At 36.7% G+C, this 72,089-nt stretch overlaps 1 protein-coding gene across 4 annotated transcripts; it reads right to left on the bottom strand.

The window, feature by feature from the left end:
* Nucleotides 1–2,447: 2,447 nt before the first annotated feature.
* On the bottom strand, nt 2,448–29,376 carry LOC134538375 (uncharacterized). 4 transcript variants are annotated; one of them, XM_063379645.1, is made up of 6 exons: nt 29,064–29,376; nt 19,696–19,800; nt 14,944–15,124; nt 10,704–10,850; nt 6,799–6,967; nt 2,448–2,836 (listed from the first exon to the last, which is right to left on the bottom strand). In XM_063379645.1, the coding sequence occupies exons 2-6, from the start codon at nt 19,710–19,712 to the stop codon at nt 2,508–2,510; spliced, it is 843 nt and encodes a 280-aa protein (XP_063235715.1). In that variant the 5' UTR covers nt 19,713–19,800; nt 29,064–29,376; the 3' UTR covers nt 2,448–2,507. The 4 variants fall into 4 exon arrangements, with proteins under 4 accessions (XP_063235715.1, XP_063235718.1, XP_063235716.1 ...); XM_063379648.1 differs by lacking the exon at nt 29,064–29,376 and adding an exon at nt 23,752–23,805; XM_063379646.1 differs by lacking the exon at nt 29,064–29,376 and adding an exon at nt 23,658–23,745.
* Nucleotides 29,377–72,089: the final 42,713 nt, after the last annotated feature.

Genomic DNA, 72,089 nt, shown 5'->3' on the forward strand with positions numbered 1-72,089 from the left:
AATAACTCATGACAAATAATTACCAAAGTCAAACTAAAGCGTGAAAAGTATCATACCAGCAATAAATATTTAGTTTCACAACTAAAACAATACTCATACAACACTGTTTAAATATACTGATTTACACTAGGGATTAAAATAATACGTACTTGTAAGAACGCCATTTCCTTGCGAATACACTCCCGTGGCGCGGTGCACAACAATAACCTCGAACCCGGGCCGAGTTCTCTGTACCGTCCGCAACATACCAGAGAGATGCCACCCATGCGTAAACAGGACATCTGTAGTGGGACACTTTTTTGTGCATGCAGCCAGCGTTCATCGATTTATTAGACGTCGTCACGTCAAAAACGTGTCGAAATAGCAAATTTCCGGCACAACCATATAGGCCATATAGTAGCACCAAAATGCATGTTATGTCACGGAATTAAGTAGAATTTAACTAAAACTTCATTCGAATTAAAAATAAAAAGAAGTAATGTTTGAAATTCAAAGAATGCCATTATATCCTGACAAAAATTTGTACCAAAACTCATGGATCAAAAAAATTAATTTAATTTGTTTTATTGTCCATCTCTTATGGGATCACTTAAACCATAAATGCTCGCTAATTTATTTTAATTGTTCCAAATATATCTGTTTTAGACCAATTAATTACCAATTATTTTATTTAAAAAATTATGCACATAAATTTTACCATTATTTTATTTGAGTATTAGAAAACTGCTTTTATAAAAATAAAAACAATAACACCGTAATTATCTATTTTCAAAACGTAATTGGACTAAAAATAAAACTGTAAAATCTTGCCTCTACTTACATGACAGATTGTCAAATGTGATGGAACTTACCTCTTTATTGCATGCACTCCTAGCAGTCGGCTGCAACTTGTAGGGCGGAGTAGAAGCGAGAGGTTTTTTTAATCCAAATTTTGACACCCTAAATTATAGGTGCGACGATTATGCGATAAAAGAAGGTATTAAAAAGAAAATAATTCAATGAATTTAACCAAAAATGCTGAACTGTCATAAGTGGAGGTCGCATCATAATCACAACCTTGTATCTTGCCGTTGGAAGAGGGTGAATCCACAATAGGAACAGCTTAGTTGAACAACTACACACACCGCATCGTAACTGCATCACTAAGTCACTACTCAGCTGTTAATTACTGGCTCCTGAACCTCTGCTTCGTTGAAAAACTACACTGTCTAAATTGCGGCACTTATGCCACTGTCTGCTTGTATTCGTTTCCCAGTCATCATTGAATGGTTGAACAGATCCTGTATGTATGAAACTGAGGCACGTGCAAATAATAACTATGTAGTTTAAAAATTTCAGTTTCATCGCATACTCAATTTTATTGCAACTAAAAAATTCTTTACAAAAGAGTCTGTTTATGTTTTATGTGTATTTCGAAGAAACACTGTGTGTTGCAGTAGTGACCATGGTATTTTTGGCTGATGTCCCAAAATATCACAACTTTTTTGTAATTTAAAGCCTACTGTGTAAATCCGTGTTGTCGTCATCGTCGTATTTTCCAGATTGTGTTTAGTTTCATCACTGCATCTTGTCTTGTCCAACATTGTTGTTTTTTTTTTTTTCTTTCTGTATTTACTGTTCTTGTTGCAACTGTCTCATTTTCATCAGCCACTGTTTTCGTCGGTGTTGTAATTTTTTTTCAGACTTAATTCCTTCCACTGATAATGATGTGCTCTCTAGGCATGTGACAATTGACATCGGCAGATATTGGCTTGTTCTCTGTGTTTTCGTAGTACGTTCTTGGGGTACTTCTATGACAACCAGTGTAAACTAGCTATGGCATTCAAATTTGTCCATTAAAAAAAAACACACACACACAAAACCACACAATTTCTTTATAGACATAATAATTGCTGTCATGATGCACAAATTAATTCCAATGATTCATAAAATACAAAGATGGAAAATCTTGGTTGATTTTGTTATTGGGAAAAATTAGACCCAAGGAGTAGAAATAGGAAGGGGGTTTTTAATAATAAATAAAAATAAAAAAAGAATGATCATTTTAACTCCCTTAATCAGGATTACCACTATTTTAAAAGTTTGAATTCCCTGACAAGCTACACAGACTTTTTTCCTGGCAATTTTTAAATGTTGCACTGCCAGAACAAACAGCTTCAAGGTTGACAACCCTTGAAAATTAAGCTCGGTAACTCGCTCTGTGTTCAAGGCCCAGTAAAATGCAAACTAGAATTTGTAACAGGTACAGAGTATGCGTGTGTTAATATACACATACCTAGCAGGCTAGCACCATAAGAAAACATCAACTTCAGACTGACCGTGTCACTGCGTGCAGGTACGCGATAGTGATGTTAGGCAAACACTGATGTTCTAATATCCCTGACACTTCCCGGTTTTTCCGGACGAGTGGCAAACCCTGCTTAATATGAAGAAAAAAAATAAATATGTTGTATCGGTTTGCAGAAAGGTATTTTATTTATGTGTTACACAGGAGACGTGTAAGTCCACTACTTGGGCTGGCCGCTCACGTAGCTGATGGCCTCCGGGTTCCTCCTCACCGCCAGCTCCAGGAAGGTCATGGTAAGCAGCAGGGCGCGGCAGAGGTTCTCCTGCCGCGCGTCGGCGCTGGACCGGTAGCCGTGCACCAGGGCGGGCGGCGCCAACACGGCGGGGCGGTGGGGCCCCGACGAGGAGGCCGCCCCCCCGGGGGAGAGCATGTCTTCGACCACGGACCGCGCCGACACGCGCTCCGAGCCCACCATGGTGCGGAACAGGCGCGCCGACAGCCGGGCGCGCAGGAAGTACACTCGTTGCTTGAACAGCCCGTCCACGGCTCCTGGAACAACACGGCCGGACCGGCGGGAAATTGGTAAATGCACACAAATGTTTTTTAACGTGTGCAAACACGTAACATAAACGTCTGCGATATCGACGAGTAATCTGATATGACGCATAAATTTGCCTTCAATAAAATACAAAATGAAAATTCATAGTTGCGGGGGCAAGCGGGGGGGGGGTGGGTTAGGGGTTCAAACCCCCCCCCCCCCCCCCCCGCACCAATTCTGTAATTAATTTCTTATTCATCACTCAAACAAATTTCATATTAAAATTTAATAAAAAAAATTTACCATTACAATAATTAAATTTAAGAACCGAAAAATTGCTAAAATAGCACTATTTAACACCTTAAAATCCAAATTTTCCCGGGGGAGGGCCCCCGTATCCCTCCACTTTAATACGGGGAGCCATGCTTGACACCCCCCATACACAAATCCTGGCTACGCCACTGCATAGTTGTAAAAACATGAAAATGAAAATGAAAATCCTGCATATGAGACGTACAGTTTTCTGACCATTGGGCGCCCCACTCCTCCTGAGTGTCGCACTTTTTGTTATTACAGTTATGATCTCATTTCAACTTATCCTACTGGCTGCAAAGAAGTTTCACTTTAAAAAATCACAGTCAAAAAACTGCAGCTCGCACAAAAAAAAAAAAATTAAGATTTGACCTGTTCCTGTCACAAAACAAAATTTCCGTTTTGTTTATATCCAGAACATAACCCAAATAGCATGAACTAAGAGAGAGGTTTGTGTGCAATAGAATGGTCATGGTCATAACAGGTTTGTATTTCACTTTAATATTTTAATGACTTAGTTTTGTAAAATGTGAATGTCACCATCAGTGCAATAATTATTCTTTTACATTGTTTGCTACACCTGGAAAAAATTGCAGTCCAACTTACTGTGTCAATCCAGCAGCAAAACAAACAACCTGTTAGCCTTTCACTCTTTGCAATTATTGATGGCAGACTGGAGAATGACAACAGAACCTACAAATTTGACAATTTAGGTAAAAGTTATGAAGCAATGCCAGGTGTTTGTGAAGAGAAAAAAAATATTTTTGTACACAAATTCCTAATTTAAATAGGATTTTGCATAAGAACTAACATTTCAACTCCACCCTCCCTCCCCTTTCCCATAAATTTTTTTATTAATATACACTGTCTTTCAAGAATTCAAAATATAAAAGTTTTAAAACTAAATTAAATAAGAGCAGACTCATAAAATAAGGGTTTCACTGCAAGAAGGAAGTAATAAAAATGATACAGGCATGTACATTAATTATGTTATTTCAATGCTAACCCTGCGCTTACATAAAATTTAATCACAACACAGTGATTGAAATAGTGTGTATATTAGAGGGAGCAAAACCGTTCTGGATCATCTTACATGCAAAATCAATATGTGCCATTTTACATACCACACTAGTGGTGGTTTATTGTGTACAACCCAAAACTAACGTGTTACAACTTCAATTTGTCTAACGAATCCATCAATTACTGTAAGCAGTTGAAGATACACTTTTTTTTGTATTATATTCAGTAATTTACCCAGTTTGTTTTGAATGAAGGTATTTTATATGTTATTGTAATACATATGCTAAAAGCAGCACTGTCACATCCAACCCATGCTTAATAGTGTTTTATATGTATAGAGTATAATATTGCACTCAAACTTATTTTTTCAGTCCTTTTCCTTTTCACCCCTTCCCCTTAAATACAACCCTGCATTACAAGGGGAGGCCTCAGATTGACTGAACTACCCCATACCCACTCAGTCTGTGATTGTCTACAAGGTACAGACTGTGTCCAAGTTCAACACAACAACTCTACTCTCTCAAACTCCGGTTCACTATTCAATGAATTTGGTTATCTACCCTTGGTTATACCACTGGCATGCCTTCTGAACAGGCATTTGACTACGGTATGCAAACACTCTCAAGGTTGCTAAAAGCTTGGAAATTCCAAAATTCCCTGACTTATCCAAGGTCACCTCACCTTCCACACAACAAATTCCCCCACTTGGTGTTGCTTTCTAGGGGATTCATTTGTATCACCTAATCAAAATTAATGCTATTTTAGATGGATAAACGTGTTTGCAAACAATTACTATAAATTCCTACAAAAATATTGACTTGTCAAATTTGTCTGCAAACATGCAAAGATAAGCCCCCCACCCCCCAAATGTGTTAACTGCAAAAAGTACGGGAGTTCACATAAAGGTAAATTAGTCTAATGTGATATTAAAAGTTAGTATTTTTTTTATGTGCTAAAAGTTATCAGAAGCAGTGTTTTCTGTTTAATTTTGCTGTCACCAGAATAAATTCCAGAAATATTTGTTGATTTCTCTAACTTTCCCAAGTATTTCTTGACCATCTTAATTTCCCCTGTTTTCTAAACCTGTAGCAACCCTGACACTAGGAATTCTTATAAATTTTAAGGTGATGTAATTTTTTTTTTAATTCCAGACTCCCCACTCAACTGGGAGGAGGTATTCCAATACCACCCGCCCCTCCCCAGAGTTCGGAGCTGGGTTCGCTACCTACACTCTGATGCGAGAGAGCACCGGTCTCACTGCCGGCGAGGACAGAGTCAACAATATTAAAACTAAAAAAAATCGGTTGTCTGTAAAGTCGGTTTACGGACGATAGTTTAACGTGACAACGTCATAACAAAACATTGATGAAATGATTGATCCAGAAGAAAAGGAAATATCATATTCGGCCTGAGACTGAGCCGTAATAGGTTTTTGCAACCAAACCATTTAGGCATCAAAAATATTATATTCTTTGAGGAAGAAATTTTTTTAATTTTTCTATCTTTTGTATGATAAAATCTACCTCTGCATACTTTTATGAATAAAATTGAATCATTTTTATTGAATTATCACTATTTTGTATGGATACAAAGGAGTGAAATGAAATGTACAATTTAATTAATAAATTTACTTTTATTTGCATTCATTATTCAAATATATTTATTACTTTTGAAATGTTACGTGCGCCGTATTTATTTTTACAAGTACAAAAAAAATCTTCCCACCTGCTGGGATTCGAACCGACAACCTTACGATTAGAAGATAGCGCCACTGACCGCTCAGCCACGAGGCCATACATGGTAATTAATAGTTTCAGATGACATATATACGTTTATAAAAATTTTGTTCACGGTAGGGGAATATTATTTCGTTTTTATAACTCGATTTTATAACAAATACGCATCCCAAATACACCAAACTTATTTATAATGTGTTACAATATTTTTTAAAACATTGTGCAAAAGATCCCGGTTTTAATTTGAATTAATATGTGTAACTGTAAAACTCCATTGTTGGTTCAAAACGTATTTGAATATTCAACATTACTTTTAAATAACCGTACCGATTGTGCTGAAAATCGGTGGACGATCGTTAAATTACATAATATTAATAATTCAAACGACGAAAATATGATTGAAAAGTAAAATTGATGGTCGTTCCAATTGATTGGAAGAGAGATGCCACGCATGCGTACAATGAGCATGAAGAGAGATGCCACGCATGCGTACAATGAGAAAACGGACACATCCGTAGTGGGACACTTTTTCGTGCGTGCAGCCGGCGTTCATCGATTTATTAGACGTTGTCACGTCAAAAACTCATCAAATTATTGCCTGGGGAAAATTACAGACAAGTAATTAAACAATCATGTTATCCTCATTTGTGTTACATTTATTTTTCCCCAACTAAATTTTTATGAATTAGTCCCACTTGTTATATCTATTGGTAATGAAAAAAATACACACACACGTGCAGATCCCTACTTAAAGTTACTAAATGTCCTTACTTATATTAGTGAACTTTTTTTTTTTAATCACTATGCATTCAGCAATCAGATGTGGCTTAAAATTCTTTTACAGCAGGTTCCATGGAATTGTGTTTGAACTAGGCTCCTCTGGACCTGCACACACACACACTGACCACCGGCGGGGGCAGAGTCCAGGTTGATGAGCGTCAGCAGCATCGCCGACAGCTGCTGGGAGCCGGACTGCAGCGACGCCTGCTGCTGCTGTGATTGGTGGCCGCCCGACGCGCGGTCCTCCAGCACGTACACGTCCCCGGGCGGCAGCAACTGCTTCATCTCCATCGCCTGCACCACTGACCACCATGCGTGAGGCTTCTGCCAGCACCGGCAGGGGCGCAACAACAGAGGGGGGGATGCAAGGGTATTTTGCCCCTCCCCCCTCCTCTGAAACCTTGAAGTGGGGGCAAACGGGGACAAAGAAAGTGTTGTGTAATCAATTTTTAGATAATAAAACTGCTTAAATAGCACCATTTTCCACCTTGAAATACAAATTTTCCCGGGTGGGGTGGGGGGGGGGGGGGTCCTTCAATAGGGGGGATCGATGATTCTTTATAAAAAGGTATATTCCCCCCCCCCCCCCCTTGGAAATTCAGTTGTTGCGCCCCTGAGCACCAGTGATCTTTTTATTTTATTAATGAATATCGAACACTTTTCTGAATTAAAAATTTAACATCTAGTGCAGTGATGGCCAACTTCGTTGACTTCAGGGGCCACATAGCACTTCAAAGTACACTCAAGGGCCAAACCACGCACCGATATAATTTTTTACAATTTTACGGAATTCTAAAAAAAAAAAACATGTTTTGTATGTTCTGTTTACTTTTACTTATGAACTCTATTACAATTGACTAAATAGAGAAAAATAATTCTAAGAATTACTTTAAAAAAAACAGACACCTTTTATAAATGCACTTATCTTTTTTTTCTAGTACTTAGTGGCTTTTGGACACTGTTCACCAACGACTTAAAATCCACATCTATTATTGAAATTTTTAAGCTATTGTACAGCCGTTGAATAAGTGTGTTTTCGTCTCGACGGATAGTTTTTGCGGGCCACGTAAAACGTTACCACGGGCCGGATCTGGCCCGCGGGCCGCCAGTTGGCCATCACTGATCTAGTGAAACTGTTTTGTTCTTACTTCACAGGACTCCGATAAAAATTAATCCAAAATACAGTAAAATGAAAAAGAAAAGAACGATACATGGAACCATAATAGAGAGGTGTAAAATTTGCTCACAAATACTAAGCACATTACATTTGCAACAAAGACTAAATAAACCCACATACAACGTGCATGGCACAGTTAATTGACTAGCAATGCAGGACAAGCCTTTGTCTTACCATTTCATTTAAATTCCCTGACATAAAATATATATTTTTTTCCCCTTAATGTTCCCTAATTTTTCCAGAAAATCTAAATTCTGTGACAATTTCATGTTTTCTCTGTTTTTCCAGATGCTGCACATCCTGTTAACTATATTTTGCCATTTTATATATTTAAATTGAAGTTTTTAGTTTAAGAAAAAACAGTATAATTTTAAGATTGAAAATTGCTTTTGTTGATCCAACTGATTATATAAATAAAAATATGAATTTTAATATTAATTTCAAATCATGACGGTTCATTTGGTACATAAAAAAAAGTATGTAAAATTTTGCAGAAAAAAACTGAATATTCTAAACAAATCATCATATCTTCATACATGTTACATTTTTTTCTCAACTGAATTTTTTGTGAATTGAGTCCCACTTGGTGTAGGTACTGGTAATTTGTTGAAATGTCGAATAGAATCTCAAATTAGCACCTGGAGAGCCACACTCACTTTGATGAGTGCTTACAATGTTACTACCTTGTACTGCCATAGTTCCTGGTGTTACAGAAAATTGCAAAATAAATTTCCACCTTCAAAACTATAGAGGCTACTTTGTTGTGGACATAGCAAAATATTTTATATAAAATGTGAGAAAAATGTGTGTTCCTAACCTTGTTTTTCTCACTTTCTAATATATGACAAAATTGCATAAAATACTCGTTTTATTCATCAAAAATTACGATAATACCCTATTTTCAATGTACAAAAAAAAATAGATGCTCTACACACAAGTTAAAAATATCATCAAGATAACAGAAAGAGTAAAAAATTTTACTAATGGGGATTCAGGCAAAATTAATGTTACAAAATGCTTCAAAACTGTTACGTATAACTGCGCCCCCTCATTTCCTCCGTCGTAACACCTATTATGTGCACGGGACATTGCCAACACCTAAAATGTTCATTTCTATGTTTGTGGTCTCTTTGAATATTGTACCTCTAAAACAGTCTAGGTCAGTCTGGGGATCTGAGTTAAAAGGGGCTTGACTTATCAAAGTTCTACCAAACATGCTGAAGATCAATGCCGGATAGGTTTATACCATCAACACAGACAAGAGTGCAAAAATTAACCTAGCCTCAAGGTGTGACATGACAATGACAGTTTATAAATAAAAATGTTGAATTATGTGTTTATTATCTGGGAACAACAATTTTTTATTTCTATCAAGAAATCTGAAAATAATGTTACTTTCACCATCATTGTTTTGGTACTGTAAAATTTAAATGAAATGTTAAACTGAACACATATACTGCCATCTATTAGACTGGTGTAACAACGCCAGTGCCACATCCGCACATAGTCATCAACCCGATGGGTTACGATTCTGGTTGCCCGGCCCACCAAGCATCCACCGTTTGTTTACTGCACCATCACTCTTCCAGCCTTCACACCCGTTGGCATGGCTGCCAACCTAGACATTTGCACCACAATGTCATACATTACAGCCTGATTTTTGCAACAAAAGCTCCAAGCTGTCCAGCTTAGTCTCCAGCCTATTTGGCTGGGCCGCACTGAACACACATGTACACTGACGGTAAAAGTTCTTAAATCAGGCATTCTACAGTTTGGCACCAATTGAGCCACTCACATTTTGATATTTCCGGGCGTACTACAGCCGCTGAGCTCGTCTGCCAGGTTGCGATCCTGCGCTGCCTGTGTTTTCAGTTCACTCAGAGTTTAACTTTACTTACAGTTTTCATTTAAATACAGTGTTTTCTGTTACATACGAGGCATGATTTTTTAAGTAAGTACTGTTTTGAATTCACTTCACTGATCGATGAATTTCAGCCGCTCGCATGCCTTTGGCACTAGGAAAATGAATCATAGCGCGTATTTCACAGTCGGCGGGATTCTCAATTGGCGGTAGCGTTTAAAACACTCACAAACAATCGTGAACACGGTCTAATGGCTCCGTAATGACGCATGTGGTTTGCCGATAGATGAAGGTGGCACTAAAAAAAAAAAAAAAAAACACACACGCACGCACGCACGCACGCGCACACACACACACACACACACACACACACACACACACACACACACACACACACCCACACACCCACCCACCCCTCGTAGCACGTAACATTTCACATTTAACATTTTTCACGCTTGGGATTGCCATTGAAACTATATTGACGTTAAATTAAATTGTAAGTCCATTCTTGATAATACTGGCATTAGAATTCCCCAATTTAACAGCTGTTTAACATCTACCTTATGTACATACCATAAAAAGAATGATATAATTTTTCGACTCATTTCTAATTTCAATAAAATTGATCATCTTAATCTGTGAAAGTGTAGCTAGATATATAATGTATTTTTTTTTTTAAATTAATTTTTACATAAGCCTGCAATTAGTTATTTCATTATACTGTAATGTCTATGTTTTTTATTTCTTTTTATGCATTTTATATTTTGATGTTTATTTTTAATAGTTGTACTTATTTTAACTTTACTTGTTTGTTTGTATTTTGTCTGTATTGTTTATATGTTGTCCTCGTATATATGTGTCGTGCCCACCCGCTAAAACCCTCGGCTGTTGGTGGGCATGTTACAATATTAAATAAATTAAATAAATAAATAATCCTGTCACGACCGCGGTCCAGAACGTGATGGATTGAGGACCTTCTTCGCGGTACTTACTTGCTGGAACAGCTTGGTGGGGTGTGCCCTCCGGGTGCTGGCCGCGAGATCCACAGAGTCCCAGGCCAGCAGCGAGCCGCCGCGGTCCAGCCTGGCCCAGCTCACAGCGTTCCCGCCCAGGTGGACACCCACCGCCGTCTTCATCTCCTAATTTATTAATTAAATTTTACATTTCATTTCACTCCTTTGTATCCATACAAAACAGTGATAATTCAATAAAAATGATTCAATTTTATTCATAAAAGTATGCAGAGGTAGATTTTATCATACAAAAGATAGCAAAATTTAAAAAAAAATTTCTTCCTCAAAGAATATAATATTTTTAATGCCTAAATGGTTTGGTTGCAAAAACCTATTACGGCTCAGTCTCAGGCCGAATATCATATTTCCTTTTTCTTCTGGATAAATCATTTCATCAATGTTTTGTTATGACGTTGTCACGATAAACTATCGTCCGTAAACCGACTTTACAGACAACCAATTTTTTTTCAACAAGGTGGCGTAGCGGTAAGAACACTGGACCCAAAATCCCCGTGGAGTACTCTGGTTCGAATCCCTGTTGGGTGATTCCCGTCTCAACATTCCAGTTCTGGTCGTAGCCGTCGCGTGTTACCGTCTTTAAGGAACTCGCTGTTGCGAGACAATTAACCCTTATTGAAAAATTAAAATGTAATTCCTTTCATGGTCAAAATTATTTCATTAGACACTCGTGGTCACTTATTATAGAGTTAATTTTGCAATATTACAGTTATTAAAAAATTATTCTGCCAAAAATATATATTTCAGGATAAAATTTACAACCTTTTAAAGTTTTTTCCTAAATTTTTCCAGGTTTTCCAAACTTGCAACACAATTGATTCTTTTGATTATCTTAGAACTAAGTTAATAGTTGTTGAAGTGGCCCATGTTATATATAAGCTTTAAACCTAGAACAAACTTTGCTTAAACTAAACAGTGTAAAAAAGGATATTACAGTTGGCAAGTCTTAGTGTACTGTAAGATATTACTTCATGAAAGGTTATCATTAATTCTGAATAACAGATAGTGATGCTTGCTGTCAAGGTTAATAATATAGTATGGGGCTATACGCAGATTCGCAGTCGGGAGAACAAGAGGGGCTGGATATGGGGGGGAAAGGGTCAGCCCACATATGGGGCTGGTCTCGATCTCTGAAGAATAATGTGCGCGGACACTATTTAATATCCTGATAATTGAAAACTTGTAAAAATCCAAATATAATCCCTTTCACAGTATGGGCTGCCTTCGAATTTGGGTCACACCACCATATATTTGTCTTCAGTATAATTCTGAGCACAAGTGAAGTATTTGTGTACTGTCTCAGCTTATTGGAACGTGAACAATATGTCACTGTGTCGCCATGTTGTCTTTCTCAGTCTGCTGGAGAGGCGGCAGTCACCCATTCCTCTCATCCCCTCCCCCTTTCCTTGTATTTAATTTTTCTACCCCTTGGCTGCAAGTTGTTCCTTCTTCTCGGTTCCTTGTATACTTTCATCAAACTAGATCGCAGAGAAACTTGTGCCAGGCTGAAGGAATCTACAAGTAGCACTTCAATACACCTATTCTCCGAGGCGTGCTTTTCACAGACTTAACACAGGAAAGTTTCCATGAATCAAAGATGGATTCAGCAATATGTGCGCGTCTAACGGAGCTGTGGCTACGGTGTTCATCATGCAATGTTGCAGTTGCAAGCATGGGAAATAAATAGCACAAGGAAACGATATTGTTGGCATCATGCAAGCCTGTTGTGATAAGACACGTGAAGATTGCCTTCACGTACGTTGCCTGTTCACGATCATTTACGACAGACAAAGGTAAGAGTTAACTCAACCTTGCTCAAGATAAGATCATGCAATCTGTGCGCACACAAATTCTGGCTAGTTTGTTTTTAGATTTTCCCAGTGAACCTCCAGCCGAATGTCAGCCGGGTGCCTGCCGGGCCGATGGGCAGGCGGAAAGTGGCATGACGGCACGTGAAACAAACAAGACGGGGCCTGGAGACGTGAAGGAGCAGTCAGGGCATCCCCTCTGGTTTAAAGTGTCGCAAATGTAGCAGCTGAGAGGGTGGGCAACTCAAAGAATCAGACCATACAGCTCTCTGACACTGTAACAGGGTGGTTAAAAATATAGAATGGCCAGGTGAAGAAGTGCGCCGGCGGAGGGATACCATATTTTACAGCTTCAGAACACAACAAACTAATAATTAAACTAAATTTAAGCATGGATAACCCAAATTCGAATAATCCAGACCGGATAATTGAGAGTTTACTGCACGTCAGCATTTGACCTCTGCCGGGAATCAAACCCGAACAGCCAAAGTGACTCGTGATACTAACGGGGCCTGCCACATTTGTCCACTCGCGTCTGTCTGGTGCGTTGGAGCTGATGGTGCAGACATGTGTACTGTACATGAGTGGTTCTCGTGACCTATGACACGAGGTGCTGATGTTACAGTCACGCAGAGCGGATCTGTCTGACTGGAGCTGGCGAACTTGAACTTCCGAGGTCAGCCAGGTCAGACAGCACCGCCTAAATCTGACGTCAAAAACAATATTCGACAATGAGAAGCATGATGAGTACAAACAAATTGTAAGATAGCATGAAATAATAATTTGTTAACAAACATTTTTAATTTAGGTTTTTATAGTAAATTTTGTTTTGGGAACCATTTTGCTGTGTATTTGTTTTCCATGAAGTTGCTTTGAAACGAAAAACGAAGTTATAAAAGCGTGTTGGCATGAGAATAACATGTTTGGCCCAAAATATATAAAATATTAGTTAAATTTAAAAAAAGTATCAAAATTCCATAAAAAAAAATATTTTAATAAATCTCTATTTTGAATAAAGCTCCCAAGGAAAGTTAAGATAAATATGTATTAATTATCTATAGTGCTGCCATCTGTATATTATCAGTGAATCAGATACAGCGGACTAAGTGAGCGTGGCACGCTACTACAGAAAAAGGAACAGACGTATGGATGGCAAAGATACATGTATCGTAAATATTGATAATTCAGGTTAAATTATAAATAATAGTGTTATCCTGATAGCATAAAATAATATTTTCCATGTTTTCCTCTACACTTTGGAAAAAAAATATTCTCACATATCAAGTCTACACCCTTGCTGTATAAATTCTCCATAATACGCAACGATACTGATATTGACTCCAGTCTAGAAGGTGTCTTTAAGAATTTTTTTTTTGTGAAAATTAGTCAAGTAGCCCAGTGGTTCATACTTTTAACTTTCTTTTTACTATTATTATTTTGTAAATGTTTACAAGTAAGAAACCATTTGGCTTTTGCTAGTAAGAGCTAAATTTGTTTTAGGTATTTTAATTATAAATACTTAGACACATCAATAACTCAATGTAACATACATTCTTACATATTAATTTCATAATAAATCAAAGGTAAAAGTTCTGAATTTTAAACAAACTAATGTATCAAAATTATCAAGCCTATATTAACTAGCTGAGTACCCAGCGTTGCCCGGGCTGAATACAAGGATATATATATATATATATAGTCCGCAAGTTAAAGCAAAATGGAAAGCGTGGTGGACATAGAGTATGATACACAATTGCTGTTTGTATGTCTATGAACTATGATTTTCTGTTTATACATGGCGATCGGTTCAACGGTTTAGAAGTTGATGCGCTGCAGCCCCCTGTAGCAGCGAGTTACATAAAAATTGATGGCACGAAAACCTTCTCCGAGAAAAAAAACCTTCAATGTGCCAACTTTCACGGCGGTCGGTCAAACAGTGTCGGAGTTTATCAACGTCACACACCCAGGGGTGCAATAACAGGGGGGGCAAGGGTATTTTGCCCCCCCCCCCCTTTGAAACCTTGAAGTGGGGGCAAACGGGGGCAAATAAAGTGCTGTGTAATCAATTTTTAGATAATAAAACTGCTTAAATAGCACCATTTTCCACCTTGAAATACAAATTATCCCGGGGGAGATCCCCCCGGACCCCCCGCTTCAATAGGGGGGATCGATGATTCTTTATAAAAAGGTATATTGCCCCCCCCCCCTTTGAAAATTTAGTTGTTGCGCCCCTGTACACACCATATACATTGATGGCACAGATATAATTCACACAATACATCGGAAGACGTGCAAACATTTTCCCGTCCCTAAATCAAACCACCGTGGTCAAGACCACGCGGCGAGACGGATCAAGACGTGACTGCAGTGCGCCGGGAACATCGGACACCAACCTTCACAACGCTCTCAGGGAGCGGAGGTGTGGTGACCCGCAGTGTTCTCTTCCGAGCGCCCGGCTTGCGCTCGGGGGCGGCTCCCTCATCCGGCTCGCTGGCCGAGCTCGCGCCGGCCGACATGCGGTGCGACGGCTGGGCTCGGAGGCTGGCACAGAGCTGATGCGGGCACTGCGACCGCCTGCGACACACACACCACACTGGCCATCCTCCCAGCTCGTGCGCGTTCCTGCCTTCCTACACCTTAATTGGACGTAGTTATGCAAAAAGGAACCAACCTTTTGTTTTATATATATATATATATATATATATATATATATATATATATATATATATATATATATTTGAAAATAAATTAAAATAGTACAAGGTTGATCGTGCCGTCGTTGCTATTATTATATCGGTATTCATACTAGACCTTTAAAATTATACCCACATTATGTTATCAATACGAGAATTACAATTTATAATTAACTTTTAACTTCAAAATATTCAGAATAGGTTTCATGTCGGTTGCTTCCTTTTTGCATAACTACATCCAATTATAATTAAGGAGTTCCAAAGAACTAAATCATATACGCATGAAATCCAACCTACTTAATTTTTACTCATAATTAACCATAATAATCATTATTATAATTTGAAAAATAATTTGCTGTTTCATCACTGAAAAAAAAAAAAACAGCAGGCATTGTGAAACACTCACAGTGTGCATTACTATGCTACCAGAGTCCAAAAGGAAATAAATTAAAATACCAAAAAAAAAAAAAAAAAAAAAAAAAAAAGTGTTTTTAATTTTTATGTGACTTGAAAAAACATAATAATTAATTATAGGATCCCTGGTGAAATTTAAGGGCAAATAAGGGCTCTTAAGAATTAACTATAGGGAGATTAAGGAGGCATACGGACCGAATAAGTACAATCATCTCATGCATGAGCCCGTCTATAGTGCATTCCAAAGGCAAGTACAATTTTTTTGAATTGTTAAGTAATTATTCCTTACAAATTCTTTTTCTATTAAATAAATAAAACAAAATCATTTACCAGAGAAAAAGGCTAGCCAATCATTTACTAGTATTTTTTTCTCAGAAATGATGAAAGAATCTTCAGCTGTCTAGCTAAAGTTTAGTTAATTTCCATGAGTCCTGTATAAAGTTTTTTTTACCTGCCTGAGTGGACTCTCTGGCAAGATAACCGATGGATCATGATACACATTATTATTAAAAACACAATTCAACAAATTTACATTACATGCAGAATCAAATAGTATAGAACTAAGTTGCTAATGGAATTTGCTTACTTCTTATTAACTACCTAATGGATTTTAATGTTTTCACAATCATTTGGAGAATATCTTCTGGTAGGTTTGTGTGTATAATATATTCATATTAAATTTAAAAATAGTAAAGAAATCTCAATGTTTTGTAATTGAGTCGAAAATTACTCTTTTAGGGTACATACGCTGACATACATATACACGAGTGATCTATACCACAGAATTTAGGTCTCAAAAAAGCCTACAGAAAAGTTCACAATAGAATATGGTTATCTTCTAAGGATGACCCACAGTAACCATTTTTAACTTTCAAAATTGGTTAAAAAAATTATGAGTTATTTGCGAAGCTATTTTGACCAACATGCAATTAAATACGTTACTTACCTTAGACATTTAATGTAGATCAAAATTCACTTTTATATCATATCATATGCTCGTTATAAGTACTTAATAAATCTAAATGACACCAGTTAGTAGATTGCATCAGTGCAAAGCTGGGGCGGATCGCAAGTTTACTATAAAAGGTTTTCTTGCAGTTTACATTGTTAGTTTTATAAACACAATATAAGACACTGCTGGTATAGAAAAATAAATTTAATCAGATAGTAAATTATTACATTATTGACTGTGCCCAGGCTAAAGAATATAGATAGGTATGATTTGACTAAACTTCAAATTAATACAGTTGTCTCTATCCTTTAGAATTAGTTAATTTTAGTAAAAACTCACGATACAAATTATTAAGGGTACACAAAATTATGATTTAAAAATGTTACAAGTTTAAGACATAACATAAAAATATTTCTGATACTGTTTGTAACTAATATTGTCAATTTACTTGCATTCTCCAGTTTTTTTTTTTACTTTCCCTGTCTGTGACGACCATGTAGTTACTTATCAGGAAATTGCAATCATATGTGGGATACTATAACCTGAACAGTTTTGGTAAAGACCTTATTTATTTATTATTATTTATATATTTATTTATTAAGCACCCACCAACAGACATAATCCAAAATAGGCTGAAAGTAAACAAATATTAAAAAAAAAAAGACATAGAAAAACAACATAAATATAAAACGAAAATGAGGAATATATTCAAATGTAAAGGGCAAAAGCAATTATCCAAGCTATCATTCACAACTCATTGAAGATTGAATACAATTAAAATAAAAATTTAATAAAAAAAATATAGCCCTAAACTATTCCTAAAATAATGACATAATCTGTAGTGTAGCAAGGTTCTGACCATGCTAACTGCTATTGTTTTTGTAGCAGCAAACCACGGTCTGATTACCATCTTTGCCTTGCTGGGTGGATATTTAGGTTTCACCAGTTTATTAGAAATGAACAAAAACAAGGTGTGATTCCGTCTGAAATATAATTACTCCATACTGAGGAAACTTATAACAGATACAAGAAAATATTAACGTACAATATTAATTACATTCTTAAACAGCTCTCAGGTATATTCAGAAAGAGAGAAAAAAAAATTGTGGGTCGACCCGCTGTTAAATTATAAAAAGTTTTCATTTAAAAAAAATACATAAACCAATAAAAAAATACAAATATGTTTAAACAATCCCAGGTTATATACTTAAAGTTCAGAAATTATGTTTATCTAATTAACTGCATCTGACGACGTAATTTAAAGAAAGTTCAGAAAAGGGTCAAAAGATACAGAAGCACCGGAGGTCGCGGCTTCGTTTCCCGGAGATCACGCGGGAACATGATGCCAGGGCGCTTGTGTCCGGTTGTGGAAGGGAGATGAAAAATGCCAATTCGGCGTCCGGCTCTCGGACCCTGTCTGGAACAGTCCGAATCAAAACTGATCAGAACTTGAACACAGACAGTATACGGGCAGAAAATGCCCGGAAAAGTTAAGGGGAGGTTGGGGAAAGTCGCGGATCGTCACTCACCAGACAGGGGAGTTGGCTTCTGTTTACAGATGCGTCGCCAGCCAGGAACTGGATCCCGCGAATACGCGGCTGGGCGCGGTCGTTTTTATCATTTCAAAAAAAAATTTAAAAGAAAAAACTATTACACTTTTACTACGCAGACGGACTAAACTACTTGAAAAAGATTATAGGGATAGCATCTCTTATTTAGGCAACTACATAGTCGGTTGCGGCCGGATGGAAGTCTTGCAGTGTCTCGTCGATCCGCTGATAATCGTGAAACGGTCCGTCTGCAGTCGCGACGCGAAGTGTCTCGCGGAGAACCACGTCTCGTAATTAAAAGTAAATCTTGAATCATTTTGGGGGGGAGGGGGCTGGGATTCCGGACCGAAAGGTCCCAAAGTTCCCCGAGTGGGCATCATAAAAAAAAATCTGACTGAAGTCTCGAAGATGGTAGCACTGGCCGACTTTAGCGCTACCTGTTGAGGTGTGTCTGAAATAAAAAAAGGATCGACTCGCCCAAGGCGTCTGCTTAAACCAAGGGTTAAAGGGCGCAGTCTAGTGCTACACTCTGGCGGCCTACAGGGGAAGTTGGCTGGGCGGTTAGCGAGTTTGCCGCTAGGTGTCACGGGGTGGTCCATCTTGGCACACACATTTTTTTATGCAAGGCGTCCTAGGAGACGGTCGCTGTCTGCTGGGGTTTCTGACCTGTCATTGGCCTTAGGCGAATTCTTAGAACTCAAGAGGGGGGCAAAACGCAACGACGCTGGGAACAAGCATCCATGACGTGCTTCCAGGGGAGTGAACCTAATACGTATTCGTGACAGTAAAGGCTATGGTCAGCTCGTCTCTGAGAAATGGTAACAGCTCGTCCAGAGCTGATGTAGGCGGTTTTAGTCATGAAGTGAAGTAACGTTACAGGCCTGGGACGTGCCTGTAAGCGAGGGAAATTTCAAGCGAGCTGCCAACAAAGTATTAGATCTGCAAAATATCAGATACGTCTCTGGGAAAGGTGCTTCAGACTACTGGCACAAAGTTTAACTTAGGGGAGTACACCAGCCTAACAAAGTGTAAATCGCACTTTAGTAACCAAATTATAAAGCAAATAAAATTTCCAAAAATAATTTAAAATTATAATAAAAATTTAAAACAAATTGTGTCGAAATGCCTAATTTCCGGCACAGTAGATATTAATAATTTATATCAATAACAGTAAAAAATTAAATTTTTTTACTAATAAGTATCTTAGGCTGCACTGGGGACTGATAGAGCAGCAGCTGGGACGTAAGAGCGATACCTTTTTACTCCCGTTGTGGAGGGGCTGCCCAATAAGTACTGAATAACTGAACAACATTCAACTTTTCTAAAAACATGTTCCAACTGAGACTGTACAGTACAGAACAGAAGTCTTATGAGGGCTCAGAACTGGGATGAGAAGTATACTTCATGCATTATACACGTTCGAAAGAAGTTGACTATTACAGCGTCCAAGCGATGGAGCCCGGGGCAACCGTAGGAAAAGCAACAAAGTGATTCACAACAAGGAATAAAAGAAGTACACAGTCTGGGTATACATACCATAAAATTTTCTGCATTTTTCAAAAATCTCTGTACGACGTATCTCACATTAAATAGGCACCGACAGCCAATTCGGAGATGACGCTGCGATGAGACATGCTTCACCTAGAACAGACAATTTTTGAATTATCGTCCAGTTAAGCGAGCTGTAATGACCAGTTGCGTGAGAGCTGGGACCAAAGGGTTTAGCAGGCTGTGGTTGAGTGTTTTCACACAGAGCGAAAAGTAATTGTTGAAGACAGCCCAGTTACTTTGACAAAAGGTAATCTCGCCAATAAAAAATTTTTTTTTACATCTACAACTAACACAATTTCATTTTCCAGTGTGGCATTGTTTGTAACAAGCTGTATTTTTACATGTAAATGACTTTTTCCTTCCCAATGATCTGTTTATGCTATCATGCTCTATGGGATTCACAACACATTCCCGAAAAATATAGAAGAGAGATCTGTATGACTATGAGCAACATCAAAAATCTTAAAATCATGTAACAATTTAGAATGTTATTTCATACAAATTTTATTGTTATCATATGTTTTCCATGAAAATGTGATAAGTATTAATTTATATTTTCTTTATTTGAAGGTTTGCCAAATAATTTGATGATTCAACAACATTTATGGAAAGGTTTGATGTTCTATGAATTTTTGGTTCTGGTTATTTATCTACAGTCATCCTAAGAAAATTAGCAGACATTGTATGGTCATGCAGAAATTTTTAAATTTGTTTATGAAGGTGAAATATGTAATTCAGTTTTTATAATGATTTTTTTAAAATTAGTTACTTTGTGAATTTGTGTCGCTGCAAAAATATTGAAATACTAGCCGTGTGCCCATGGGAATGTATTTGAACATCATTTTTTTATGAATTACCAAAAATGCTGACACAAACAACTGACTTTTATCTATAAACAGAAGCCTAAAACCAATTTTCAAATTTCTAACTTCAAAAATGACAAATTTCCATACAAACTTTCATCCCCTATTTAACCCCCTTAAGGGATGAATTTTCAGAAAGCCTTACGTTTGACGTCGTCCGACCGAAGGCCACCCTAAAGCCCGACCTGCAACCGCCAGTATTCAACCCCGCTAACGGAACGCGCCCCTAGCCATGGCCCACCCGAGTCAGGCGAGCCACCAGCAACCAAATTAGAACCCGGCCCCCTAATAAACAGACCGACATTACAGCCGACCACGTTGCAAAAACAAACACAGAATATTAAACAATATTATGTATAAATTATAAGTTGATTAACGAAAGTGCGACGTAGGAGTGCCCGGGCACTCACGTGTGTAAATACGTCGATACGTGTGTGAGTGTCCCCCTGGCGGCCTTCTGCCTAGATTAGTTAATTAACCATGTGACATAATTATTAAACCCTTGTGTTCGTTATTAACCCCCACCAGTGCAGTCCGGCAAGAGACGAACAGTCGCTGGTGTGACATCTAATTTAGAGGACATAATTCGTAAACATAGTAACTCCAATTTGTAGAAGGGACGAGTGATGTTAATTTAGCCTTAATAATTAATGTAGGAATTTAGCACCCTTAAAATCTCTTATTAACGTGTCACATTAGAAACTAACGTAATGAGGTCAACCCTGGCGCGAGGGCCACCGAGCCTCGGCCGGGCGCCATGACATCACGCCAGTACAGCGCGACTCGTGGACCGGGGCGGACACACGTCCCACGGAGAGACATCATCCATTGTCTGCATTGAACTCACTTCTGGTAATTATAGTCACTCCTCGAAACCTCCTTTTACTTATCTCTCCGTGCGTACCCGGTCCAATTTTCGGTCCAGGACTTAATCCGGCCGCATAACTTTTAAAACCCCCTGCACCACACTTGGTCTGCAGGGTAGTTTCAGCATACGGCACGGGCCGCCTCCCGAAGAACAGAACTTTAACTAAAACCAGTCGCTCCGGCGCTGACACCACCCCGTAAGGGAACTTGAGCGAATTTAGCTGCTGTCCGCGCTCCACTACAGTGGACGCGAACACCGCCTTGAGACAATGATATACGGGATTGGCCGCCTCCAATCGCCCTCACCCCTCTTTTGAGTAACCAGGCTCAGAACCGCCTAGTGCCACGCTAATACGTAATATTTAGTAACTTTGTGCGACGCCTTGAATCTAAAATGTTTTCTTTTGTAAACTTGTGCGACGCGCCACCGCGTAACATTCAATAAACTTGTGCAATGCACCTTCGCGTAACATTTTTTGTGAACTTGTGCCACGTCTTATTACGTAACTTTCAAACTAACTTTGTGTAATTGTGTAACTTCTGTATTGTGTGACGTCACCCTCTGTACGACGTGGCGTGTAATCAGCGGTATTACACCAAACCCACAGTCGCATGAATAAACGACGCACGTCATTTGTTGCATCACTTCAGCGTATGATTAATTAACCATACGACTCCCAACCACCGCCAAGTAGGGAATTCCTCATAACCCACGCAACACCGCCGACGGTCCTAGTGGGCCACGCAGGGCAACCGACCCCACAACCCACCTATCGACTAGAAACAGAGCTAGTCTGGCGCCCATTCGGAAACACGACATCGACAACCGCCTTCCCGCTAGGAGCCGCACCGGGACTCGAGCCCGAGACCCCGGACGACGGCACGTTATATAAGGAACTCATATGCAAAATTATTGCTTCTAGACCCAAACGTTTAAAGCTGTGCGTTGTCTATCAGTCAGTGTTAAGCGTTTTATAAACTAGACTTCACAGCATTTATGGTGTATTGCATTATTTTTTAACATAATATTATAACGTGTGCTTGAGTAATGCTATGGAACCACAATGACTCTCAACAAAATTTAAAGTTTACGTTTCATCACCCAGCTAAGATTTTAAAGATCTACATGATTAAAATTAAAGCAAAAGGTTTGTTTCCATTGTCAATACCCTACAAAAAAAACTGTAAAATCACGGTTAAAATTTTAAAATTTTGGCAAAAATGTTTTTTATTCCAAATGTTCTGAGAAACTCGTTAGCTGTGAATGGTTTTGAAATCTATAAAAATAGTAGTTTCATGAAGAAAAATGTATACAGATGAACATTAAATTGGTTTATCATTAAAAAATGTAAAATTTGTACATTTATGTTTGCTCATATTTTTAATTTTTTATTCCATTATTTGGAATTTTTTGCCTTCCCTAAAATGAAGTACCTTTTAAAAGTAAGTGGACAAATTGGGTAATGCTTCTCAGGTAGCAAATTTTCCAAGAAGAAAAAAGTAATTTTAACTTTAGTGATTCTGGAGAGCCACTTTCTGGGGAAAAAATAATAAAAGATGTATAAATACTTGTAATAACATGTTTTGAAATTATTATCTAATAGGGTGCTGTGTTAAAAGTAGTTAACTAGTTATTTTTTACTATTGTAATGAATAGTGAGGTTAGGTAACACATTACAAAAAACTGTAATATTGTGAGACTGGTTTGTTGGGTTAAGTTAGCTATTTAATAATACTTTATAATTGTGTGTACAGTTGGTTACTAACATTTAAAATACTTTAAAACAATGTGGAAGGTTGGTTCGCTTAGCTAAAACAAAAATCCTGTAAAATCATCAGAATGATTCATTCGGAAATACCAAAATAAAATGTAGTTAACTTAACCTAACAAACCATCCATCCTAAACAGTCAACACAAACACATATTAAACAAAATACATACGAGATACGACCATTAAAACTCAGGGTTGTTTAAAAACAAGATTTAATAAACATAGATGATCGAATTAATGTGGCCAACCGTTCCAGTTAAAACATCACGTACAATCTTTCTACAAAAAAAAAAGGAGGATCTGATAGGGACCATAAAGATACTGGAAAATACACTAAAAATGCAAACACTGCGTTTGTTTAACAGCATATATAAACAAAAGCAACTAAATTATTTTATCCGTAAATTTCTTTCTTATGCACATAGAATGAAAGAGAAGAAATCACCCCTTCTTCAATAAAGTTGTATCCTTTAACTTTAATAAAAATGTAAACAAAATAAAAGAAATATAACTAATCAGACGCTTAAAATTGCCCCTACACTAATTTTTATAGCGTTCAGAAAGCTTAAGAGAGTATACAATTCAAGCACGTAAATGCATAATCAATTTTTTTTTTTTTTTTTTTTTTTTTTTTTTTTGGACAGTGGCCTACAGCATGAAGCCCACGGCCATAGTTCAGAGTGTCGGGAGCATGTTAATCAGAAGAGGAGACTAGAGAATAAACTACATCTTCTTGGTAGAGGCCCGTCTACCGAGGGTGGAGTAGGCCGTGGAGCATGGAACAAGGAGTTAGGGAGGGCCAGCCACCAAGGAAGTTACAAGAGCAACCCCAGGGTTACAAAATGATGCCATTGGACAAAAAGTAAGCGATGATTGCCAAATATGCAGCGTGGGTGGAGGTGTATACCATATTAGGGTATGATAGTGGGGACGGCAATTCCAGTTCTTGAAAAGTACGTAGGAGGTGCGTTCTCGCACTCAAACGGGGACATTCCAATAAAAGATGCTGAACATCTGCGACAGGAGCCCCACAAGGGCAGGTCGGATGGGGTGTCATGTTCAGTCGACAGAGGTGCTCTGGAGTCAGAAGATGCTCGGACCGAAGACGGAAGGACATGACCGCCTGACGGCGAGAAGTATATGGGGGAAGCGTTTTGTAAACTGGAACCGTAGAGGGATGGAGAGAAGGGTAGAGCGATGAATGCGTGTGGGCATAAGCAATCCAATCCTGGAACATAATCTCCTTGAAGTATCTCTTCACGAGAGGGAGCAGAGGCTGGTACGAGGCGGGTTGTACTAGGTGACCGGTGGATATGGCTAAATTGGCCATCTTATCGACAGTTTCATTTCCCCCCAAGCCAACATGGCTGGGAACCCAAAGGAACGTAACAGGGCCCGAATGTGGTTCAATTTGAAGGCAGAGGCGTTTAATACGTAAGAGAAGCAAGTCGGAGGTCTGATGAGAAGAACAGAGGGACGTGAGAACGCTGGCAGAATCTGAAACAATCAAGGGAATGGGAACCACGTGCGACAGAATATATTGTAAGGCCATAAGTATTGCAAGCGCTTCGGCATAGTAGATGGAAGTGTAATCAGGAAGCCTGTAAAGTCCAGATCGACCGTGCGAGGAGTCAAACCATGCGGCACCCACACCATCCTGACGTTTAGAGCCGTCCGTATATATGCGAGAGGCAGAGGGGTAGGATGCAAGAAGTTCCAAGTATATTTGCCGAAGCACCGCGGGGGGTTTGTCTTTATGACCCTCAATACGAACCAAGGGGACATAAGTAAGAACATCAAACGAGTAGCAGTATTTATAACAATACAGTCCGGGATCAATGGATCGAGCAGCAGTAAGAACTGGAGTGGGAATGTCATATAGGGCGTCCATAGCCCGTCGTAAACCTGGCAGCCTTACGATACGAAGGTGAACCCAATGGCGGGCATATAGCATACGGCGAGATAAGGATAATGGAATAAGGCCTAGTTCAATGTACATATACATGATAGGTGTGGATTTAAACGCACCGAGGATGATTCGCATAGCATTATTCTGAAGTGTTTCCAACCTTTGCAACTGGGAAGTGGACGCATGCATTAATACCTGGCTACCGTAGAGAAGGATCGGTCGGATAGTAGAAATGTAAAATGAGCGAAGACTACGGACATCAGCCCCCCAAGTTTTCCCCGCTAGAGCCTTAAGGAGGTGTAACCGACGAGAGCATTTATCAATGACATAATTAATGTGAGCGATACCGAGCATTCGTTGATCTAAGAAAACACCAAGGTATTTGATGCACGTGACTATAGGTAAGGGAACACCATCCAATGAAATAGCATGAGCAGGCGTCGTAACCCGTTTTCGTGTGAAGTGAATTATCTTCGTTTTCGATAGGGACAGACTGAACCCATGCGTTCCCAACCAATGTTGAGCCTTAGTGAGTGCAGCTGAAAGAGTAGTACTAGTGTCAAGAATAGTAGAACCACGATACCACAACACCACATCATCGGCGTACGCAGTTAATTTAGCCGAAGTTCCAATGTGAAATATAAGGTCTTGAGTATAGAGAAGGAAGAGAAGAGGGCTAAGAGAGCTTCCTTGCACTAATCCCTGGGACACCTGGCGGGTGTAAGGTGCAGGTCGTACCATCCGCGGTGTATAAGTACGAGAAGAGAGTAAGGCAGAAAGGATCCTGATAATCTGACTAGGAAGTCCTAATGCATATAGTTTCGAGTACAGGATGGGAAGTTGGACATTATCAAAAGCCGCAGATATGTCCATGAATATGGCAGAGAAGATCTCTTTACGTTGAAAGGCTAAACGAATTTGAGAGTAAAGGGAGCAGATTGCATCTTCAGTGCCCATACCAGAACGAAAGCCAAATTGTTCTGGACGAAGGAGGTTATGATACTCGAACCACCACACCAACCTATTTTTGAGTAACTTCTCAAATAATTTAGCCAAGCACGAACGGAGAGCGATAGGTCTATAGGAGGTGGCCTCAAGAGGAGACTTGCCTGGTTTAAGTATCGGAAGGATGTAGAATTCGCGCCAGCTAGGTGGAATAATGCCAAGCCGTAGAATGAGGTTAAAAATGTGCAATAAGAAGGACTGCGCATTTACAGGAAGATGACGGATCATACTATAAGTAACCAAGTCCGGTCCGGGTGCAGAATCAGGCGTAGTCTGGACACATTGAGAGAGTTCTGAAAAAGAAAAGTCTTGTAGGAGCGAGGTACAGTCCTTATCCTTTGACGTGGGGCGAACCGGAGGAACGTCATCGAGGAAAGGCGGAGGAGAAACTGTAGGAGGAGCGACCAGTGACATGAAGTCATGGAGTAAGTGGGGAGGCAGAGATGCCCAGGCCGTGGATGTGAGACTATGTCTAAAAGTATTGAATTGTCGCCATAACGTTTTCAGAGAGGTAGAACGTGAAAAAGATTCACAGTAAGATTGCCAGTGAGCTTGTTTACGTTTTTTCCAGGTTAACTTAGCAAATGCTTGGGATTTTTTAAGAAGTATAAAGTTGTCCAAAGTAGACCGTGTTTTGTACGTCCGTAAGGCGTTTAAGCGCTGCCGATTGGCACTGGCACAGTGTTCATCCCACCAGGGAGCCTTACTTTGTTTATGTACAGGACCCTTTAACCGGAATGGCATAGATGCGCAAGCTGCTTGGAAGAGGTTATTATAGAAGCTAGAGTATAAGTGAAGGAGGTCATCATTGGAAGAGCAGAACGTAGCAGCGGTCCGAGATTCCAGCCACGAAGAAAACAAAGTCCAATCGGCCCGTGATGAAAGAAAAGTATAATACCAGTGTGATTCTGAGTGCCATTGGGTAGTGGGGAGTGACGTGGTGATAAGAATAGGGAAGTGGTCACTGCCCCAGTTGTCCGAAAGAACCTCCCATTTAAAGTTGCCAGCCAGATTAGACGTTATGAAAGAGAGATCGATTGCAGTAGATGACGCAGTAGGAGGACCCATCCAGGTGTGTTGTGTACCATTTAATAGAATATAAGGAGACGTATGTAAATAGTCAAGAAGATTGATCCCAGCTGCATCATTAGATTTGTTGCCCCAGAAAACATGATGGGCATTAAAATCACCCCCAATGAACACAGCACCATCGAATTGTTGAAAAAAGTCTTCCCAATTTTGAGATGTATAAGAAGATCGGGGGTGGACATAAATCGAGACAATGGTGAGGGGAACATCATCAAGGAGGAGCCTGATAGCGATAGCATCTACGCGTTGCATAGAGGGAGGGAAGGACACGTTAATTTCCGTGCTGGGATGTCTTCGAGAGACCAGAATGGCCGTACCCCTATCCAACTTTTTCGAGAGGTAGAAGTTATAGCCGGGAAAAGTAACATGATGTCCTGAATTTAAAAGAGTTTCTGTAAGAAGAACTGCATCACATGAGACTGTAGAGAGAAAATGGAGCAGGGGGAACCTATTAGCCGAAAGAGATTGCGCATTCCACTGAAGAAGCAAGAAGGGGTGTTTGAGAAGCATTGTTAAACGAGCACCTGGACAAAAGCCGCGATGAGGCTTTCTTTGTCGAAGGCGTAATCAGTTTCCTTTTTAGCTGTAGCTATCATAATTTCAATGGTATCGACCAATGACTTAAGTTTTTCCATGTTAAGCCTTAATCGTGTGGAGTGTGGAGGTGGAGCTACGTCAGAAGAGGAAGTGTCCTGAAGGGCATCCTGTGAAGGATGACGCGTATGCATCATAGGGGGAGAAGAGGACAGTCCTCCGTCGGGAGGCCCCGGCAGTGCCACACCATTGGTGATGTCAGGCGTGTAGGGCCGAAACTGAGAATAATAATGTTGAAGATTGAAAGAATTCTGACTTGTTACATTCGTGATCGGTGGCACTGCTTTATAGCAAACCCTGTACCCATCCGGTCGAAGGGGTGGATTCGGGGAGTCGGAGTGAAGAGCCTGTGCGTAAGAGTGATCAGAAATGGGAATGTGTTGTGGACCGATAGGTGAAGGCTGCGTCAGAGGGGGGAAGCTGGTGAGTCTCGGCAAGTGGTGGGGATCCATACGATCTTTAGGTAATGGGTATATCCGACCAGTAGCGCGCTGTACCTGCTGTCTCGCTTCCGAATATGAGAGATTATTGTAGGCCATTACCCGTTTTATTTCCCTCTCAAATTCCCAAGCAGGGCACTTAACCTTGTCCGTGGAGGGGTGGTTACCCCGGCAGTTGACACATAATGGAGAATCGTTATGGGGACATGTATCCAAGGAGTGCTCCTGAGAGCAAATTGCACAGGATAGAGCCTTAGATCGACATAACTTGAGCGAGTGACCAAAGCGGTGACATCGATGGCATTGAAGGACTGACTGAACACGCGGTTTGACGATGTAACGCTCTTTAAAGATGGCAATATAATCGGGAAGAGTTTGTCCCTCAAACGTCACTTTAACCAGTTTAATGGGCACCCGGGTATCTGGAGCTATATATTTAGTCAACCGCTCAAGATGTATGACGCGTTGAGGGGACTCGATACCCTCTAGCAGATCGTCAACAGCCACGTCCAAAGGGATGCCATAGATCAATCCCTCCCGCTGGATTAGGCCTTGGGGAATAAGACATTTAACCTGAAGTGACTTGACTTGCTCTGAGGTAACAAATTGGTTCGCTGCCTGTAGGGTAGCGAAGGTAATCTTCAGCCTGTTAGGCCCCGAGCGCTGAATTTGGACAATATAAGGGTTAGGATGAAGTTTTTTGCCAATGGTCAAAGGGTGTAAGTTACCTATATTATGTTGCATTGATTCTATCAGGACAATATATGGGCCAGGATGGTTAATGGGGTAACGACACTCTGAACGATGAACATACCTGATATTAGGAGAACTGTGTTGCTGTGGATCTGCAATCTTATGAGCCTTAGCTTGTCTATCAACTTCAGTAACTTCCTCAGTTAGCAATTTCCTCTTAGTTAAACTACTATTATCCACATCCATAGTGAAATGTTCGGTAACCTGCAAATTTACATCATGCTGTAATTCACTATCCAGACTGACCACAGATTACAGTCTCTGTGAACTGTCGCACTCGATGGTCAAAATCCGAATCCGAACTCATGCATAATCAAGATTGGATTAAAATGAAAAATTTGTATCAAAATAAGGCATCGTTGTTTCAATAGTTGGCAAACCTTAATAATTATGAATTAATTTTTGGGGGATAATTACGGGAAGCCTATAATGTACATTCTATACTGCACAGACCCGAATACTCACGTTGGCAAGCCTTTTTTCACAGACGAGAGAGCCACACCCGAAGTTCATGCTACCTTTTTTTTTTCGTTCTATCTCATTGTATAAACCGATGTGGCATTAAATATTGCGGTCGATTAGGATAGGTTAGCTACATTATAAATAATTTAAAACATTGTGGATAGTTGGTTGTATTAGGTAAGTATAGCTACATTAAAAATACTGTAAAATTATTTTATGGTTGCTTAGCAAATAACTTTTTAATATGTAGCTATCCAGGGCTAGGAAACCGTTTACATGATTTCACAGTATCTTTAATGTAGCTAACCTAACCTAATTGACCATTAGTTATCATGAGTTGTATATTTATTTACAATGAACAAAAAAAAACCGAAAATGCACGATCGGGGGTTTGGCTCTCTCGTCTGTGAAAAAACGACTTGCCAACGTGAGTATTCGGGTCTCTGCAATATAGAATGTACATCATAGGCTTCCCGATAATTACAACTGTAATAATTCTGGCAACAAGTACATTCGATTTTGAAAATCTATTTGTGTTTCACTCCTGTCTTAAAGAAAAAAAAGGGTTGTCTGTAAAGTCGGTTTACGGACGATAGTTTTAACGTGACGTCATAACAAAACATTGATGAAATGATTGCATACCGTTATGAATAAAATTGAATCATTTTTATTGAATTATCACTATTTTGTATGGATACAAAGTAGGAGTGAAATGAAATCTAGGTAAATATGTAGTGTACGGATTAGCGCCAAACAAAATCGTACAAATCTGAAATAACTTTCATTATATGCTCTTTTACGTCCTCTTTTCATAACCGCCTGCGGAGATAAGAAATTCCAAGTACTTTTGGAGATATCGCCGTTCTTATGGCAATAAAAGACCTATGTAAACATTCGACCGGCGCAAATTTATATTTTGCCGTGTGCGCGTGAATGCCTAAATAACAGAAATTTTCCATTAGGTAAGGTTAGTTACATTATAAATACTTCAAATTAAACGGAAATTAAAAATAATATCGATTTATTTTGCTTGTTGTGTAGTTTTAAGTATTTATAATGTAACTGACCTGAACTAACAAAACGGGACAAAGGTAGATTAGGTCAGGTCAGCTACATTATAAATACTTTGAAACTGAACGGACATTAAAAATAATAAAATTAATTTTAATGGTTGTTTAGTTTTAAAGTATTTATAATGTAGCTGACCTAACATAACAAACCGGAACAAAGGATTAACAGTAGGAACAAACGTAATTTTTTAAAGCATAAAAATTTGAAACGTTAAAAACTCACCTAAGTTGGAGGCGGCATTGGTTCATTTGAATATTGGCCTATCACGGACTAACACGTGACAACATTATCAAAAAAAAAAAAAAAAAAAATGATACTCGTAAACAAAAAACAATGGTCAATGCCGTGTGAATGTGCAGGTATAGTGATTAAAATTTAAAAATTCTATATCTCCAAAAGTAATTGGAATTTCTTATCTCCGGAAGCTGTAATGAAAAGAGGACATAAAAGAGCATATAATAAAAGTTATTTCAGATTTTTATAAAAATTTTTTTTACAATAATTAAAATTTAAAAATTCGATATCTCCAAAAGTAACTGGAATTTCTTATCTCCGCAGGCGGTTATGAAAAGAGGATGTAAAAGAGCATATAATGAAAGTTATTTCAAATTTGTACGATTTTTTTTTTGGCGCTAATCCGTACTCTACATATTTACCCAAATCTACAATTTAATTGATAAATTTACTTTTATTTGCACTCATTAATTCAAATATGTTTATTACTTTAATGAAGAGATTATTTTAACTATAACTTTTATATATGTTTGCTATTTAACTTCTTCCAATCTGTGTTATTATAAGGATAGGACGATGATAGGAAAAGTAGGAAACGAATGGGAGTGTTTCAAGTTTAATGTGCCTCGAAAAAGTAAAATCAATGGTTGTTCCAATCGAGTGGAAGAGAGATAGATGCGGCGCAAGCATACAATGAGCGTAACGGGACAATTTTTCGTGCGTGCAGCAGGTGTTCATCGATTTATTAGACGTCACGTCAAAAATTAAAAACAAAAAACCATTTAGAAAACTGTTGAAATCGATGGGATTTTTTGTTATTTGTCCCTCTAAATATCATAGAGACAAACCAATCAAAACCTGTGGACAATTTTAAAGATAATAAAATGTTTATGTATTCACTTTTCTTCTAATCTGTTTCGGAGTGTATAACTTAAATTATAAAGGAAATATCAGTAAAAAAAAGATTAAACAAATGTTTTCAAAATAATTCCCTCCAACCAATGGTACCTATTTAATTCTGCCAACAGATACCAAATAAAATATTATTAACTGACTTCGTACAACATGCAACCAAGTTAGACATCTCAATGATTCTTTTAATGGTGAAGTGCACATGGCATATTTAAGAAGTTAAAAACATTTAACTAATATATTTAATATGAATGTTGTATGCGAAAACATTTTAAGTGTAAAATTGAAATCGTGTTTCAAAAACTTTTAAAAATTCTGAAAATTAATTCAATTATTAAATTAATATTATTTTTTTTTATTTGTTAGTTTTAAAAAAATATTCAATGTACAAACATAAAAAAATTTCCATCCAGCTCTGTGATATATCATAATTTTTGAGATAGCTCAGACCAAAAATAAACTTTGATGGTGTAACAAACCTTAAAACATCTTTAAGTTTATCTGTTCGAATATATTTGATGGAGAAAATTGGAAGCCATTTTTGGTCCAATACTTCCCCTCCACCACTATTGTTAAATATGCTGGAAACAAATATTTAACAGTGTGACACGGCCTTAAAAAACCACCCCATGTGCAAAATATTTAACCACCGTCATATAAAATTGTCTGGAAACTTACCTTCATTCTCCGTTGACTTAGTAAAGCTCGCGGTGGCCTGTGAACTAGCAGTGCAAGTAGTAGTTTTACCCATAATTAACATTGTGTTAAATGAGATTTGTTTTTATAAAATATATTATTCATAATTGTCTCAATTTTTGAAATTTTTTTCCAGAATACTATTTTTCCATTCGTTTTGGTGTTTGGTAAATGCCTAATCTGTACCAAAGGCTTAAATTATTTTCCAAATTTGTTAGTTAAGACAAAGTAATTTTCCAGGAATATGTTTTAAAGTGTTGTTTAAGTCAGAGGCATGGCGCAATGGTCAAGCACAGTTACTATGATACAGAAACGAATCTTAAACCTGCAAAATATTCATGTTTTACTATCCATCTGCTGGCACCACATGCATGGAAACATAAATGGCAACCAATAAAAATGAATTTCACTGTTATAAAAAAAAAACACAATTGTACAATATTTGAATTATGAGAGCATAACATAATCAGGATTTACATATAAATTAAAACCACAAAGAATGACAGAACACAAGATATTCTTGTTTCTTAACACAATTTTTACCGAATAGGTACAATAAGTCAACATTTAAATAAAGAACCAATTTCAGGTCCTCTTAATATTTTCTTACAACTTTCTTATATAACTTAAGATATAATTTGAAAGTGATTTAAGTGGTCAATCATCAAGCATTTATTTTTAATGTGCAACTATTTGAAGTGATGCATTACATAATCAGACTTGCCAACTCTCACGATTTTGGTGTGAGGCTCACGATTTTAAGGTCCATCTCACGCCCTCACGCCAAAATAGTGTTTCCTGACGATTTTTTGGGGCCCCAAGATTTTGTTTGTAAAAATTACTAAACAAGTTTTACGAAAGCTTACAGTAACGAGTTTCCATCAATACTCGAGTCACGTAAAGGAAGCAATTTTGCGTTTTGTAGCGTGTGCCGTGCTGATTTTTCTATCTCGCATAGTGGAAGAGGAGACATTGTGAAACATGTTGCTACAAAAAAAACACAACTAACACGTGAAGTGTATTGCTTCCAATAAAAAAATGAATTTTGCTGTGAACAGTGATAATAGTGTTACACGAGCAGAATGTTATTTTACATCTTTTTTAGTTGCGGCCCTGCATGATCACTACACGACAGCGCTAAATTATGTTCAACTAAATTAAATCTGCAACCTATAATTTGTTGAAATAATTTTTGAAGCAGAGACCATGTAACATATGTACAGGTGTGTCACTTAAATTTAAAGATTCTTATTTTTTTTATATCTAACCTGTATTTATGGGCCTGGAAATTTTTATCGAGGACCTCATGATTTTTTAAATTTGAATGTTGGCAGGTCTGCATAATAAACCAAAAGGTAGGTTATAAGGGTACTGATATTTATTAAAATTATCATCAAAAAATAATTATATTATATATAGTATATGCACACTCAAACACAAGTACTACGTAACAGAAATGTAGTAAAATTTTGTTATCTGTTTCATTTGGAGTTTGGATTAAAAGGTTCTATTGTTAAAAATTAAAGAAAAATCACCTTGTTTGTAAATAGACATGTATAAACTAAAGACTGGTAAACATGTTATAACTAGAAAAGAGAGAATATATTCATGAAATATTTATACTATGACCAGTTTCTGACTTCAAGTGTGTAAAAATTGTTAATATAGTAGGTACTGAACTGACCTATTCAACTAACTTTAGTGCTACAAGTTATCTTACATCACCGTGGAACCTCTGACATTCATCAGTTGTTGAATTCAAGAGTCTTTGAAACCAGAGGCTAAGGCAAGGGACTTAAGAAAAAGACTGGCTATAATTACTCTGAAAATGTGTGCAATCAGGCAGTCTGCCTAGATATTAACAGTTGAAACATGCTGAGGCCTGAGATATTGTTAGTCAATATATGGTCAAGAGATTGATTTTTGAAACATCACCACTCACAAATGAAAACTTTTGACTTGTGTTCATGCAAACTACCATCATGCAGTTTGAGGCCAGATAAAGTTAAAAACAAAAGTTAGCTGTCTGTTTATAGTGAAACACAGTCCACGAGAGGTTGTTTCAGGAAAAATATTTAATTAGTGGTACCTTTAAATATTTTAAATTTTTGAAATGTATTTCAAATATTGGCAGGTATGTAATGATAAACGTGGTTAAGATGTTAAAGTGGTTAGGTGCACAAAGAAAATTAATTATAGTAGTATTATTTGCTTTGGTAAAGGAAAAAATCTTCAATGTAGCATGTTAAAAGTTTCAATTGTGTAAAGACTTTTTACTATCCTGTAAGTTGATAACCACCTCTCAGCATGTCTCAACTTATGATCACGAGTCAATACCAACCCACTATAGTCATGATCACTTATATATATAATCTGTGCGTAACTAACTGTGTAACGTAATACATAATTACAGTTAATAGCTTGGAAAGTAGGTATGTTAGTCGCTTTTAGAGCTGTGTGACTGTCTGGAGTTTGGCAATACTGAGCGTAGAAAAAAACCACATCATGCGCTTACATCCACCTCCTTTTCTGAATAGTGCTATGCCTATGGGTAGAGTCAAGATTTTGTGGTGTTATTTTAAGACAAATTTCGGTGTAAAGAAATAAAGATTTCGGTGTTATATGGTTTTATTTTTTTGCTCAAAATACCCACGGCAAAATTTTCTTGCTTTTCTGTACGACATGCAAATTTATTAAAACAAATATTAATAAACACTAAAACCTCATGATCTAATTACAATTAAGTTCATTTGCAAATTCATAAATTCAAACTTTTAAATAACTACTAAAAATTACAAAACTACAAAATTACACAATTAAGCACTTCCAAAGTTACTATTAAGACGGTTTTATTGAAATGCTATCATAGTAAAATTTTCTGCATTTTCTGGAGTGAGACGTTGTCTTCTGTCACTAACTACCAGTGAGTACCTGGAAAATGAACGTTCTGCATCAACATTTGATGTTGGGAACCAGATTGCCCTAAACTGGCTTGAGCAAATTCACTGTAGTCCCCTTTAAGGGAGCAAAGTACCTTTGCAACATCAATTGGCTTGTTTCTGTTAATAAAAGTTCATCCTCAATTATTTTTTTGAAAGCAACATAGCCATGCATGAATGTATCAATGGGAAGATGGGAAACAGAAGGCAAGTTATGCAGAGACTTCTGTAGGTTTGCATCTTCTATGCTAACCCTACTCACATTTCTTGGGTTGAACCGAAAATTAATGGCATTAAAGACTCTTAGACAAGGATGTCGTTTAACAGATGAGTTTTGCCTCAAACGCTTATGTTTCTCACTCGCGACATGTTTCACAAGCGTATCGCGTCTCTCGTAGTCTAGCCTGCAGTTACAGAATTTGCACATTAAAATTTTACCACTGATATAAAATCCTTCACTGGAAAATTCTTTCGATCGGTCACTGGCAGAAACCTTAGTTTTAGGAATTATCAAAAAAATTTTAATCACATAGGAATAATTTAACCTCTCAATACGCAAAAACTTGCCGTGCTGGAAAGATCAAAACAATGGAGAATAGATGCGAATACAAACGCATACCGAATACCAACATACGTACGTGAAAATTAATACCGACATAAACATGTACTATTTATTATTTACAATCGTTACGTTAAGCAGGGATAATTTTATTTTCGTAGCCTACGTACTTTATTTTAAATAAACAGTAAAAGCAATGCGCTACAGAAAGTGAACGGCGGCCATTGTATCATAGTTATCAACATCTTAAATTATTATGGTACACAAGATTACCGTTTAAAGAAAATATTACGTTAATTCCGAGACTTCATTTTAAAATCTATAATGAATCACCGTCGCATATAATATATATGGCTGCTAGTTACTATAAGAAATATTTGATTGTGCAGAAGGTAGTGAATTGTCCTTACAGAATGGAAAAAAAAACGTAAATAAATCAGGATAGACGAACTTTCGTGACATATTGCGGATTTCGCACAATTTCGTTTTATTTTGTGTTTTCAAGCAGTTTTCGGTGTTATTTCGTTTTATCGCGCATTACCATATAACAGCCATTCCGGTTGTCACGGATGTTACATTAGTACTAATTTTAAATTCAATATGTTCAAAATAGAATTTATTTTGCATTATTTTATTACTGGACTCCATGAAAAATATCTTTATCTTCATACAGCAAAAATTTTGTTGACTATATTTTACAAATTTTGCAAAAAAATTAATAAAAGGCTGTGTCACGGATGTTACAAAATTTGTGAACTCACCTCGGGCATTGTCAAATGAAAACAAAAAACTGGTTTCTGCCTCACACAAGAATACTTTTTTATCCATAATGTTTGTCTGAAAGCTATGGTAGTTTCATAACTATCACGAACGCAAAGAAAACACATTCAGTAAATATTTTATAGCTCTTTTTTTCATGTCACGGATGTTACAGCTGGTATTATTATCCTAAATTTTCCCAAATTTACAGGCCAATTTGAAAATTCTAAGTAAAAATACTGAATATAACTGTTATAAACATAAAGAGACTAAAATTACTAATTTAACCAACTAAAGAAAACACATGCCAAGTATGTATACTTACACATTTAAAGCATTTGAAGTGTACAGAAATTTAAAGACATAATATATTGAACTGTAAGAACATCACATCACAAACAAACTTTGTCTTTGAATTTATACACCACTCTGCTTCCTATTTCCTTAATGTCTGGGATCGGAATAGTACATACCACCTGATTAACATGTACATCTCTCTCATCGTCTTCATCAGGAACAAATAGCTTTCCACTTTTACCATACTGTTTCAAGAAGAGCACACGTAGATCACCATTTACATTCAATGCACTTTGACATATTGCAAAATAATGATGGCTAGCTTTGGACTTTCCATGACCAGTAATGCATACTTTTACATACATACCAGCAGTAATATTTGCAATGTTAATGGGTCGATGATTGTCATCTGTGTTTGAGGAATGAAAGAGTTCAGTAGTATTATCTTCACAAGATTGCTCAAAATCTTCAAACTTTGACTCTGCAACACTGTTGTCCATATCAGAAGAATACACATCACTCCACCTACACTTCTGATTTGTCATCGCTGCTTTGCCTCTGAAAGCAACTTGAACTTTACTTTTGGCAGACGTTGAGGTAAACCCAGCAGCAACATGCAAGTCATCGATTTTCCTGAAGTAATGAATTTCTCTTATACCCGTCGTACCTCTCACTTTCTCCCACCGATTGTTCAGAAACACTGAAGTCTCTTCTATTTCTTCTTTGCTTACGTAAAGTACCTCAGTGGACTTGCACTGAGCTTGAGCTACATTGAAGAATTCTCCAGCATTATTGACTGTAGTACGTCGAGCCTTGACAGTTGTCCAAACCATTCTTTTTACTTGGCCTCCGATGGCATCTACTGCACCCTTTCCGTGACCAGCAGCAAAGAAGTTCCACTCTACAGTCTTCACATTGAGATCGTCAGCCAAAAAGCACATGTTAAAAACTGTATACTTGCTCTTAAATTGGGAAGAACAGTTGTCTGAAAATATTATAAGATCACACAAAGACACATTTGGGTTCTGCTGAAAGTGAGAAATTATTGTTTTTATGAAAGTCCAAGCTGACTGTTTGGAATGGCTCACATCGTCACTTACTACCACATATGAAAATGCCATGTCCTCAAACCACAAGCAACACGTAAAAATTGTCACTTGGGAGTGTTGCCAGTGGGCAGACTGCACTTCCGTCTTGTGAAATGATGCTGTAGTTCTCAGCAAAGTCTACTTGCATCACAGCTTCTCCTTTCCTTAAGTTATTCTTTTTGTCCTCAAAGTATCTTGCTTGCTCACATTTTACAAACACATGCTTCTTGAAATTGGGGATATATGTATTTAGTTGTGTTACAAGGTTTTGTAGACTTGAAGATACCTTTTCAACTACCAACTGACTTTCTGTTTTTATCCATTTATTCCATTTCACGTCCCTTGAAAAGTCAGAATGTGGTTCCAGCAGACTTTTTACATCATAATGGCAAACAGAGCATTTATTAGTCATGCATCGTTCTTCATGTGTATTACAACACATTATTTTAATCAGCGATGTTGGTGTTAAAAGAATTTCCTTGATAACCAATACAAAAAGGAGAGATAGCCTCAGCTAAAAATCTGAAATTTGCATGTTTAATGCATACACAAACATTATGTGGAGTATCTTTAATGGGTTTTACATGTTTTGGGCGCATTTCAAAGAATTTAGAACGAGATATGTGTATTTCAGGGTAGAGTTCAGAAAACTTTTGGTGAGCTTCAACAACACTCATCGTAAGGAAACGTTTTTGCTTCTTTTCTTTCTTTCCTGTGACTTCATTTTTCACTGTTATGCAGTCTCTTTTCCCAGAAGTTTGCCAGCTAATGTCATCATTCTCAAAAAAATTTCTTGAAGTTTCCAAATCTTCTTTTCTGTACAATTTTCCCCTGGGTGCTAGAAATTTTTGTGCTTTAAAAAGCTCATCCTCTGGAGTTGAAAAACTTTCTTTCATCAATTGCCTAACAACAGCTTGTTTCTTCGTAGGACTATTTGGCAAGTTCTTACGTGCCTTGTGGACAGCTTTACGAAGTGTGCTGGTAGAAGTGTAGGAACCCAGTGCTGAAAGGTTTGTAGGCTCCTTACAAATGTTGGTTACTAGTCTTTTCTTCTTCCTCCATTCCTGCACTCTAATTCTTGTTTTTTCTCGTTTAGTGTTTAATAGCTTCTTATCATTAATGCACTTCTGTTTTTCTGCTTGCCTCTTCAACCAATTTCTTTCTCTGTCTTTTTTCAAATATTCAGCCCACCTCTCTGTATTTTCAGACTTCATTTCTGCTCTCATCTTCGCTGTTCTTGCAGCAAATGTGACAGGTGCCATTATCTGCAACAAAATGGGATAATGTAGGTTATTTACATCCATCACATACTGAAATATAGGTTATGTAGGTTATGATGATGTAGGCTAAAGCCCAGAGACATTCTGACATATAAATACTGGTGGTAAAAATGCTAACACCTTAAATGTGTAACATCCGTGACACTTATTTTTTAGATATTAATAACTTGTATAGTGACTTAAAGATAGTAGGCAGTCAGCACCTGACCTAGATGCCAACATGGCCTAATTGTTACAGAGGAATGAAAGTCCATTACTGAATAGAAAAACTTTTTCAAGTTTTCTGTCACGGATGTTACATTACAAACATGTACTTACTGTTTAATATATACATTTTGAATTTACTCACCTGTATCAATGAAATTTCCAGTGCACACACTTAAAACATCTCTTGAACCATAGCACCTTTCAAAACTTTGTTAAAAGCTTATCTTTTTATTCAGTAGGTACTACCAACGCTTAGAAAATAATGTAGTGCCTGTAAAAAGTCAACACCACTAGATTCAATGCTTGTAAATCATGTTAAAATTTGTATATTTCTTAAATTAAACAGTGTTATCCTTAAATGTTAAGTATTATCTACATTAAAAAAATTTATACATATTTCTTGAAAAAATAATTTTTTTTTTAAAAGAATTCCCATTTTGGCCGGAATGGCTCATAATCGTGGCTCTACCTATGGGTAACCTTTGCCCACATGTAGGCTATCCTTTTACACCACACATTTCGTTCACTTAATTTTACAGTTAAATAAAACATATTGACTGGGTAAATTATTGAGGGGGAGGAACGAAATGAAACAGTATATTACTGGGGTGAGGAACAATATGAAACAACTAATTATTAGGAAAGATACATATTTGAATGATGAAAATAGTATGATCTATAACTATTTCAAAATCACCAAATAAACAATAATTTTTATTGATATTTGCCATTATTAAACCATATACACACATGTCCTTCATGACCACTAGAAATTACAAATGGCTTGACAATTCATTACATAATATTACCAGTTGCAGTAACTTCATCGTAGTTTGGCAGTAATGAGCAACATAAAAACTTACAATAAATTTTGATAAATAAATCTAGTCGCTGTGAATATTTTATTGTCACAACTACACACACTAACGTCCATAAATACTTGAAAACACACTAATCGAGCAACTAATTATCAAAACTTATTTCCTGAAGTAATAAAGATGAAACACTAGTTTCAACACGAACAAGACACACATTACAAAAGAAATAAATACAAGCCAGTAAAAATATACAAACGGGACTCAAAATACTACAACCAGTAACCTTTACGTGTGAAATTTGTGCACACATATTGAACTGCATTTCAATGTTATCAACATTTTTTCTTCTCAAAAGCATATCACACGTCTTATTGCATCACTGTTTCTGAACAATCTAATTTAATTTACAGCCATTGTCAAACACATGCACAACACAAAAAAAATCACTTTCGATTCAGCACAATTCCACTCGGATCACTGAACTGTCCCGTTCGTGTGAAAATATCAACTGCACGGACGGCGAAGTAATATTTGTGTCCATCCATGAACTGAAACAAAACAAATACATACCAACTTTTCACCAAAATAGATACAATGTCAAAACTACAGATAATTTAACACATCACACATTCAGAAGGAAAAGACAGATGCTACAACCTATTTTACAGAGGAACATTTTCTTATGCATTATTCAGGGTTTACACTCTCATATTCTAGATGATTTCTCTGAGTTTTCCATGTTTTCCCTGTCCAACCAAAAAGTCTTTTCCTATCTCATTGATCAATATCGCAAAATAATAAATAGTACCATATTCATCCACATATGGGTCACAAATTTGATGCCTATTTTAGTTTAAAAATATGTAGTGTGACCCATTTTTCACTTTGGGTAAAAAAATAAATAAAATTTTAAAATTGCAGTGTGTCGAGTTAAGTAAATAAATAACTACTGTGGTGGTTTTTATTAAATATATATTTACCAGTAATTAAAAATTGTTACGTTAAAATATCTGAGCAGTGCGTGAAAAGCACTAGGAATGGCACCATTTTGCTACGTCTGCCCCGTAGTCACTCGAGCCAGTGTCGGCAAGTGACGTGATTTGTGGGGGATAGCATTCAACTGGGAAGGGGGGAGGGGGGGGGAAGAATTAAAAAAAAAAAATTGTGTGTGTGCATCTGCGAGTGAGTGTGGCCATGTAGTAGTGTTGACAGGTCTCCCCTCATCATTGTAAACGCCTGTGAACTGGCACTGTACACAATCTTCACGCGTCTATTTCAACAGGTTTTTAAGACACAACTGTGACCCAACATTTTTTTTTTGCATTAGATTTCCCAAGCTTTTAAATGCAACATTCAGCGACAAAACTGCAGCCATCGTTGGTGCTTTGAAAGCCACACTTCAAAGCACGGCTTTACGCCCCCAAACGAATTTTTCTCTCGCTGGCTGTAATGTGTGTGCTTGTTTTTATAAAAGGAACTGACAAGAAAGAGTAGCTTACCGCCCTTTTTTCTATTCAGGAAGAGGATAAATACAAAAGCCGAGAAGAAATACACTTGTATAAAAAAATAGTAGCCTTCTCTTTTGTCTTTTTGTTAGCAGGAACAATCGTCAAGGAGTTGGGGAATTGCAGGGGGGGGGGGGGCAGGGGGGAATGGGTGCAAGAATAACATGTCACTCCCTCCTATAGTAATAAAGTAGCACAGAAAGCAGCCCAAAAGAGGACAGAGGGTTAACACCAGTGCTGTATTTCTTACGCACCAATAAGCTGAGACACGGAACAAATGCTTCACTTGCTTCTTGGTGAAAATGTTGGATTTTTATGACACAATATATATGACACACATTATAGGTGTGCCCCATTAAACACGTTTCAATCAAACATAATATTTAAAATTGACCATAACATTTTTTCCCAATAAACAGTTTGCACTGTTATAATGTCCATGAATGCTATGAAACCAACACTGCCACTATACGAGATCAAATTTGGTGACAATAAAATTACTGTGACCAGGTGTATGATTTTAGACATTTGGTCATGCTTCAAATCATTAAATCAATACACAATGGATTCATTATTTCTTCTTTCCTTTAATTAATGATGATAACACATGGGCTTTCAACTACACATGAATTTTGTGTTCAAATGCTTGAAGTACAGGCTGGTTTTAAGACACCAAAGAAACACACAAGTATTAAAAAAAATTACTAATCCAGTTTGGTAATTAACATTTTGCCAATTTCCTTGAGTGTCCCAGGTTTCAAAGAAGCCTTGTCAATTTCCTTTGTGTTTCCCTGTCTGTGGGAACCCTGTTGTTGTCCTACGCACGACTAGAAGACTGCAAACCAGTCTGCAGCCCTGCACTTGGGCGTGATAACGCACTAGAAGCACCAGCGAGCGTTGGACTTGACATCCCGCCTCACTAAAGCCCACCGCACACGGTACAATATTTTCTACTAGTTTGCTTACTGGTTTCTGTACTGTGTAGACTACAAGCTGAAACACTAGGTGCGCTGCAAGTTTCTGCTGCACACGATTCTAGCTGCCTTACTAGTTTTGTTGAGAGAACATTCTCCACAACCAAATTTTTATTATGATAATTCACATTTTTACTGCATACAAACAAGGCTCTTCTTTGTATGCATTTATTAAAACGAGGAGTTGGGTCACCATTCCACTTCTTTCCGTCTATGTTCATCACGACATGCGCACTCAAAAGCGTGAACAAACCCTCGTGTGCTGTTTTCGTGAGTTCTGATTGGCCACTCCTTGAACATTGGAACACACCAAGCAACAAAAACAGGACACAGTCCATCACGCAAAACCGGCAGCCCAGCTCGTACAGCTACTGGTCCAGTTCGAAATCGAGTGAAGAAACTGGTAGTGGAGCCAGTACGACTCCTAGCTCACAATGTTGTAAGGGATATTGCACCATGTGCGGCGGGCTTAAGACACGTACACGTCTGACTAGGCGGGCCCCTTAATCTATGTTTACGTGTTACTGCACTCTGTAGCAGTGGCGCAGCCAGGATTTGTGTACTGGGGGGTGTTAAGAAGCATGCCCGCCCCCTCCTTCCCCCCCGTATTAAAGCGGGGGGTGGTCCTCCCCCGAGAAAATTTGGATTTTAAGGTGTAAAATAGTGCTATTTTAGCAGTTTTCGGTACTTAACGTAAAATTTTTTTTAATTTTAATATGAAATTTGTTTGAGTGATAAATAAGCAATTAATTATAGATTTGGTGCTAAGGGGGGTTGGGGGGGGGGGGGGGGGTGTTGAACCCCTAAAAAAAAAACCCTGGCAACACCACTGCTCTGTGGCAAGTCGAGGGACTCGGCAAGCGATACGCACCTGCGTGAGCGTGCAGGCCATGGGGAGCGGCAGGGCCTTGACGTCGCCCACCTTCTTCCACAGGTCGGTGCTGGGCCTCTCCTTGCCCTCCTGGTAGGCGTACAGCTGGTAGCTGGCCACCTGCTCGTGCTCCGCCGACAGCGACATGTTCCACGACAGCACAATGCCTGCGGGCCAGGGCCGGGCGTCACTCTCGCGACACAGACACACCGCCACAGCTCCGAGACGTGTATCGCACAACCTGCCCCGAGGCTGGCCGTGCAAAATCGGTTCACATTTGAAATCTTACTGTTAATTTTAACCAGTGAAATTTTGAGATTTATCAGACATAAGTTGGTAGCATTAGTAAATAACTACATTAACAAAAAAAATTATTTAGGGTTGTGTAAAAAATTTAGTTAACAATTCTGACCACGAAAAAAAATTTTTTTGTATTTACATTTAACATTAGTGAATTTTTCTAAGCAATTGCATTCTTTTTTTATAAAGCAGTCACGATCATTCCCGGCTGACGATTGTTCCTTTCACAAACAAAAACACTTGGAAAAAAACTCTTGATGACTTTTGCAGGTATTGGGGTGTAAAACTCTCTGTTAATGGTTATGTAATTTTTCAAAAACTTTTACTCTTCGCATTTAAATGAGAGTTGAACTGCGTCTACACTTTTTATTCTTTTCACGACCGAAAATATATATTACTGCCGAGCTGCCGAGATGGAATGACTTCTCGGCCCTGACCCTAGCACAATGACTGACGAGACAACAAAAAATTACCAAGCTTACAGGAAAGTCCACTTAGCTGGGACTTCCCCGAAATACAGCTTTCCTATTGGCTACAAACACTATTCTTACAGCTACTATTCAGTGATTTCCCTCTCAGAGGGCTTCTCCTGGTTCTCTCACATCCCTGTCCTCTCACACCTTGGTCTCTTTCTAATCCAATACACAATTCTGGGATTCCCCAAACATGTTGAACATCAATCTCTCTTACACCGGACGTGATAAATTATAGTCTATCATTTCAGTGCAACTGTGTCGCAGCACGTAGTATTTCTTCTCACTATGGACCACACAAGTAATCAAATTTACATTTTGAAAGAGACTATTTAAAGAACATAACATATTAAAATCCACACTTACATAAACAGTGCGTAACCCAGCCAATCAAGTGAACGCCAGTAAAATTATAGTAAAGAGGTTTTGTAAAATGAAATCATTAAAAATCAAAATTAAATACAAGAATATTACTGATGATATAATATAAATACAAAAGTAGGTCACTGTGACCTTGAACCTACATAACCAGCTGAGCCCTTCTGAATGACAAAATAAAATATTTAATCCTTCAACAAATACTTCTAAACACTGAGGAGGACAGGATCTTGCAATGTTTCAATTTGAGCATTGTAATATCTCAACTATTTTTGTCACAATACGATTGATAAATATGATAAGACCCAAATTCCCACCAAAATGGTACCATACTCTTCTCTCATAAGGCTGTTACGCCATGCGTCCGTAACAGAAATAAAATATACTCATTTCCCTCCTGTGAACACGACCTCTCTCCTATGCACACAACTGTTATGCATGTTATTGTGAATCAGTAGGTTCGAAAACATGGCCGTCGAATCTTGTACATGCACACGACAACCTGTTACTTTTACCGTATTTGTCCAACTGTGAACCCCCACTTATGGTTGCAATGAATTCTAATAGGGTCATTCCATTGTTACGGACGGGACAGTTAGACCTTAAAAATAATGTTGCACACTGTCTCAAATATATTATTTTACTATTTTATCAATATCTGCAGTTATTCACCCTTAGTACGTATTATACAACTTCAAATTCTTGATGTACGAGATAATTATTAATTTTGATCCTTGAATTATACATCTTTTTGGTATTGTTACGGACGGGACACAGTTTGGACAGGACGGCAAAGGTGAGTTTTTCACCGAATATTTTCTGTGAATTATTAAGTGATTTACATCCAGTTATTACAATATATGGTATAGTAGTAGTTAGTTCAAACATGCATAACCTCCTGAAATCAGAACTTAGTTTTAATAACCATCAATAAAATGTTTTTTGAGAAAGTGACACGTTACGGACGGGACGTTACGGGTGGGACAAAAGTCTGAATGACAATAACACTCTTAATTTAGTACTTTGGCTTAAATAATTTTTTTAATGAACAGTACATAATTACATTTAATAATATCAGCATATATGATGCTATTAATTGTCCATTTTAAAGTTATTTTTGGCCTCTGAATCAAAGAGGAATACTAAATATTTTCTGAAAAACATTAAGTGGTTTTAATCCAATTAATTTACTATTTATTAGGCTATCTAGATAACGAGAAGTTAAAAGTATACTATATACTGACATAAATAATTAAGTTTTAAGCAACAGTTAAAATGTTTGTTAGTGAGTGACCTGTTACGGACGGGACATGATCTGGGACAAAATATAATTTACAATACCACCTTTCTGAACATAATAATTTGGTTTAAAAGTTACTCCTTAATGAACACAACAGCAAAAATTCTAACATTATCAGTCATTTCAGTATCGTAAATATTTTTTTTAAGTTCAGAAAAGCAGATTCTACATAATCGCAGGAATTATCTTTTCAAATTTGTAAAAAATCCTATCTCCAAGCTGTTTTAACTCAGGTTCTGGAAGTAAACCTATCACTTCTGAAAAGTTCACAACATATTTCTTCCTCGTATCAGTTTTAAAAAGATTTTCCTGACATGCATCGCGTACAACCTGCTCCATGTAGAAAATCTCAATGCTGCCATCATCTTCTACTCCTCCCTGGCTCACCACTACATATTTATGTTTACTCTGCCCTACTTGAACATTGTTCTTGGTAAGCTTCTGCACAACACACTCTTCATCTGTCTCCGAATCAGTGTACACTTTACGGTAATATGGAATTCTGTTCCTTGGCTTCAACTCTCAAAGTAAAGATTTTTGTACATTACATGTTTCTAGATGTGGTAATATTATTATAGAAATTCTCATGTGAATGTTGGTTATTAGCACATGTTTAGGTAAATTCGCAATAATTTACAAAAAACAACAAAATGATTATATATTATAATAAATCTTAAAAACGTTACGGACAGGACAAATCTTAAAAAAGTGATTTATTAGTCCAGAAAATTAATAATCAACATTAAACTTTGAGGTTCTGTTAACATCTAGTTGTAGTATCTAGTCATGTATGATAAACAATTACTTGATTAATATTTTATGTGTATAATAAACTTTCTTACATTTTTGTTACGGACGGGACACCATCAAATAGGTCTTCAAAAAACACTAGCTGAAACCTCTGAAAAAAAACCTTTAAACCACAAAAACCATACAGATGGAAGCCAAATGAACTATTCTTCTCCCTCCAAAACACAGCTGTCAAAGAAAAACATATATAACCAATGTTAAAGGAGCGCCAACTTGACTTGTTTATATCATAATACATGGCAATTATTAGGTACCCATTTTAAAATGAAAAGTTATGTATGAAAAATTAAAAATAATCGAAAAATGTATACATTTCTGGTAAATTAAGAATATGTTGGGTAGTTATAGTCTTATAAAAAAATTTTATGTTATGTTTTAGTTTTACACAATTTGGTCCTTTTTGGCATGGAATGGCCGAATAGCAAGTCCTGAACTCATTCATGTCTCACCTCGTAGCTACCAACATACTCCACATGAACAAGAGTACTGCACTGGACTAAGACCATGGGGAAAGCAAAGAATGAGATGGTATGACCATGTGCAGAAAACGGGAAAGTGATGAAGTTGGAGAACACAGGAAGAAGAGCCCAAGAAAGTCCAAAGAGGAGGTGGAAAGAGCAGATAGTTAAAGGAGGGCAGGAGAAAGGAGAAGACTTGAAAAGAGTGAAGGATGAGGAATGGTGACGGACAAAGGAAGATGGAGGCATATTACTAAGCTGATCCGGCCACAGGCTGAAAGCAGTCTATTAGCACTATACATGCACTACTCATGCATTAAAAAAATCTTTTGAATTAAACCAGGTGCCCTGTGCCAGAGTGATAGCCCTAGTTGTAACATCTCTTAGCACTTCATACACCATGTTTCAAGGCGGCGATTGTTCAATATTTCATCATTACGCAGTGCCTTTAGATATGTCCTGCGTCAAATTACTTCCACACTTATCCAAATAAAAGTCAAAGTTTTAACAGCCAACAAAAAGTAATACCTGTAACTAGGGATGGGACGAATCCACATTTTGGTCGAATCCGAATCCTTGTTCGAATCCTCAGTGTTTGTCATCGAATCTCGAATCCCAGTCCCACACTAAACTTCACATGTTATTAAAAAAAATCACACATTTATTTTAAAAAATTACATAGGCCTATGTATTAAAAAAAATCACATGTGTATTTATAAAATTATAAAATAAGTGCATAGTGTATACACCTGATATAAAATAGAGACAAATAACCTCAAAAACTACACACGTAAGTTTGCATCTGTCTAATTCTCTGTTAAATTAATCCTTCCTATGTTTTCAATAAAATACGTTTGTATAACAGACACCATTTTATAAAAGTTACGTTTTTTTTGCAATGTTATATTATTGAATGTTGGAAATGATTGAGTAGTTATGCTAATTAACAAAATGCAGCATAGTTTATCTTATGTTTGTGCTATTTCCGATACCTTCATAATATAGTTTAGGTATACAATTTTCTAGAGCTGGACGAACCTCAGTTCTCTGGTTTCGAACCGAACCGAACTGAATCAAACCATAGGAAAAAAATTTCGAGCCGAACTGAACCTCATACAGAAATTAATTGTTTTCAATTAAAATGAACCGGCCACCAGCATTTTGGTCTTTCACTGAATGGTAAGAACGAAAGGTTCTCCAGCCATATGTAAATTTAAAACATTATATAGGTTAGCTTTATTAAAACATTGCAAAACATTTTATAAGTAAAGTTTATGCAATAAATAATGAAGGAAATAAAAGTTTATAGAAAATCATTTTGCATTTAATTTCTTTATATATATAGACACACACACACACACACTCTCTCTCTCTCTCTCTCTCTCTCTCTCTCTCTCTCTCTCTCTCTCTCTCTCTCTCTCTCTCTCTTTTAATTCATGAATAAGTTCCATCTAAATTTCAAAAAGACTATCTTCCTTTTTCAGTGTACACTAACCTTCATTTAAAAAAAATATATTATTATAAAGATGACGAACATTCAGCATAAGGCCACATAACATATTTTTGTGGTAGACATAACCTAAAATTTTTAATAAGTAAAACTTTTTAATAGGACATTAAAAAAAAAGTCGAATGTGAATTAAGTTACCTATCTACATTACAAAACTCGCTGACTGCAGTTGCTGTTTTCTTGGAAGAATGCTGCTCGTCAGAAGAAACTTTAAACATTTTTTGGGGTGGTTCTGGGTCATATGGGCCGACATTATATTTTCTCCATTTGGAAAACTTAAACGACGTAAACCTGCTCATCGCAAATGACCTCAAGAACAATAATATTGTAAACGTAACGTAAGAAGTGTGGTTATAGAAATTTGCGTCGGAAAAAAGAAAACACGAGAAATAATGATGGCTGCCGCGACTACGCTAGTCAACTTAGTACCGTACTGTAAAATTTACTGGCCAGTACTTTTAATACACAAGATTAAATTATTATTTTCAGTACCTGACTGTTATAACCAAAAAGGCCAAAGAAAATAAATAGATCCCAGTAATTTACGTAATCATTTCCTACCGCATTTGTCTTGTGTTAACTTGATCACGTTAGTTTTGCCGAAATACGAGAGTTCTCGTACATGCGCTTTAGTTTAACGTATGGGGTACGCAATCTTTGGTGATTTCACAATACTTCTCGTACACGCACTATAGTTAAAGCTATAATAGACAATACCTTTGGCATTTGTACGATAGTTTATATTACGTAGTACGAGAAATGCATACAAAAATCTCTAAAGTAAACAAAAAACAAAGCGCGCCTATATGAAAAAAATGCTATACGAGTTATGCGACGATTAATAATTTTTTTTTTACTTTGTCTGCGCTTGAAACTGTTGAGGCGACGATTATGCGATAAAAGTCGGAATATTACAAGTAATGGAATTTTGTTGTGCTGTTTTGTGAATGGTCTCAAATGGGGGTTAGAAAATTAGAAAAACGTAATTTTTTTTAAACGAACGTACGGTTTTTCGAATATATTTTAAGAGGTTTCGAACCGAACCGAACGTAAGGGTTCAGTTCGGTTCTAAATTTTCGAACTTTGCCCAGCACTATAATTTCAATTACTACCTAAAACTCTTAAAAACCCACCTCGAATCCTACCTCGAATCCCTCCTCGGATCCTACGAATCCTCGAATCCATAGGATTCGGTATATTCGACGAATCCAAGATTCGAAAATCCCATCCCTACCTGTAACACATTATTTATTTTTATTGTTAAGAAAATAAGGTGTACCTGAATAAATGTTATTATCATCCATTTTTGAAGAAACAATAAAAAGTTGATAAATTTTCCTTTTTTCCACCAAATCTCTTTCATTTACATTCAGCAAAGCATAGCAAAGCAAGCACTTCCCCAATCTCTTGGCAATAACAATGTTAATATTGCAAAAGAAAAGAAAAATTGGCTGAGCTAGGTGGTGAAACAGCAAGTTTCTTTAATCAATTTCTTTTTTTATCTCTACACCAATGATGAACAGCAATTTCTGAAACTTCGTATTGCTGTGCTGATATCATGCCATTTGCATAGACAACTTTGATGGCCAATGAAATAGTTAAATTTGTAATGCAACTTTTTTTTTTTTTTTTGCTCTTGTCTTTGAGATGCCAAATCATCTCTCCATGCATACCTTGCTGATCCTTATTTGTGACTTTGGAAAGCTTCAGATTCGGCTTGGGTGGAGGAAGTTTGCGTGAAGCACTGATCGACTGGTGTATCGGGGTTGGCGGCAGTGGAGCTGGATGGTCCATGTAGAGTGGCTGAGGGCAACAAGCACGCACAACCAAAAAATAAAACTACCGTATACTGTGTGTGAGTAGGCCAACCGTTTTCCATCACCTCATGACGAGTCTATTTTACAATCCCTGTAATAACAGTAGTTAATAATTATATTACTGCAGCTATTATGAATAAGATCAGATATTACTTACTATAATTTTGCACTGTTCGTTTACACAACAAATAAAAAAAATAAACACAGTGCACAGGAACCGGAAAACAGAAGTCGGACAGTCAACATCACCACTTTTCTACTTCACAAAAAAAAAGGCGGTAAATAAAACAAGACGATACTGCAGAGGAAATTATAGAGGCTGACCTTCATTAATTTCAAATTGGCGACTCGTATCTGAGGGGTTTGCTGGGTCGGGGGCGTGACCACTGTGCCGCCGGGTTGGTGGGCCACACCACTGCTGCCAACTCCTGCTGCCGCAGCCGCCGCTGCTGCTACTGCTGATGCTGCTGCCAGGCCTAGCGAACCAACAACACTGGCATGACGAGCTAGCAGCCAGCTGGCCCACTGCAGAGACGTCAAGAGCTCGGCAGGGGATCAAACCAAGCCAACCTAGAGCTATCAACTGTCCAATGTCATGTACATTTTGATTTACTTATCAAAATTATCAACATTGACAAGACATAAGTAAGATTATACTGTATGTATGTGACTTTGTAATACTAATATATCAATTAACAGACTTAAGCTTGTAACTGCCAGGAGAAAATACACTTGATAATTTAAGTGAGCGTTTGCAAATTACATAATAGACATGCAAGTCTCAAGTGATGACAAATTATGCTCTGGTTTTTCATGCTAAAAAATATTATATCAAACCATAACATAAGATGTGGCTAATATTTAAAAAAATTACATTATGGAGGGGTAGAACCCCAGGTAGATTCTAGTCAGTGTCTAACAGCCTGCAAAAGCTGTTTACAGCTTTAAAAACTTAATAGAAAACACAGGTTTAGTCATCAGTTTATAAAAGGGCTATAGACATGGGCAGCATGAATGAAACTCTGTTCTGTTTCAGTAGCGACATATTGTTGCTATCCTCAATATACTTCATTGCTTTGTCCCCCTTAGACAGAATGAGAAATTTCGCTTAATCGTTTGAGCATGAATACACTAGAGGGTGGGATGAAGAAAAACGAACATCTGAAAGTTTTGTACACGTAGGTAAAATGTAGAAATACAAAAGACACAAACTTGTTTCCTTCTACTTTCAATCTGTGATAATCACATTAAAATTACTGTACTTTTTTGCATGTTTATTTGCTTACACTGAAAACCTAGAAAAACTTCAAAGTAAGTTTATATTGAAATGGGTATTGTGTAAGAACAGAAAACTGTAGAAGCATAACATTTTCTCTTTAGCTCATGGTGAAGGTTTAAACAGCTACAAAGATACAAGCAAGCCACAAAACATGGGGAAGGGTCTATATCAAGTTGCTGAGTATTACGGTAAAAATCACATTTATGTACTATACTAGTGTCTCATGTATGCAGAGTGTTAATGCTACATGCATGTCTGCCAAAGTTTTTTCCCACTTGGGTATGCATTGATAGGATAGTATGAGTATGCAAGATGCTTACAAAAGGCTTTGCATGCCATGTTAAATGTGTTTTATTGCATAATTGTCACAAATTTTATGCTAAAATCAAGTCTGAAAAGTAGAGGTGCAAGAAAAGCATTTTAGTGGTTATTTTTAATAAAAATAAAACATGTTGCATTGAAAGTACATTTAATTAAAAAGCAGAGTGATTTTTGGCAAGTTCATGTTTACTACCCAAAGCGCTCGGAACCTAACAGCAGGATAAAAAAATCATTAGATTTTTATGCGAGAATTTATTTTCCGAATTCTTACACTCTAAAATAACAGTGAAATGATTACGCGATAAAACACGTCACTACTTTCATAACTTTTAAACAAAAAATATACAGAGGAAAGTCTTTAATTCAGTACCTCCGGGACCATGGTCATGCCAGATTATTGAACGTCCATATTGTTTTAATGGGAATACCAAAGAAAAATTAATATACGTTTAAAATGGTATTTAAAACAAGTCATAAGCTGTCGTATAGAAAGAGAAAATACAGATGAGCGTTACTGTATAACAAAAGTCTCACATCACATTGCGTCAGTTCTCGTCTTCAAGAAACCACTACGGAAATATACCTGTGAAATGTGAAATCTAAGCCAATAGAAAACAGGAAACACTATAAATTAAATTAAAACCAGACAGTAACGATAAACCCTGCACAAACTAAGAATGCCGCTGATGCAGTAATGCAAACTGGCGGCCAAAATAACAGCCAAAAACCATACAAAAAAATCTGAACGCAAGCAGCTCAATCAGTGCCAGATTAAAGACCTTTCATCGTAACAATAAAAAAATGACGTGAAGTGCTTGATTAAAGACAGCACTAAAATTAAATTAATAAAATATTTTAATTTACAACAGTCTTGAGAAAGCCTAAAAAAGGTGTAAATCTTCACAATAATGTGTGTTTTATAGAGAGAGATAGCTAAATATATCACTGCATTGACAATCATTCAGCTTTTAGGTTGTCATACAGCATGGTTGTTTAATAAAGAGGGTGTAACTGTTGGACCGGGCTTACTTTACGGTTAAAGTCCTACCTGCTCCAGACTGCTGAGCAGAACCAACAGCACTATTTTTGGCAGCCACAGTGCTGTGAGGAACACTGTGCCTTGTCTGCACAGACATCGCACTTGGTCGTACCTGAAATCAAACAAGAATGAAAACTGCTCAGCCAATAAATTTTTTCAAGGTTCTTCCTACTTGTTGATCTTGACTGCAAATAAGAATCACACATAGGTTACACATTATCAAAAAAAAAAAAAAAAAAGAAGCTCAGTACTGTAATGCAGTGAAAGAACATACACATTATGAACACACAGACTGGGACATCACAGACCTACAACTCAACTAAGCAGTTGTAAAGTTGACCTGTGCAAAGATTCAACTAAGGGAATCAATCAAAGCTCTTTTTAATATTCATTTTGACTACACCAGGAAATTTGCTATTTATTAGTTTCATTTGTTGCTTTGCAAAGCTTAGCATCTGATGTGAAGCTTTGAGTTTTTTGCAAAGCTTTAAAACATCGGAAGCCTAAAATTAACTCATTTAAAATATTTAGGTTTTTTTTGTATTGTGTATGTTTTTCTTGAATAAAGTAGGTTACTCAAAAATATCAAAACGTGGCACTCTGTTCACTTGTATGAATGCTCTATTATTAATATTATTCATGATTATTTTATAATTTTTATCGAATGATGTTATACATAGAGCCCAATTGGGTAATCAATCAGTTCAAACATTATAAATGTAAAAAATGTTTTTACTTCAAGCCTGTATTTTATTAGGAAAGCCAAGAGCAAAATACGCAATTTGATTTGACTTCACGAATATTTTAAATTTTCATTTGGTATTTGCTTCACTTAACTAGTATTCGGACAGGCCTATAGTAAAGTGACTACTTGTTTTTCAATGCATGATTTTTTTAAAACTGCTTTATGTTTAACGTCTTGATGACAAAGAGGTCATTAGAGACGGATATTGGCATCACCAAACAAAGTTGAAGGCTATTAAGCAAGGAATCGGGTCAGGACCTGTAGCAAGGAACCCTTCCCTGCATTTGCTTGGAGTGATTTCGATAAACCACTGAAAACAAATTATGGTGACTGGGCTGGGATTCAAACCCAGGCCCTCCTGAACCAAGGCCAAAGTTTTCCCATCACGCTATTGTGGGAGATAAGATAATTCACTTACATTAATAAAAGAGTGTTTGTATGTCTGTAGTTAGTGCTGCTAGGAGACAGTGAGCCTAAAGACATGGCATTTGCTACATAAATTCTCCAGGGGTGATGTACTTGCATTTTGAAGGAGTTTTTTTTCTTTCTAAATTTGTTTTAGTGTTTTTTTTTAAACTAATCATTTTAAACAATTTAAAACCAAATTTTCTTGATAATCTTCATGACAATGGCTATTGTATTGTTAATGCTATATTCACTTTCAGATCTTAAAACAGTCTTCCTTTATTGTCGTGAAGATTAACAGGTTTGTTGGTTCAATATGTAAATGTGAATTATAAAGCCCTTAAACCTCTTGAGTTCAAGATCACTTAATTGCTTTATATTTATTCAAGTTATCTTAGTTCAACCAATTTTTTTTTATAACTCAATTTTCAAAATTTAATTAAGTTTTTATTTATTTTCCTTTGAGGTTGCTGTAGTGACTTACCTCTTGAGGAGTGGCATGTATGATGAGCAGTGCAGGATCGTTCTGCTTGTTTACTTCCGTAGCGAAGCGCGTGTACACCGGCTAGTTTTTAAAATAAGCGAGTTGAACATGTACTGGCAATGGCAATGCTACATTTATTTCAAAAGTGGGGGGGAAAAAAAAAAACCTGGAAGTTTCATATCTCTACAACAAACTTCTTGGGCGTAGTCAAGCGAGCTTCAGAAAGGAGGATAGCTGGTAACACGTGTGCTGCTTGTTTCTATATTTTATTCTGGATGATCGCTTGGATGCAGTCAGTGTCTAACTGGCGTGGGACCCACAGCAATCATCATACCAGTGTCTCACCCACCTGGGCTACCGATCAGTTCCAGCCCAGCATCCAGCGGATGTGCACACTGCAAACTTCGCTGCTCCAACTACGCACCGGAAGCAAACCAACCGTACTGGGTATTACTCCCAGACCACTCAATTCTCCCACAGAACGCGTGACTCTCACGTAGCTCACATTCTCCTCCTGCTCCCTCATCTTGGAATTAAAAAAAATCTTGAACTTTTCTTCAGTGAAATGTTTTAACACAAGATTGATTTATAGTAGAGCTGGGCGGCACAAGGAATTTTGGTTAGTGAAAATTTAGTGCGGGGAAAAAAAATTCCCAAGGGAAACGGAACGGGATTGGGAATTATTTGAGGGTTACAAATCTAGAATTTACACACTAACTGTTATAAAAAAAATTTATTAGGTAGATTTCAAAAAAATACTACCTATTGTAGTCGTTACCATGGTGCGACTTATGGAAAATAGTTATACAGAATGTCCGAAAAGTCTTTCCCTGATTACACAAATTTATAACTTCGGCTAGACGTACGATAAAAATATGAAAGTGGTGTCAAAATGTTAGGTCATAACTCAAGTTTTTTTTTATAGGTTCACAGTAGGAGTGCAGTGTCTGAGGTGTAGTGCCCAGGAAGCCGGACATGATTACCAATCAGGAGAAAGCACAGTTTGTCCTGTGGTACCACGAGACACGATCACCAATAACAGTGCAGAGAAACTTCCAGACCACATATGGAAAGATTCCCCCTGATGTCAAGAGCATTAAGATGTGGTATGAGAAGTTCAAGACCACAGGATCGGTTGCTGACCTTCCGAAGTCTGGTCGACCATCAACCTCAGCTGAAAGAGTGGAAGCTGTGAGACAGTCATTTCTGCGAAGTCCGAAGAAATCTGTGCGAAGGGCCTCACGTGAATTAGATGCCAAAAAGCTCTCTCCACGATATCTTACACAAACTTTTAATGTTTCGTGCATACAAAGTGCAAATTGTTCAGGCTCTGTTGCCCAATGACAGTACACGTCAATATGAATTTGCGGTCAAAATGTTATCACGTATGGTGGACGATAATGCCTATCTCCAACAAACTGCCTTTTCTGACAAGGCAACCTTTTTTGTCAGTGGAGTAGTGAATCGCCATAACGTGTGCATTTGGGGTTCACAGCCCCCTGGCGAGGTGATGGAGTGTACCAGAGGAAGTCCAAAAGTGAATGTTTGGTGCGTGCTATTGCATGACAAAATTATCTGGCCATTCTTCTTTGCTGAGGCAACCATCACATCTCCAGTGTATTTGGACATGTTACAAATTTATGCTGTTCCTCAGCTGCTTGAGTATCACCCCAATGTCATGTTTTAACAAGACGGTGCACCACCTCATTGGGGTTTGGAGGTCCGTGCCTATCCTGATATGACCTTACCTGGACGATGGATCGGTCGTGATGGACCAACGGTTTGGCCTCCACGCTCTCCTGACATAACCCCATTAGACTTCTTTTTATGGGGGTATGTCAAGGACGAGGTCTACCGAACACATGTACCAGATATTGCAACCCTTTGACAACGGATAACCAGAGTCATTGTATCGAACCCTCCAATGATGTTGGCTAATGTGTGGACGGAAATTGAATATTGACTAGATGTGCTACGTGCTAGCAAAGGTGCTCACACACGTGTGTGTGTGTGTGTGTGTGTGTATGTGTGTATGTATGTATGTGTATATGCATGTATGTATATATATCACAATTTTGTGGACACAATAATTGCCGCAATTTTTCACAAATCTTTTCCAAACTGATACATAAAATCTAATTGTGGAAAATACTGATTGAGTTTATTAATGGACAATTTCCAACCAAAGGGGTAGAAATGGGGAAGTTTTTTCTTGAAAAACAGAAAAATCGCGTTAACTCCCATAATACGGAAAATATCACATCCGTTTGAACGTATTATAACTTGTAGGAATAATAGCAAAATCTTTTGTCTGAATAAGTTTTTGATACGACCCAACATAACTGCAAGGGGTTGAAAAACCAAGGGTTGGAGGACAAAAAAAATTCATAACTCCCTTATAATTTATTGTAAAATGCCTAAACATTGCCGTAAAAACAGGGGTTGAAATAAAAAAATAATTAAACTTTCTTAGTATCAAATTCACCAGAATTTATTAATAACCATCTTAATGTTACCTTAAACCTTTGTTCAAAAAAAATTTATACGACCAAGAATTAGTGCAATGGATAAAAAATAGTGTCTGAAGATCAAAAATAATTGCTTAACTACCTTAGTAGGTACAATATGAAATTTGGTAAGAAATTCAATGATGGATGCATTAAGTTAAAAACATTCAAAATATTTTTGCTGCATGGAATATGAGAAAATACTAAATCGATCTTTTTTTGAATATTGGCAAATATATAGGATGTTATGTAGGCTATATTAAGTACTTAAAAAATTTCCAGGAGATTAGAGAAGTTTCCAGAAGAAATAGTACTTAGAATTTTACCTACACCTGTAGGCTGGGCCTACAGATAGATTTACTATCCAATCTGTGTGTGATAAGATTTACTATCAAATCCATTATAATTTATTGCATGTGTGTGTAAATGTACTAGGTATGTATGCATGCATGTATGACGTCAAACTCTGGCACCATTTGACCGATCGCCATGAAAGTTGGCACATTGAAATGTTCTTTTCATATAGAAGGTTTTTATGCCATCTGTTTTTTTTTTGTAACTCACCGCTAGATGGCGCTGCAGCGCATCAACTTCTGAACCGTTCAACTGACCACCATTGGTAAAAAGAAAATCATAGGTCATAGGAATATAAACAGCAATTGCGTGTCATTTCTCTACCATACTGTCATATAGCTAGAGTCAAGATTTTGTGGTGTTATTTTAAGATAAATTTCGGTGTAAAGAAATAAAGATTTCGGTGTTATATGGTTTTATTTTTTTGCTCAATATACCCACGGCAAAATTTTCTTACTTTTCTGTACGACATGCAAATTTATTAAAACAAATATTAATAAACACTAAAACCTCATGGTCTAATTACAATTAAGTTCATTTGCAAATTCATAGATAATTAAGTTCATTTGCAAATTCATAAATTCAAACTTTTAAATAACTGCTAAAAATTTCACGACTTAATTACAATCACATACACTACAAAATTACACAATTAAGCACTTCCAAAGTTACTATTAAGACGGTTTTATTGAAATGCTATCATAGTTAAATTTTCCGCATTTTCTGGAGTGAGACGTTGTCTTCTGTCACTAAATACCAGTGAGTACCTGGAAAATGAACGTTCTGCATCAACATTTGATGTTGGGCACCAGATTGCCCTTAAACTGGCTTGAGCAAATTCACTGTAGTCCCCTTTAAGGAAGCAAAGTACCTTTGCAACATCAATTTGGCTTGTTTCTGGCAATGAACGTTCATCCTCAATTATTTTTTTGAAAGCAACATAGCCATGTATGAATGTATCAATGGGAAGATGGGAAACAGAAGGCAAGTTATGCAGAGACTTCTGTAGGATTGCATCTTCTATGCTAACCCTACTCACATTTCTTGGGTTGACCCGCAAATTAATGGCATTAAAGACTCTTAGACAAGGATGTCGTTTAACAGATGAGTTTTGCCTCAAACGCTTATGTTTCTTATTCGCGACATGTTTCACAATCGTATCACGTCTCTCGTAGTATAGCCTGCAGTTACAGAATTTGCACATTAAAATTTTATCACTGAAATAAAATCCTTCGCTGGAAAAATCTTTCGATCAATCACTGGCAGAAACCTTCGTTTTAGGCATTATCAAAAATTTTTAATCACATAGGAAGAATTTAACCTCTAAATACGCTAAAACTTGCCGTGCTGGAAAGATCAAAACAATGGAGAACATATGCGAATACAAACACATACCGAATACCAACATACGTACGTGAAAATTAATACCGACATAAACATGTACTATTTATTATTTACAATCGTTACGTTAAGCAGGGTTAATTTTATTTTCGTACCCTACGTACTTTATTTTAAATAAACAGTAAAAGCAATGCGCTTTAGTGTGTAATATTTTAATGATTAAAAACGTAATCTTAGAAAAACATTTTGGACGTTTGTTATTTTTGTATTTACAGAAAGTGAACGACGGCCATTGTATCATAGTTATCAACATCTTAAATTATTATGGTAGACAAGATTACCGTTTAAAGAAAATATTACGTTAATTCCAAGACTTCATTTTAAAATCTATAATGAATCACCGCCGCATATAATATATACAGTAGAGCTTCATTATAAAGAACATGAAGGGACCAAAATTATGGCAGTTTGTTATAATGAAGTTCTTTATACCGAAATCACAATGATTGCCTGATTTGGGGTTTTTAACATAACTCGATCTTGTTTAAAAAACAAAGTAGAAAATCTAATACCAATATGAGTGGTACAAGCATCAATAACTTTATAACAGTTATACTTTGGGATCAAGATACATAAGTACTACATACATACTAGTATAGTACAGAAATACTATGTAGGTAAGTTGTTTGCCAAAACAGTAAGCCTACCTTTGGAATCAAGACAAGCTGTAATAAATCAAAAATATAAAATTTAAAAGTTAGGAAAAATTTTTTACATTTTATTGTCTTCCCAACTGGATCGCTGGGTGAGAATTGTGGATAATATTGATTTAGAGATACCGAACTTTTTAGCCACATCAGTCTTTTTATTTTCTTTATCTACTGCTTTTAACATTTCAAGTTTCACATCAATCGCCTTTCGTTTCCTAGAAGACATGTTCAGTAGTACGGTTTTTTAAACTATAAAAACAAATGGACCCGACACATGTAAAAATTGGGAAGCCTACAACTCACGTAGTTTCGGTTCCCTAGCACGTTCGTGCAACTTCGGATTTCTCTCAAAAATTGAAATTAAAAAAATCGAAGGGTTAGGTTCGGTTAGTCACAACATGCTTGTTTTCATTGGAAACTTCTGATTTAGCGGCTGAAGTGGCGTTAATACCAAAACGCAAAACTTCGGATATTCTTGCAGGGAACCGAAACTATGCGAGTTATAGGCTTCCCATAAAAATAAGTTATACTCGTAGTATAGCCACGTTTCTCAAAACAATAAACAAGGAAACGACCAGAGATATGTATGTAGCAATACTTTATGATGTAGAACACGTGCGAGCATAGAACAAAGAGTAATGTCAGCGAACACCACAATGCAGCGCTTTAGCCGCTACACCAGTTTTGTGCATTAATTTCAACACTAGTCCACTGCAATCATCTATGGTGCGTATTAAAATAAATATGATGGCAGTTTGTGGGTGATAGAGGTGTAAAAGTAACGAAAAAATGTGTACCCGTATGTATTCGTTACTATAACAATTAGTACTCGTTACTTTCGTATCGTTACTCGTTACTTCTGATACCGCATAACATGGCACATGCTATGTTATGTAACAGCAACGAATCGAGTCGTATTTCGTACGCGTACAGTATGACGTCGCGTAAATAAAAATAAATCGAATATAAACAATTAAAAATATTTGATAATAAACAGCTTTTTGTTAACCAAGAAACAATTAAATCTCATTAGAGCGGCTTTATTATAATATATCTTTTAAGATAAGAACATAAAACGTGAAAATACGCGATAATAAAAAACAAAAACATACATATTTATAATTTGTAAAAAATACTTTCTTACGTTGTTTCTGTTCGAATCTAAAACTTTGTCTACACACACAATACCTTTAATAAACAGTAAAAAACTTGGACGATGAATTTCCAAATTATACTTTTATTAATAAACAAACATCGTTCTTTGTAACGAATAAGCGCGCGCATGCGTAAAACATACGAAAGATGCGAGTAACGAAATGCATTCGTGTGTAACGTTTCGTTACTCGTTACTAGATGCCGCACCCGTTACTCAGTAACGAATACATACGGTTTGCTACAGCTCTAGTGGGTGAATGGCGACGATTTTATCCGTTTGTCGTTTACCGTGCCAGGCAGAAAACTGTTCGTTCAAATGAATATTTATAGAATATTTTAAAAATTTGAGCGAAAAAATTCGTACTAGTGAATTTTTTTTACGTTATGTTATATGGACGTCTGACGGGACCAAAGGCATAGTTCGTAGTAATGAATTGTTCGCTCTAATGAAGTTCGTTAAAACGGTGTTTTACTGTATATGGCTGCTAGTTACTGTCAGAAATATTTGATTGTGCTGAAGATAGTGAATTGTCCTTACAGAATGGAAAAAAAACGTAAATAATCAGGATAGACAAAATTTCGTGACATATCGCGGATTTCGCACAATTTCGTTTTATTTCGTGTTTTCAAGCGGTTTTCGGTGTTATTTCGTTTTATCGCGCATTACCATATAATCGTGCCTCTACATATAGCGCTATCCATTTTGCTGTAACTTGCAGACAATATATCACCCTGTGTTCAGCCCGGGCAACGCTGGGTACTTACTGCAACTATAACTATAATTATAAAAATTGTAAAAACAGGGGTCGAAATTTAAAAAAACATTCAAAATGTCTGAGTATCAAATTCATTCAAATTTATTTCAAACCATCTTAATATTATCTTAAACCTTGGTGCAAAGTAAATTTTTATAAGACCAAGTTATTAGTGCAAGGGGTGAAAAATAGTGTTTGAAGGTTAAAACAATTAAATAATTACCTTATTTGGGATATAATTTGAAATTTGTTTTAAGTATTTCAATGGTGGATACATTAAGTTAAAAACAGTTGTAATATTGTCACTGCATGGAAAATGAACAATTATTTAATTGATCAATTTGTAATATTGAAGAACGTAAATATGTAATGTAAATGAAGTTCTTAAAAACGTTCCAGAATTTTACAAGAAGTTTCCAAAATATTTCCAGGTGAAATAGGTACTTCGAAATCTACCTACTCCTGTAAGCTGTGCTGAAAGGGATTATTTTTTTATGTAGGCTCAAATCTAGTGATTATACATTGATAGAACATCCCCGTACGTGCACACACACCCACACAAACCAAGACACACAAAAATTATTTAAAATTGCTACAAAACTTTCTCTCTTATTTATCTTTATTATCAATATTACAAAAAAAAAATTTCAAATGTACGTACATGCCCATACATTACATAAGAAAATACATTGATCTTTCACCTGAAGTTGCTGTATGGGTGCACTTGCAAGAGAATAAAAAAGTTCAAAAAGTTTAAGATAAAATATGTAGAAAACAAGGTAAGTAAAAAAATTTTACAATTCAAAAGTGACTCACCACTTGTGGTGCTGTTGCACTTTTCGGTGAAGGGCCCGTCAGTTGGTGAGGCTGGACCAACCGAATTACGGGCGTAGGAACTTGCGGGGCGCTCACTTGATCTGCGCTCTGGGAAGCTAAAACACAGTTACAAACAGCTCATTTCTAATTTATAGTTTATAATAAATAACAGCCAAAACAAAACTTCCTACAATTTCAGCCCCAAGCAGATGAAGCCTGTTAAAAAAAATCAAATCAAACTTCTTTTAGGTTCCACGGGTATACCATTGAATATTTGCTCACATTAAAAATGTTACTAACTCCCAAATTTCTTTACAAACAAAACTGCAGTGGCATTAAAAAACAAATAAATAATTTGAAATAACTTGTCACTTGGAACAATAACAATAAATCAATAAGCACTTGTAGCTATGAAAAATAATATAAAGTTAATATACATAACAAGTCAGTTTTGTTTCGATCTTTATTAACTCAAGAGTTATGGTTTTATATGGTGTACTGTCTTGCTACTCTGTGCTATTTTGGTTTAATCACAATTCAACACAAAATCTTGTCTTTAGCCACTGCAGAAAACTTCATAAAAACTACTTACTGCATAAAAATTTAAACAAATTCCAAACGACTGCCAATACATAATAGTACAAGAAAAGACAAAATTTTATCGTGGACAAAATCTTCACTGTTCCCCTCATGTTCCTCCAGCCTGGTTGGTACAGTTCTCAGGTCTCTAGCTCAGCCATGCTACCTTCCCGACCTTTTGAGGTGATCAACCGAGTCATCTGTAGCTTAGGGTACACAAACAGGCAGGAATGAACACCACACAATCTCAAGAAGCTGAAGATGGTGACTGCAATCTGGGCACTATAACTCTGTCGAAGCTACCTTGCACTTGCAATAACCCACCTTTTTTTTTTTTTTATAAAAAAAAGAACATTTTAAATCAGCAGCATGCTTCCTCTATTTAGCTTTAAGTTTAATACATCCGCTTTCCCTGTTATAAGTAACCTCAGTGGTCATTTTCACTAAACGTATCACTCTCATAGGGAGTCAAGGGTTTGAATCCACTATAAAATTGGAGGTACTGTGCACAACCGTACGAAGTAAAACCCTACAAAAAAAATTTCTGCTTTAAGATTTTCCAATCTCGTCTCGCTATCAGCACAGTCGCAAGAGAGAGCTATGCAATACAATAAGAACTCAAAAGACATCCAATACCAACAATCCGTTACGTGACTTACCTTTTTTGTCTTCGTCATCGGTGAGATCAATTACACTCCCAGTTCTGGGAGTGCTTGGCGCAATTTTCGACAAGAGGCTTCCACCCCTGGGTGCCTGCGCTTGCGGTGGCGTCGAAACTGGCGCTTGCACAGTAGTTTGTTTCTCGGCCGGCTACAACAGTCCCCAAAGCCATGCTCACCTTTCATGAATAAACACCTAACGTATCGTAAACATCAGGAAGGTGAGATGAAAATAGAGCTTTGATGGAACATATTCATGGAGTGAATGGAAGCACCCGATAAAACCCACAAGTAACAATAACGTCTCGAATGTTCCCCGAATAATATGGGAGGCATGTGACAACAACAGTTCAACCACCCCCTTGTGATCCCTTGTGACAAGTCACAATTGTGCCTGAATGAGACAACAATAATTTCTTGCACAAAAAAAAAAATCAAAAATATTCCATCTAATGTTGCAGGTAATTGGGTGTAAAGTTCTGTCTATGAGACAAAAAAAAAGTCGGGCATGACACCATGAAGTCTGTTTCAACTTTTGTAAACAACAGATGTGCCTTGGGATACAGTTAGCCAAACAAGGGGGAAGAGATGTACACACAGGTCTGACTTCGCTATCAGCTGTTGTACAAATATCAGCTATGGCAAGTTAAATTGCGGCTCTGGAGTGTAAAGGACCAAATTTTTTTACGTCCGTGCGTATTCCGCCGTGCCATACCGTTGTTGCCTGGCCACAGACCGGGCCGTGAACTCAGTCTAGCCAGTGGCAAGGAATTCACACAAACAAAAGCAACGTCTGCCCATTCAGCTGTTGGTAACTGTACGTGTTTGATCACTCATAATGCATCGTGTTCAAGTATTTGAGACAAAACTAGAAGTATTACGGCGCACAGATTGACATGAAGGCCACGCTTATGTTAGTAGCACTTTCGTTTTAAGCAAGTCAAATGTGCGCACAATTTTCTTTTGAAGACTTTTTAAACGTTATAACCTTTATCTGTTAGTCTGCGTCGCCGCGGTGTACCATTTATAAAAAGGTAGCCAGCGCTAGTTGACATCATTCATGTTTGGATATGTTGCTTCCCGTATAGAGTGCACACATAGTCGAATATTGATATTGATATCTTGCCGATTGCAAGCAACTAACTTGCGCTCTCTGTCTTGTGCCGAGTTTACTACATTTGATAGCCCACACTATTTTGTGGTGTGTACTACGACAATGGTTGTGCGTTAGTTCAGCCTCACATTTGGGTCAGAGATTTTGTTTTTATATTTAAAGTTAAAGAAAGGTTTTTGTTGCATGACATATTAATTTAAATTGTTTGGCGTGCTTTTTATTATTCTACTTTTTAAATAAACATACTTTCCATGAATGGGTTATGTTTTTATGAATAACTTTAACTAACAACAAATTTTTTTCGCATAAAAATCGCACCCCTACTTTTGAACTTGATCTTATTATAAATTGTGCGATGATTATGCAATAAGATACGGTAAGCACGTTAATTTTTGGAAATAATAATAATAATAATCCAGACAGTAATATTGGTTTAAGTGTCAGTAAAGGATGGTTTGGAAAGATACGCGAAGTGAGTTGAAAGTCACGCCCGGGTGGGCAGCCAGCCGACTGACGATAAAGTACATAACCACGTATCTCCCGTTACGCGGTGTCGTATTTGTCATACAAAGTGCAATGGGAGGCATATGAAGATTAATGGTGTGACATATTTATTGTTGAGTGTTATTCTATGCATTTATATTACGTAAAGTGTATTTTGTTAGAAAAATTTGGAACACATCAATTAAATTAGCCTTGCTATATATGGAAATTAATGCTTCAGAATACGCAATTTCGAATAACACAAGCATTTTTAGGAACAAATTAGTCGTGCTAAGTGAAAGATAGGTGTATACATCTTTTTTACATTTTCAATCACACTATTCACATGAATGATAGTTCTTATAAAGTTAATTGCACAAATCAATACCTTTTCCACACTAATAAGTATTTTTTAGATAATTTAATAAAATAAAAGATACACGGTAGTGTCAATTGTCAGCCGTTTCGATAACTGAAGAGTAGACAAACAGAAGCAGTTTTATCTCTGACCATTGATATTAGGTGGTCGCCAATAACTACAAAAAATTAAATTTCACAACTCATAGGCATTACACATTTCACTATTGCAACAGCCAACCATCAATTACCTTATCACACTACTGTCGATAGAACTGACACCAATGCTTGTGACTGAAGTGCTGATATACTTATGAGCAAAAATGAATGGGAAAAAAATGTTTTGTAACATTTAGATACCAGTTATAAAGGAGGAAGAAAGGATCTGTAAGTGGAACACGTACAAATCAAAATAAGTCACGGCAATAACTGTACCTTTTCAGAAAATTCACAATTAAAAAAAATTCCTGACTACCTAATAAATTCCTTAACTTTTCCCTGTTGCTGAAAATCCCCTGACTTTTTCAGGTTTTGTCTATTGCTAGCCACCCTGGAATTAACAAATTATTTTATATCACACTAGCAATGCCCAGAATGCATTGCTACGCTTCTTTCAATTTTTTTAAAATTTGTTTGAAGTAGGTACACATATACAAAGCATCTCTATCTCTCTCTCTATATATAAATCTCATCATTTTTCTCTCTCTACATATATGTGTGTACTTATCCCTCCATATTACTCTTATCTTTCTATATAGCTCAATCTATCTCCATATCTATATCTCTCTACATATCTCTCTCTACACACACACATATATACAAACACCCTGCTATATCTCTTTATATCTGTCTATATAACTGTAATCTATCACTATCTATTTAGCTGGTATCTCCCTCTATCCATTTATGTTATCTCCCTCTCTTTATCTCTCTATACCTCTATATCTCTATTAATATTTTCTTGTAATTGATTAAAAAAAACTTTATCTTGCATAATCACATCATTATTGTCTCTAGACAAGCGTATAGTGGAATAGATATTTTTAAATCTTGAATCCTAAGGGTGTGAGTGAATCATTCTTAACACCCATGTCAGTTTGTCATTTACCACTTTTTTTTCCTACCTACCTTAATTTGCACGAGGAATCCTGTATCCAGCATACCTACATAAGAATATAGATGCAGTCACATGTATGTTGTTCACAGCAGGTGAGCGACTATCATAATTTTTTACCAAATTAATCACTGCCTAATCAAACAGAGCACATTAAGAAAAAAAAACCAAACACTGACCTTTGCTGGAGACTGCATAATTCTGGCATTGTTAGGAACTGATGGGTTTCTTATCTGTGGATGTGCTTGCGTTCGTTGGCACAAAGGCGTGGGTGCACTGCCGTCAGCTGACTGGGGCTTCCGCGGAAAGCCCGATGGCAATGGCTTTTCCGCCGATACGCCTTTGACAGGCGATGGCTGTGGCGTCTGGAAATAGACAGAACATTCAGAAATAAACCCCACCCAACCCAGCACCATTTCTATCAGAGTGCAAGACGAGGCCCATATTTTCCTGTTTCATCAGGAGAAAATTATTTTTGAGTCATATATGGGAATTAGACAAAACAAACATTGATGCTGATAAAGATTTTGTGTGTATGTGTTGTTTATTTATTTATTTGTTCTTAAACACATGTTAAGTTCACTTTATTAAATTAAACTGCAGTTATTGCTGATGTGATTGAAATTAATGGTCTGTGATATATCCTCGCATTAAGCTGAAAAAATTTTTAAAAAATGATTTTGAGTTTCATTTTAATATCTCAATGCAATATGAATTTGAAATTTTCATGCTCTAAACTTGGAGGAAAAAACCTCACCTTACATTCAGGAAAATATGCTATTTTATACAAAATAAACATAAACCATCATTAAGGGGCCCACCTCGTCAGGGGCGTATGTGTGTTAGTGAGGTGGGATGATAAGTGTGACGCTCACTGGTGCTTTTAGCCTCTGGACTCACACACAGTCTTTGCATCGTGCATAGGACAACTATGAAATTTGAGTGTTGGCCATAACATTATTTATTTATATTTATTTATAAATTGTGACATGCACACCAACACTCTGAGGAGAGATTACAGGGGTGTGCACGATACAAAAAAAAAACACACACAATACACAAGAGACACCACAGACAAAGGACACAAAACAAACAAAAAAATAATAAACAAAAAAATATTAATAAATTCAAAAATACAGAAAATTAGTGGATTAAGAATACAAAGTTAATTGAATTGGCTGCAAGTGCTACTAAAATAATTTACTAATTGGCTAAGCTTGTTACTATTGGGTCTAAACTATTATAATTGCTTATTAATCTAAAAATAATATCATTTTTTCTCTTGATTGTACATAAAGTAGACGTAAGTCAACTATGATACTGGGGGACTCTTAAACCAGTATTATCTAAGATGTATTTGCAATTGATTTTAGAAGAATAACAATTGGAAATAAAAAGATGGTCAAGGAGGGCACGCCGATCAAAAAGTGATGTTAATTTAGGAGGGGGAAATGATTTTTGAGTAATAAGTTTAATACATTTGTTTTGAATATTTTCAATTTTATCAATATCAGATGAATTAATGTTGTTCCATATTACTGAACAATATTCTAGTTTTGACCTAATAAGTGCTAAGAAAAGAGAAATAATGGAATCTGAATTAGTAGCATGGTAAGTAATATATTTAATTAGGGCAAGTGTTCTTTGAGAACTAGAAATTAAAAAATCTACATGTTGATGAAAAAATAATTTAGAATCAAGAATAATTCCAAGATCTTTTAAAGCAGTCATTTTTGGAATTAAATTCTCTAATTTGTACTCATAGTTTATAGGAAAATATTTCCTGGTAAAGGAAATTATTTTTGTTTTAACATGATTAAGACGGACAAGATTTGATTTGCACCAAAGATTAACTGCCTTGATGTTGGATTGCAATAAAATGCAATCATTGACTGAGATGATTTTTCTACAGATTTTAAGATCATCTGCAAACAGAACACCAGTAGAGTGGGACAAGACATGTGTGATATCATCGATATATAGATTAAAAAGTAAAGGAGATAAAGTACCGCCCTGAGGAACACCAGAACAGGCATTGTGAAGAGTTGAAGTACAATTGTTAATAGAGACAAAAAAACTTCTGTTACTGAGATAACTCGAAAACCAATTAATAAAGTTGTCAGATAAACCAAAATTGGATAGTTTAACAAGTAGAAGTGGATGACTAACAGAATCGAAAGCTTTGGCTAGATCAAAATAACAGGCATCAACCTGGCCCCTGTTAGTGACTTCATAGTAGATAGGATTGAGGAAGGTAATTAAATTTGTAGCAGTAGACATTCCAATTCTAAAGCCATGTTAATTTACAGAGAGTCTATTTTTTAAGGGAAAGTTGATAATTTTGAATATAATTTTTTCAAAGATTTTAGCAAAGCCATTTAATAGAGATATAGGTCGATAGTTTGATACCTTTAATTTAGAACCACTTTTGTGAGATAACTTTGGCAATTTTCCATACATCAGGAAATACTTGAGTTTTTAAACTCATGTTAAATAAGTGAGTTAAAAGAGGAACTAAAAGATGAGAACAGCCTTTCAATATGAAATTTGGTATCCCATCAGGACCCATTGACAAAGATGTTTTTAAAGTCTTGATGCCCCAAAGTACAAGACTTTCAGATATTATAGGAGCAGAAATTGTGTCATGTGATACAGATGAACAGGAAACATTGTTTGTGTGAGTAAGTGGCACATAAACACTACAAAAATAATCCGCAAGCGTATTAGAAAGTATTTTAGGATCACTGGAAACACTACCGTTAACTTCAAGAGATAGATGATCATAATATCCATGTTTCATTATTTTTACAAAGCGCCAGAATTTCTTCGGGTTATTCTTGATATTATTATTAATTGCTCTTAACCAATTGATTTTATCACGTTTGATTAAGTGCTTGGCCTGTTTACGAAAAAATGAAAATTTAGAGAAATTCAATGAATTACAGTTTCTTTTATAAAGTTTGTGAAAATGCTTCTTGGACTTCAGAGCTTGAATTAGATCTTTTGAAAACCAGGTTGGGTAGGAGGAAACCTTTCTTGTAAAAGTAGGAATGAAGGTGTTCATATTTGTGCATATACAAGAATTAAGTTCATCAACAAGATTATTAACATCAGATGATTTAAAGAAATTAGACCAATCATGACTTCTAATACCATTATAAAGACCAGCATAATCACCATTTTTGAACGATTTAAAATTGACAGAAGAATTGGTCACATGAGAGAGACTATCAAATGTTAATTTGATATTTAAGGCTGGGTGATATAGGTCTTCCTTAACAAGAGGTTCATCGGCCTTAGTTATTAAACACTGAGAAACATTGCTGAAACAAAGGTCTAAAAGATTTTTGGACGATTGAGTTTTATTGTATTGTGTTAAACCAAGACTAGAAATAAAGTTAATCAGGTATTGTGCCTTGTTTTTAATATGCGTGTGTAAAATCTGGGTAGCTTGTTTGTTGGTCCAGGAAACTCCAGGTACATTAAAGTCACCCAAAATCAAATTATTGTCTTGATAGACGGTGAGTTTATCTTCTAAGAACTCGAGATAAGAAAGGTAAGTGATAGGGGATGTTTGAGGGGGAAAGTAAATATTGCCTAGAATAAAAAATTTTGTTGGGGTTAAATAAATTTTTAGCCAAAGAGCTTCAATTCCAGGATAGTTGAAATTATGTAAAGACTGAACAGATGAAAAGTTGGATTTGTTCACTGCTATAAGTACACCACCACCAAGTTCTTTCAATGTCAGTAATTTGTTTCTATCACTTCTATAAATGTGATATTGGTCAGTAAAATAGTGAGAGTTAATACTAAATTTGTTGAACCAAGTTTCTGTAAGACAGATAATATCTTTTTGACAACTGATACAATTATCAAAAAATTCAATAGATTTAGTTCTAAGACCTCTAACGTTTTGATAAAGAACTTCACGGTCAATGGAAATACAAGACATGGACTACACTTATGATGCTCCTCCAGGCACCTGGAAAGAGGTCGAAGCAGTCACAGTTTTGGGACTGGCCCTACCTGTAACACCGGAATTTTCAGACGTAGACTCATTGCCAGCAATATATGGTGGGGAAATGAAGATAAAGGGGTAATCCAAGGTGCTTTAGAGAAAATCTGTAACTGGCGTTTCATGTCTAAAATTTATTCTGATAACACACGTTTTGGTTTATTTTTTTTTACAGTCTAAGTTTGAAAACAAAAGATTAAGAAAAAAAGTTTGAAAACGAAAGACAGAAATCCATCTGCTCTCATAGTATTCTTAAATGGTTTTCATAAACAGGCCATGCTCAGATATCTTAAGCAGTTTTCAAATCGCGTGGTTTTTTCTGAAGCTCTGCACACTCTGTGTGTGTCAAGGTAGGCGGGGCCGTTAACATATCCTCTGCCCTATGGTCACAAACAGACAGGACAACTCAGAACATTGCTCCATTGATGATAGGGATAGAATTTTAAAGTTTGATAAGATACAAGTTGTATTTTTTTTTACAATAAAATAATCTGTAATTAGCATGTCTAGTTAATATTAACTCAAAACAACAAATGGAATTTGCAAGCATTTGTGGATTTGAAAATTGTACCAACCTTAATAATATAAAAGCGACTAAGTAAGAGATGCATGATCAAACAAGAACATGGTTAAATCTTCCAATGCAATTTATCTATCTTCTCTATTTAACTAACTAAAAAAAATTATATTCGTGGTTTAAGGATGTTACAAGATTGATTTTTTTGTGATATATGTTGTTTGTAGTCTGCTTTAATTGCCAATTTATTTTCTTTTTCAGTTACACATGGTGTATTAACTTATATTTTGGTGTTTACAGTGTAGTGACTAGCGTTAACCCCACTATAACTCCCCCCACCCCCCCATGTTTTTTTTTTTTTTACTTCCCGAATAAAAATTAACCCAGACCTACACAATATTGTCTTTGGGACTGATACCTGACTACCCAGGTAATTATATATTAATTTTATATTATAATTATAATTCATAATAAAAACTATGTTACCTTGGTTTGACACGTTTACCTACAGAAAGTACCCAAACAAGTATTCAAACATATTTTAAATGAAAAGGGGGGGGGGACATCACATGTAGGTAAGTTATACAAGGAACAACTAATTACAATCTTGTCCAAGGAAA

Source organism: Bacillus rossius, chromosome 13 (assembly GCF_032445375.1).
Source record: "Bacillus rossius redtenbacheri isolate Brsri chromosome 13, Brsri_v3, whole genome shotgun sequence".
Lineage (NCBI taxonomy): Eukaryota > Metazoa > Arthropoda > Insecta > Phasmatodea > Bacillidae > Bacillus > Bacillus rossius.

Bases quoted from the DNA above. Each gene is read 5' to 3' on its own strand.
- LOC134538375 (XM_063379645.1), bottom strand. The intron at 10,851-14,943 runs GTTGGTGTCCGA...TTAATAAATTAG, and splicing joins TCCCTGAGAGCGTTGTGAAG to GAGATGAAGACGGCGGTGGG. The intron at 6,968-10,703 runs GTAAGTACCGCG...TCAGTGGTGCAG, and splicing joins CCACCAAGCTGTTCCAGCAA to GCGATGGAGATGAAGCAGTT.